The sequence below is a fragment of the Strongylocentrotus purpuratus genome, unplaced genomic scaffold, assembly GCF_000002235.5.
Source record: "Strongylocentrotus purpuratus isolate Spur 01 unplaced genomic scaffold, Spur_5.0 spur5_scaffold_21, whole genome shotgun sequence".
NCBI classification, from domain to species: Eukaryota; Metazoa; Echinodermata; class Echinoidea; order Camarodonta; family Strongylocentrotidae; genus Strongylocentrotus; species Strongylocentrotus purpuratus.
Genome location: NW_022145607.1, coordinates 2,533,358 through 2,605,446, shown reverse-complemented (window position 1 = coordinate 2,605,446; position 72,089 = coordinate 2,533,358). Strand labels below are relative to the sequence as shown.

The following is a 72,089-nucleotide window of genomic DNA, read 5'->3' as shown; positions in this document are numbered from 1 at the left end:
TAGGAGCAATACTTCTCTCTTACCTCGATATTCCGAACTGGGTTTGAAGAGGTTCCATGGGTGGAGACAGGGTTTCGGTCATACAACTTTTGGTGAACGACAGCTGGCGGGTGTGTAGGGAAGCTGTTGAATTTAATTGTAGAAATTGCAGTTAGCTGATGTAAGGAGAGACCAGAATGAGCTAATAAATTGGATTCCTAGTAGGGTCTACTCAGATTTTGTTGGATATTTCTTGACCATTAAAAACTAAAGATTTTTTGTTGTGGGTGTAATGTACAAAATAATGTATGATGAGTGTTGACAACTAGAATTTATAGAATGTATACGTACATCGCAGAAAGCCCACAGACGGTCAAGAAAAATAACTAAATTTCCAGATAACGACCCACAATTACCTTTTTGCATCAAGTCTTATTTAACTACTTCTCTAGCTTTGTAAGGAGCAAATCCAGCCATTGTATGAGTCACAAAGTGCTCTAATCCTTCTTAAAGGTGATGTCATGCAGTTGAAGTACTTGTATAATTTGTTGGTGTGTAAACTAAATGATTCTGAATATCCACTAATCAAACATGAAGACATTTTGTTTAATTAATGATGTAACAAATCAAGAGGAGAACTTTAAATAATAATGATATATTCACTGAATACATCATGTTCTGAGAAAACTAAGATTTCCTCAAATAAGTAGTTGTAGTAGTAGTAGAATGGTTTATTAGAACAACTGCTAAATATGGTAGCCCAAGAGTTAAATTTCAATGCAAGTTTTACAATCTAAAAATAAAAAAACATATCAGCAAAACTTAGATATAAGACAAGTAAATATTATACACAGTAAAATAAATTACAACTTATAACATATTTCATAATTGTAAAAGATTTAAAGATACAAATATTATACATTCGCCGTTATTATTATTCATAAATTATTGTTAACTGAGAAGAATTCATATTTCTCAAATAGAAATTGAAGCTAATTAATTGAGTTTAGGCCAAATAAATATTGTAGATTTGTTTTATTTCGAACCAAAGTATACTGCAAATTATATTCATTTTTAAAAAGCTACTTGATAATGTAATTTAACACAGTCACACACAATATATGAGGGTTTATTATAGAAACACAATGAAACAATATTGACGGAGAGAGAAATTAATGGGGAGAGAAAAAATGTTGAAGAGAGAGAGAGTATTTGCGAGATATATTGAGACAGAAAGGGTTACATAAGAAGACAAAGGAAGAAAAATGCAGAAGATGAGAGATAGAGAAAGAGGGAGAGAGAGAGGGAGAACAAAATAGAAAGAGAGACAGAGACAGAGGGGTTGGCATGAGAAGGATGGAAAAGATAAAAATGAAATAAAATGAAATAAATGGAAAGTGACTAATACCTCTCTAACTCCGTTGAAATTCCGTTGATTGGTCGATCATCTCCAGCAGTCGTCGGTGTTGAAGATTCCTTACAGGAAAAATCAATAAAAGTGTAGAGACAATAAAAGAAAATTAACAAAGAAGACAGATTGACAATTACTTTTGTTGAGCACGGTAGTTATATGTAGAGCTATATAAAACAAGAAGTAAAACAAAGTCGAACGTAGGTGCAAACAATATAAACGTTCTTGATTTCACAACAAAAAATGACTGATCAGCGTGTATAAAGTATATATTGAAGGTAATTCTTCCATTCTTTATTTTGAGATTTGGAGGAAATCTTTATCATAGGCCAATGAATAAAACAGTTGGTCATTAATTTTGCTTTGTATGAATCTTTGTTTTCCATTGCTATGATGATTTTAGAAATGTCTGCATGGATGCTTCCAAACATATCTGTACTTTCCATTTTCTTTTCTATCTAAAGTTTTTAATCAAATAAATGGCATTTGCTTGGTTTAGTGAAAACTTAAAAAAATAATAACCACTCACTCTAATTTCCCTGTTTTCGTCAATTAGTGAGTGACATCTGGTTTCTGGTTCTTCAGACGGGTGACCGTCAGTCTCCATGGTTTGTAGATAGGGTGGATCGAATCCGCTGTATTGCCCTGATTGAGGTCCACGCGGCGAAGAACAGTTTGTGCCATTTGTTGTGGTGCGTCTTTTTCTTGTATCGGGGCACGTCATTGCCTTCATCTGATCTATCTTCGGATCTTGTTCACCTTTGTCAGGATATTTCAGCTTTGCATGAATAAAAGGATTGCATTCCTCATTTCCATCCTTTTCATCATCATGGATCCTTGTGGGGAAACTCTTCAAGGAGAGAACATCAGCTCCTCTCTTTGCATTATCAGCTTGAGTGCAGTAAGTCCCCTCCTCTGCATTATCTACCTGAGATGCAAACTGTCCTGCACGTGAATGCTTGTCTGCATCTTTCATTGTCACCGTCACATATCCTCTTGTGATGTGATTGTGGTGACCTCCAGGTCGTGGATCTCGTGTTTCTTCCTCTTCCGGGTCACCTCTAGAAGGTGAGACACCTTCTATTGCATGTGGATTGGTTGTGTTTTCTGCTGCTCGGAGCGGCGTCAAACCATCTACATCCCTCACGTGCATGCCTGCTCCATTCAATGCAAGGTAATTGACTATGTCTTGGTGTCCTTCTTGTGCAGCGGCTTCTAGTGGTGTCCATCCATCATTATCTTGTTCATTGACATTAGCGTTGTGGTGAACGAGTAATTTCACGATATCCATGTTGCCATTATAACATCCTGCATGAAGAGAGGACTTACCGCATTCATTTCTTTCGTTCACATCACATCCACTGGAGACTAGGAAGTTTACCACATCAACATGGTCATACTGTGTTGCGATGTAAAGCGGAGACATTCCGTGCAACCTGGTAATCTTAGCTCCTTTTGCCATGAGAAGTTTGACCCCTTCCAAATGACCATTTTTGCTTGCAGCACGTAATGGCGTCCAACCTCTGCAATCGTTCTTGTTGACATCCGAACCTTGCTGAATGAGATATTCCATGACTTCTATGTGTCCTCCAGAAGCTGCACCATGGAGAGGAATCTTCTCGTTTTCATCTTCTTGGTTTACATTAGCTCCTTTTGAAATGAAGTGTATGACAAGATCAAGATGGCCAAATACTGCTGCGGCATACAATGGAGTCATATCGGCATATCTGTTCTGCTTCGCTCCTTTAGTCATGAGACAGTTGACAGCTTCTAGATGGCCATATTGAACGGCAGCATCGAATGGCGTCCAACCAGTGGTATCTCTCTTGTTCAGATCATATCCTTGCTGAATGAGATATTCCAAGATATCTATGTTACCGTTAATAGCTGCACCGTGTAGAGGAATTCTCCCTTTGTCATCTTCTTCGTTCACATCAGCCCCGTTGGATATGAAGAATTCCACGATGTCTAAATGACCAAATCGTGCTGCAGCATAGAGTGGGGTCATTCCATAATACTTGTTTTGCCTCGCTCCTTCAGACATGAGATATTTGACGGCTTCTAGATGGCCATACTGAACGGCAGCATTGAATGGTGTCCAACCCTTGGCATCACTCTTGTTCACATCGGATCCTTGCTGAACGAGATATTTCATGACTTCATTGTTGCCATGGATAGCTGCAGCATGGAGAGGAATCCGTCCTGTATCATTTTCCTCGTTCACACCGACTCCTTTGGAAATGAAGAATTTTACAAGGTCTCCATGACCAGATAGAGCTGCGGAGTAGGGTGGGGACATACCATCATATCTGTTCTGCTTCGCTCCTTCAGACATGAGATATTTGACGGCTTCTAGATGGCCATTTTGAACAGCAGCAATGAGTGGGGTCATTCCGGTGTTGTCTTTCTTGTTCACATTGCATCTTTGGTGAATGAGATATTGCAGCATTTCAATGTCACCTTTTATGGCTGCACCATGTAAAGGAATCTGGCCTATACAGTCTCCCTCCTTCACATCACCTCCTTTGGAAATGAGGAATTTTACTACGTCTTTATGACCAAATCTCGCTGCGGAAAATAGTGGAGTGATTCCGTTATATATACTCTCTGCCGCCTTCGTATTCCAGAGATATTTGACGGCTGGCAGATGACCATATTGAACGGCAGCATTGAACGGTATCCAGCCTGACTTATCTTTCTTGTTCATTTCAGACCCTTGTTGAATGAGATATTCCATGACTTTCAAGTGGCCTCCACAAGCTGCCCCGTGGAGAGGAATCATACCTTCATCATCTTCTCCGTTCACATCAGCCCCGTTGGATATGAAGAATTCCACGATGTCTAAATGACCAAATCGTGCTGCAGCATAGAGTGGGGTCATTCCATAATACTTGTTTTGCCTCGCTCCTTCAGACATGAGATATTTGACGGCTTCTAGATGGCCATATTGAACGGCAGCATTGAATGGAGTCCAACCCGTGGCACTACTCTTGTTCACATCTGATCCTTGCTGAACGAGATATTTCATGACTTCAGTGCTACCGTGAATAGATGCACCATGGAGAGGAATCCGTCCTGAATCATTTTCCTCGTTCACATCGACTTCTTTGGAAATGAAAAATTTGACGATGTCTAAATGACCAAATCGTGCTGCAGCATAGAGTGGGGTCACACCATCATATCTGTTTTGCTTCGCACCTTCAGACATGAGATATTTGACGGCTTCTAGATGGCCATATTGAACGGCAGCATTGAATGGAGTCCAACCCGTGGCACTACTCTTGTTCACATCTGATCCTTGCTGAACGAGATATTTCATGACTTCAGTGCTACCGTGAATAGATGCACCATGGAGAGGAATCCGTCCTGAATCATTTTCCTCGTTCACATCGACTTCTTTGGAAATGAAGAATTTGACGATGTCTAAATGACCAAATCGTGCTGCAGCATAGAGTGGGGTCACACCAGCATATCTGTTCTGCTTCGCTCCTTCAGTTATGAGATATTTGACAGCTTCAAGATGGCCATATTGAACGGCAGTATTGAATGGTGTCCATCCTGTGTGATCTTCCATGTTCACATTAGTTTCTTCTGCAACCAAGCTCTCTAAGATGTCAAGATAACCTTTTGCAGCTGCTGTATGAAGAGGTCTCGTACTCCGTTCACATTCGATATTCACGTCCGCTCCCTGCAGGATGAGGAAGTCGACGATCCGTGTATGTCCTTCTTGAACCGCTGCATGAAGAGGACGGAGTCCACCCTTACTTGGTTTATTTGGGTTTGCTCCCCTTGAAATGAGATCTTCAACACCTTCGAGATGACCTTCTAAAGCTGCGTTGTAGAGAGGTGTGTATCCTTTCTTATCCACCTGGTCTATGTCAGGGTTGAATGGTAGCTCTAGTTTGAACGCACTTGCATCGCTCGGAGATATTTCATCCAGTAGTCTGTTATACATTGCATCCCAATCATCATTCGTTTCAGTCTCTAAGATACCCATGATTTCTGCTGGCTGCAGATGAAATGTGCGTTCTTCCAGCGGAATGCATGTGTCATCAGTAAATGTGTCGGTATCGAGGAACACAGGATCGCCATGTGGCAGCTCTGGATGTCGGTCTTCTAAAGCTGTATCATGATCAGGTGGTAGTAGTAAAGGCGTATTAGAAGGTACACTACTTCCTCCATCTGTACGCTTTTTCTGTGCTGCATTTTGTTCAGTATTCGAGACAACGGATGTATGTTGTGATGGCATGCTTTGTAGTGGTGAGATCAGCGGTATCCTAAGTCCATTAACCCTAAAACAAAAGGCATATTTATATTGCTGTACTCGAACTGATATTATGGAATCTAGCACGTAAACTTGTTGAACCCTTTACGTCATGTTAATTTATAGTTGTTCGAATCTAAATGGTCAAAGGTCAAATCAATGGAATGATACGCGGTTGAAAATAGGCAATACAATTACATGATCTCATTTGATTCTGACACCATCTTCGAAAGAGAGGAGGGTACCGTAAACAAGCATTAAGTCAGCAGATAGTTTTCAAATAAAGAATGGAGTCTCATAGGGAAGTGAGTCGATCATACCGAGTTTCATCTAATAGGAGAGTAGAATTAAAATAAAATGGAAATCGACTGTTGTGCTAAAAAAGAAGTCTATACAGAACATACGTGGCATGACTAGTTGCAAAGTACAATGAATATATAATAATATACATAATAACTGTATATTACACATATAAACCAAATGTTCATGTCTGATGTCCATGAAGATGAGATAAATGTATATAAAGCATTAATCATTTTTCGTTCTATTTTCTATTCATAAAATATTAGTTATCCTAGTCGACATTTCTCTCTCCCCCCTTTACTCTCTTTCTCTCTCTCTCTTTCTTTCCCTCCTCCACTTTCCCTCTCTTTTTCTCGTATTCTCTTTCTCTTTTTGTGTATTTTACCCTCTTCTCTCCTTCTCTATCGCTACCATCGTTATCATCTTAAGGCCCTTTTACACTTTCACGGATCGCATCACGGATCATCCCGGATCTCAATCCGGGGTGTTTCGGCGTGCGACACCACGATTTCTTCTCGATGACGGTGTGGATACGTTCCGAACTGGGTGTATACACGGGCAAGTACGGCGTCTCCACGGACAGACAAGGTAGCAACGCGGACCACGCCGGAAACGCATACGGAGCTAACACGGATTTCAAGGAAGAGCACGGATGCTACTGGGTACTTTTATGGTCCTTACACGGAGGTGTACGTTGTCTATTGTGATATCTCCGGAATGTTGACGGGTGACTTGAGCTTGTAGGCGCTTTTACACTTTCACGGATCGCATCACGGATCATCCCGGATCGTCGCTCCGGGATCATCCGTGTTATCTCCGGCACTACCGTGTATACACCGGGGAGGCATCCGGCGTGATCCTTGGCGTACCGGCATATCCCGGAGTTCACGGATGAAACAATAGCCCTCTTCCCTGTAGGCACCGTGTACCTCCGTGTAGCCGCCGAATACATCCGGGACAGTCCGTGTAGACACCGGGAGGTCCGTATTAACACCGGTTTCATCCGGGTTTGAAATTCCGTATATCAAATGAGCGCCTACAAGCTCAGGTCACCCGTCAAAATTCCGGAGATATCCCAATAGAAAACGTACACCTCCGTGTAAGGACCGTAAAAAGTACCCAGTAGCCTCCGTGCTCTTCCTTGAAATCTGTGTTAGCTCCGTATGCGTTTCAGACACCGTACTTGCCCGTGTATACACCCAGTTCGGAACGTATCCACACCGTCATCGAGAAGAAATCGTGGTGTCGCACGCCGGAACACCCCGGATTAAGATCCGGGATGATCCGTGATGCGATCCGTGAAAGTGTAAAAGGACCTTTAACAATGCCGATAACGATTTTATTAACTCACCTTACCCTCACTTTAACCTCTTTCCGTTTTATTCACTTATATTCTGATGTTATTACGCGAATACAAGTTATTATAAACAATGATAACAAATATGTCACAACCTAGGCCTAAGTTTTACTTGATGGTGATTGATAACAAATTAAAATAACTTACGGTTTCTGACCCTGAATTCCTACGTCACAATCAGCGTCTTGAGGGAGACTCTGCTCATATTCATGTTGACGTACAAACTCGCAAGCTTTCTCAGTGAGCTGAACAAAAATAAACACAAACAGAACTCATCACAGATATTATGTCACACCTTCACAAGGGTTTGTGTTCCCAATCATTAATCATTTTAGACTTATCAGATAATTGGGTTGAAATGCCACATTATCTGGAACAATCTTATATTTCTTGTTATGGGGCGTTCCCACTATCACGATTGGCGCCACGATTCAAATCGTAGTCTTAATCGTGGAGTAATCGTGGTGATCATATCAGATATTATCATTGAGGTCAGTCGTGGCAATCGGTTGTAGTGTTCACTCTGTAGAAGTTCAAGAAACGATGAAGTCCATGGTCAGGCGGCCTGTATAGATATCCGTCAGGGTCCGATCGTACCTCAAATCATGATCAATCTAGACCCTTTTCATGAAAGACATCGCGACCACAATCGTATCCTGTCGCAACAGAGCGCATCGGTTTGTGATGACCGTATCGGAAGGTATTTTAAACGTATCTGCACGTACCCGATTGTCCCAAATCGGTGACCCCGATCGTGATGATTGTCTCACATCGAGACCCAACTGTAGACTCAATCGGGACAATCCTATCGGAACGTATATGATCATATCTCAACCGGAGACCAGATCGTGTCACCTGAAATTTACCGATCGGGACCATATCTCAACCAAGCGCACCAAATCGTACCAGAACGTATCGACTCGCATTACCTCGTATTCAAACCTGGCAATTCAGAGAATTTCCACGATCAGCTACGAATGGCCAATCATGGGGTTCGTAACGGAACCCACGAGAGTGGGACGCCCCATTAGCTAACTCATGTTGTTTTCCATTTAAACAGTGTATCAACTGACATTACTCCTTTAATACAACAACATGACTGAACTGAGGTTATTGGTTGCATTAAGCGTAAACTCTTCAATTGTAATTGCCAGCACTAGGAGAAAGCGGCAATATTAGAGTCCTTGACAAATTTCAACCCAAGTAAGAAAACGATGGCTGATTTTTGTTTCACTCTAAAGTACATACTCATTAAAGTGCCCGAAAAAAAATATTAAAAAAAAGAAAATAATAAATAAGTGAACAAAAATCGAAGGTAGTCTATCAAAGTCTTGATGAAATTGGAGGCACTTATTTAAAATAAATGAAGTACATCAAAGCGATGAGATGAATACCGGTTTTGTATCTTGAATGGAGATAAAAATCTGGAACATCTATACGCATAAAGATTAGAGTTCAATGAAACACATCTCTCAGAAAAATATAGATCATAACGATACGTAGTGAAAAAGACTCACTGAACACAGATAAAGTACAAAAAAATACGCGAAAAAAATGTATGTATAGATTACCATCGGATCAATTGCCCTCCCCCGCCCCCTCAACCGATGCATGGATACGCCTATGAAGGTCATGGACTAATTGTTTTCAGTACTACGGCCGTGGTTCCTCCGACGACATAGAGTAGAGGCAATGATCTTTGACAAATTAGGGTGATATAACCACCGATTCGGCAATTTCTGTGTGCAAATGCAGCTGAATGTAATTATCCGACCCCTTTGTTGCAAAACAAATATCATAGGAACTTTTCCTTCGGGACCGGTTTGAAATCATGTTGTAGTCAGTTAATTAATCAGGAGCCTCTAGCAAAAAAAATTGCGAGTAAATGCAACTCTAAAACAATAAAAGCAACTCCTTAATTAACATTTGGTTTACCATTAATGTTTTCTTTTTGTGAGTTAAATTTACACCCAACTGGCCCTAAAAATGATTACAAATGCCAAAGCAATAAAATCGTGTTCATAAAACATGTCAAAATCCCCCTTCGTCAAGTTTTAAAAGATAATATTCAATGTCTGTTAATAAATGCCATTGTAACACTTACAGGTGTTAGGAACGGGTTAATTACAATTCCTTTCCATTATATTGGCAAAATGAGAAATGATAAAGGTCAGAAGACCAAAGCGGTCGAAAGTTTTAACAAAGTTGTCTGGGAATTGCAATTAAAATTTTACGGGAAATGAATTGCCTTATGCTCAGCATTTTTGGGGGATTAACCATTTGAATTTCAAGAGAAAACTTCAATTGCATGCTCCCCCCCCCCCCCCCCCCCGTGACATACAAATCAAAGAACGTGTTTAATTACACATGTATGTAGGGCTATGGTAAATTATTCAAACGATCGATATACAGAATTGTAAGCTATAAGTCAAATTTATAACCTAGATGCTGAAATAATTGAAAGGTACGCAAGGCTTTCACCTTATCGTCTACATACGTACAGCCAGCAAATAAATTATTCATAACCTCACCAAGTGTTGTTATTGTTAAAGTATGTGATAAATTAATTTGGCCCGATTTATCTTTCTTGAGAATGTGAGGTTTTAAAGCTGAAACTATTTACGAATGGTTTAGCTGTAACTGTTCGGTTATTGATCGGCAATACTAAACAAAGATACTTATTATGAAATGGAGGGACTTTTTCCGGATCCATATAAAAAAAACAGCAGCATACCTAACATGTATCAATGAATGGATGAGACTTTGTCTCACTTTTGAACTGACATTTCGTGCTTTTAGTAGGCTGCTTCAACAGGAAAAAACTAGGTTGTTTTTACATAAAGAAAATCACAGGATAACATGATTTGATAAGATCAATAAAAAGAAATATAGGAAATTAATTACCTCTTTTCTTTCAATGGAAAAGTATCAAACGAACTGAATTTTTCAAAGAGCAGTATAAGAAACAATATAATTTTCACACTTTAAAATTAGATTTCTTTATGGTTATTGATGTTCTACAGGTGTTTAGGGTCTAATCAGTATCTGATCGTACATCATACGCAGATGAACTGCCGACATTTTCTCAATCTACTATCGCCCGGTAATAGTCGACAACCATTGTGGATCTGTCGTGTATCAGTCTGAGAACTGTTGCCTACCCTTGGGAGACCAAGACAAGCATTTCCACGATTAGTTTGGTCTGCAAAAGTTTGGTTTTCAATGCAGCAGCGTAAACCTCCACTCGACCAAAATGTTCCAGAGACCACTGACAACCAACGGCCGACCAGTGGTTGTCGGGTGTCGACGGCTGGTCGTATCTCTGATGTGAGGCTTTATCTTAGGCTTTGAACTATCGAATCCTCTTTAACTTTCTTTAACAGGTCATGATAAATATCCCGGACAATTACTGACATGACAATTCCCCCACCAACTGCTATTTGGAGTACCCCAAAAGTCGTTAACCGAAACAGTCATAAGTAAGAGTTTACCAACATTCCAATGAACCGCATGTTAAATTCAATGCATACGTTTGAATGGGTCGTCGGCGAGTTTTCTCTCACGACGGTTTCATGAAACGCTACCTTGGCAATTATGATAACAACGAAAAACTTCCGAGAAGAGAAGGGTCTTTTTTTTAAGGAGAGTAAGCAGATTTGTCCGGTCGGACTGTGAATTCGTAATGATTGTTCTCTTTCAATTTCCATAGCTTATTTTTTTATTTTTAAACGAAAAATATACAAAGAATAACTCAGAAGACTAAGAAATGACACATTTTGTATTAGATCATACGTCCGGGTCCTTATAAGGGAAGCCTATTCCCAAAAAACGATTTTGATAAAAGCGTTATAATTAGGTAAACATATTAGTGAAAATCTGAAGGAAATCCAACAGAAGGATAGGAAATTTATGAATCTTTAATTTGGTTTCAATCAAGCACTATGTCATCTAACTTCGGCCATTTGTTTGTCTGATGAAATCAATGTATTTTGTTGATGGTGAAAATATGTATCTAATGATATATATAGAGCATAGGAATAATACTAATATATCACTTTATTTGGTTAAATTGTAAATAAAAGTTCTAGTACAAAACAACTACATAGGGTGCTCCCGCGATAAATAAAAGGCAGCCTCTTTGTGTTAGAATGATTAAGAATTTAAATATTTCTAAATGTCTTACCTTTTGATAGATTTACTGGATTTTCATTAATCTTTTCTTTAAAAGTTATTCAGTTACTTGAGCCACTTTAACATTTCAGTGTAATTTCTCTATAGATTGCGGCTCATTAGCTACGTCCGGCCCGTTAGACGATTCGATACGACGACAAAAGTATTTAACAACAAAAACATTTTGGTACTAATACAAATGGATAAAAATACACCCGTACTCAGCATGAACTGAATCATATTTTTTATTTTAGTGGCCAGCAGACCATTTAATTTGTAATCATTAAAGGCAACAGAACAAATCACAAGAGACCGGCAATGTGGGTCTCGCAGAGCTTCTGATAACTGGTTAACAGGTTAAATAGACCAACGACCTACGGGCCGAAATACCACCGGATTTCTTTACTACCTTCTAGTATGTATTTCTTTGTTTTATCGCTTTCATCAGCTGTAGGTCTCGAGGGCCGACTATCTCGTAGACTTTTGTTGTCCTTTTCTATATTTTCTCATACATTTCTATGTTTTGCTGGTCTTCTGAGCACTCGGTCTAGAGAAACTAGTTAGTTGTCGATCTACAGGGACGACACTTAGTTCCTTGAAAGGAAACTCTGTCGCAAATGTGAGGGGTGATATTCGTCGGGAATGTGCTTGAACATCAGGAGTGAGATCGTCAAGTCTAGAAACCTCACAATTATTAATGAAATATGAAAGATAAGTAGATATAATATCGTTTCCTTTAGACTTTAATGACCAAACCTTCTAAACTGCCTAAGCATAGAAAAGCATTTCGCTTACCTTGACTCCATCTGCTACTGTTGAACCTGGACCCAACTCCTCGCCATCAGTGTTCACCCCCATGGTGGAATCACCCTGTAGCAAGTGAAATGTAAAGATGTACATTAGAAAGTGATCATGCGGCATCAAGCTCTTCTCATCTTGGAGCCCTTGTCAGTTCTGTTTAGTATCAGTTTATGCTTCTCATATTTCCTTTAATTTTATTCAAATCAATTAAATTTCGATCTATTTTTCCATTACCAACATAATAATTTACATAATGAGTACATTCAAAAGATACATTGGAAGGACCTCTTCGTAAGGAAAGCATATTAGGATGGGCCCTGCTAAAATAAATGCAAATAAATGAACATAAATGAAATATGAATAAAATAAATTAACAGACAATAGTAATAGAAGCAAACACATACACGCACATACACCCATTCATTCCAATACCTATACCACAACTGTATTAACACAACAATACTCATCAGCATACATTACATTAAATACCATGCACGCAGAAGTATAGCTTGACTGAAGAAGAAAAGGGATAGACACAAAGAGTTATAGAGTCAGAGAAAGAATCAATTAAATGTATTCATTATGTATACAATCAGAACTATACAAATTAAAATAATGAAATGAGACGGAAGTCAGTCTACTTTTTTTACATTCTCTGTTTACAACTTTACGACCCGATCATATCGAAACAAGTCTAGCACTTTCGTCTACAGCGACTACATTTTAGATGAAGTCTTTATATATTTTAATGATATTCAATCTTCTAATTACACGTCACTAGGGTCAATACTGCATACTCATGTATACTTAACTTTCATAGTACTTACTTCTTTTAGAACACGAAGGTATAGAAGTGCCCTCAGTCTGGCATTAACCTAGCAGTAGACACGTCAATAGCCTAGTCCAGAAAAGATGTCGAAAACTTGGCTGTAAAAAGCACACCAAACCAACTGCCAGGAGTTGTCGCAAAATAATGGCGTGTACTTTTAGAATGGTGGTTAAGAACGTTTTGATAGCGCCTTTATTTGTCACGTGATGTACATCGCGTCAATTTCAGTCCCTAGAAGTTATGATATCACGAGGTTTCGAAGGCCTGCTGTGACCTTTGTCTTTTGATGAGTTTATTCAGTGGTTAATCATTTCCCATAATTTGTATTTGTATTGTATAGATTGTGTCAGAGGTTATTATGCTATCCAATCAGAATTAATATTTCAATCGAATAAATATGACTCCTGTTATCTGATTATATTATCTTGAACATATCATATCAAATATATGACGAATCTGTTTAAATGTTCAAATTTCAAATTTCGTTTTGCCCTCGTCACGTAGGCCACGTATTTAACACACATCTTTATTTTGGTAGATTGGTAAACAATTTTCCACTCAAATATCGTATTCCCTTCCTACCACACCATAGACTGTAATTTTAAATACTTGATTATAAGAAACATTACCGTACGAGCTTTTAAGGGGGTCCTCCAGGCTAGTAGGAGCGAATTCTCACTACTAACTCACGATTAAGCATGCAAGAAATTAAATGAAAGAGTTGATGAATAAATAAATGTTTAAATAATAATTTGTAAGTCCCTGAGACCGACAGCCCAGAATAGTAACAGGAAAATAGACCGATAAATCAAAGACCTAAATAAGAAAATATAGAATGAAGTTAGATAAGTTTAAAGATTCTGACGACCCACGAGACCACCAGCCGATGTGACCAACAGCCCATGAGACCGATAAACAGAAGAAATACACATGGGAAGATGGAAAAATGCAAGTCTCGTGGACCGTCACTTTGGCGAAAATTATTAAAATTGCCTAGAAAGCACAGAAGACCGAAATTTTGGTATAGTGGTCGGATGGTATCATGGGCTGTCGGTCTAGTGGACCATCAACGAAATCGCCAACAAAGAAAGATTAACAGAATCATTAAGGTAATAGTATATTTGTAAAGCGCTTAGAGACGTTTGTATTAAGCGCTATATAAAAATTAAATATTATTATTATTATTATTAAGGTTGGATTCGGATGTTTATAATTTTTTGCATATCGAAATCTATGATCCCAGATGAACTCAATTCGGTTTATTACTGGATTAGAAATGGAAAATACATTTTTTTTGTAAAAAGTAAATATACAAGATGTAAAAATCTGCCTCTATATACACCCCTCCCTCTCGTCAATTTAAAAACTACCAATATTCCCGTACTCGACACCTGATATTCGGGCAGTGAGGTGGTCGATTCAATTCAATTTATTTCGCAATATAAAAATCAAAGTATACAAGGTAACAGTCAATTTTGACTATATACAAAGGTTATATGCGGGACTTTCCATGAAGGTTGCGAAAACCTGTAAAATTGGATCGCCCATTACAGAAATACAAAATAAGTACATAACAATAAATTAAGTAAGATAAGCACAGTACAGACACTTGAACTGACATATCATTTTAAAACCACTATTGTGTGAATTCTGTACAAAGATTACATAACAAAACTCACGAAAGCATAAACTCTTGTAAATTACTATACACAATTTGTGTACGAAGGGGGGGGGGGTCTACAATTGTGTTTGTAATTTTATTTGTAATATTTTTGCTACATTTCCTCTATATCTGTCTTTACTCGCATTTCTCTCTTGCAAAATATATAAAGTGGTGATTTGAACTGGGCGAGCGACCTCAGCCTCCCTGCCCCCCCCCCCCCGTAGACAAATTGTGTATAGTGCTTTTATGAGTTTTGTTATGTAATCCTGACATACATAAATAATACATAATTCGCACACAAGTGATTTTAAAATGATATGTTATGCAGAAGTTTAATGATCATAAGCCATGGTGGGGCAAGGTGGAACAGGAAAATATGGGATAAGGCGATGCCATCATCTTATGATTACCCTTTACTAATGACATCTTTCCGTAGCTAAATATATAATATGTGTTCCATTATTCAATTAATTCTTTAAGTTATACGTATTCAGTTTGAAAAATGTAGAGTTTACCATGAGGGTGACTCTGTTATCAGAAGAGGTAGATTTTATTTTATTAAATACTATTTTTTATTGTATTGTATCTTATTTAGTTTTATTATATTTTGTTTGTTCGTTTCAAAAATTTCCTTTTACTTTCTTTTTAATTTCTTTCAATTTATTCTACATTATCCTAATTTGAATGGAATAGGTAACTGTGTTTAATCAAATCCAAGCGTTTAAACTACCAGACTCAATCATTATCTATATATTGATTGTTTTTAATGGTTGAAGCATCTCAAGCTTTAAATAGTATGTGGGCTTAAACCTGACTCACTGGAGGTATAATGGGACAAAACCAGACATTTGTTAAGGAGTGAATATTTAGAGCAGTTTCTTTTTATAAGTATTAATATGGCTGGGCTGTCAGAAGTAGATTCATATATTTCTCTTGTTAATCATTGAGTGTTATGCGTGCACGTAATCCTTATGGCTATATTTACTGTGCAAAGTACAGTGGCAAGTGGGCGTATTTACTCCTTACTGTATTGATTTAGCTCGATATGTAAAATAAACACTTGAGTCCATATATATCTATTTCCGTGAACTCTTCGTTTAATCTAGATATATGGAGCTTAAAATCAGGTGACTTGGAAAAGATGCGTAAGAAATAAAGGAATAAAGGTATCATTATTTGTTAAGATTCATCGTTGAAATTAAAATAATATAATAAATAGTTTGTTGTCTCTCGCCACATGCACCATTTTCTTCATATTCTGTTTACTGTAATGACTGATTTTGAAGTACCAGGTGGTAACCCTAGCAATACTTTCGTCAAGCAAATGGCCAAATTATAATCCCTCTGTTTCTCTTCCTCTCTCTCTCTCTCTCTCTCTCTCACACACACACACAATACGTGGCTGAAAGTGCCCTTGAATTTGCACAACGAGACGTTTGAAAATAGTCAATGTAAAGATTCAGGTATTAGAATCCTACTTGGAACAGCTGGATCAAAAGAATGGAGTAAGTTTTTTTGTTTTGTAATTCATCACTTACCTTGTGTAAGAGGACGATACAAGAGCATTCCAAGGCTTAATAGGTTTTGTAGTCTTTGTACTTCGGACAGTATCGGGGACGAATTTCACTACTTATTTGATTGTGATAACTGCACTAAATATTTTTTCTCACCATATGACCCGCCCGAACACATCGAAAATGTTTTAACTAGACACAAAAAACGTAAGCCCCCCCCCCCCCCAAGCAATTCCTCATAAATTTTGAACCACCAAGTGTTTTTTACAAATTTACCTGAAAGGATACTAATCTGTGGTTCTCTTTTATTTTTTTCGTGTGGAACCACATGTCAAACTTCACAAGATTGATGTCATTTGTTTAGTGTACTGAGAGACAGCAACATTCATGAAGGACGGCGCTGTTTGTATGCATTGGGCTGGTTAGAGATCTCATGACACACCCTAAAGTCCATTATCACAATTTCCAAACGGAACTGAAGTGGTGTCATTACTATATTAGAATTGCGAAACAGGTAACAGATAATCCCTTGCAATGACACTGCTTCAGCAACCATTGACTCTTGCTTATTGTTCCATTAATTTGAACTCAGTCAACCGTGAAATATAGATTCATGGTCAGCAGGGTGTCAGGAGATCATTAATTAGCCCAATACATACAAAAAATATGACCGTAACAAAATAATAGCAATCTTGTTAATTTTGAAATACTGTTATTTGTCTTCAAGGCATGCTAGTCCAAGCATGACTCATTTGGGTAAATATGTTCGAAACTTTGCAGTTTAGAAAGTATGAAGGTTTGCCCGTCGATCAGAATGTATACGCTATCTTTCCTCAGCTTCGCTTCGAAAAGATAGCTACATCCAGATCACCTCGGAAGTGATAGTTTGTCCCATTACCTTCACCAACGGTAATTATTTGCTTACTCCATCTGTCTATGTATCTGTATTCGTTTTCCGTAACCCATTTACCCCTCTCTCTCTTATCTTTTTTCTCTCTCCCTCTCTCCGTATTTTCTTTCTTTCTCCTTCCCTTCCTTCTCTCTTTCTCTTGATCTGCTGATGTTTTTTATTTTATATTTAAAGAAACACGTTTGTTAATGTACACTTTGACTACGTGCTATGGCAATCACAAGAGCTGTCTATTGACAAGGCTCGCCGGGTTTACGTTTATCAGACACGAAATGATTTTTGACATCTAATAAACCCGTTCAAAGTACTGTTTATTTAGGGATAACATCACACCATGAACTTTCCAAGATAACAACGATTAAAAGGTTCAATGTGATACCAAAATCATCCTGTAGAAGCTTCTGTTCACAAACAATCCAAGCATAAAAGATTATGAGCATGGCTTATCGGAATTATATTTATGTTGGGTCGTTAACACGACTTCTACTATGATAGGTCCGTAAACTTACTAAATAATCATTGATGATAAAGCGTCTAAAATTTCCCGATGAACCTATAATCATATTTCGAGTTTCATACATGGACAAATTAATACTAACATGTATCATTTCTTTAGAACCAACGCCTTTAAAATCGTTAATTTGAAAATAATAATATCTCATTTTAATACAGTATTTTAAATTTTCGAGATTATAAGGCAGTAAAACCGTATTAAACAGTCTTAAACCAAATCAAAAGCATTAGGTTATGAAAAATTAACAATGAAGGCATAACATTTGTCATACTTGAATTATAAATTTCATGAAATACCAAATCATTAACATGATTAATGCCAATAATAAAGAAGCCACAATGGTTTAAGGCCTGGTACAAAGCTCTCTAACAAAACAAACAAATATCTTCTACAATCCCTTGACCAATATACTTGAGAAGAATCGAGTTACAGATTTTTAAAGACATGGATGGTTGGCCATATTTTGAACCTCGATCGCGGTGAGCACTCGGCCATAGATCTTGACCTCGTCAATCAAGCCATAAAAATACTCGTTACTATTCCCTGGACCTGCTTGACCAATAGTGACCGGTGTATTGCGTGTTAAAATAGGGCCAGTGCAACAGTTCTGGTTGTTGGCTGTCTGCTGCTGACCATTGAGGTAGTAGAGCAAGGTAGACCCGTCATAGGTCATGGTCACGTGGTTCCAGGCGTTCCGCAAAGCGACAAGATGTATGTAGTCCCAGGTAGTAGACGCAGTGGTTGTAACGACACCACCGCCTAACATCTGACCGCTGTTCTCCCTACCCATTCTGATCTCCCAGCTCCCTGTAGTGTAATACCCATTATTGATGATACCCTGGTAGTTCCCCCACTCACCGGTTCGCTTGAACCATACACTGACACTGAACTCCGTGCCCCAGGCGAAGTTGGCAAACGACTGGACGCTCATTTTAGACGCACCGTTAAAGGACGCGGCCTGACCGCATTGGCCAGCCGCGTAAGAAACATCGCCGGTCGTAGTTCCGTCGCGGTTGTTACCGGAGCTGTCAGTAACGTCTCCCTCAAACGGGTAGTAAGCTGGAAGAAAACCAAGGGGAAAATACCGAGGCATCACAACAGGACAATGCTCTTTTTTCCGACAAGCTACTTACAGAAAAACATTCATATTTTCAAATTTGGGGACCAGGCCGAACGCTAGTATTAAAATTGTCAATTTTGCGAGAGTACTTCCCAACAAGCTAAAGACAAAGGCTTGGAAATCGCTTGTATAAATATCTACATCTATAAAAAAAAATTAAAAAAAAGCTTTCGCATCCTGACTCTCGGACGTCAGTGCTTCTTCGGTGGCTACTGCTCAATGAACTAGTCTTAGGGTTAGCATTGTACTTGGGTTTCAGTTGATGTTTACAGTTGTAGTTAGGTTTGGGATTAGTTCAATCCTTGGGATTTCGGCTAGTTTATACAAATGTGATTGGAACAGTGTTCACAGGAGCACGTGTCCTAAACGCATTGTATGTGCTTTACAAAACAAAATCTGCGGACAGAAATGACAGAACACTTACGTGGGATAACAAGTTATGCTCAGGGACATCTTTGAAAACGGGGAAGAGGAGACCAAGAATTGGGATGGTGTCAAACTAGATAGGTGACAGATCATAATTATGACATAAGGACGAAAAAGGGATACAGATAGAGAGGGATGGAGAAAGAACAAAAGAAGGCTCTGGTGTGTGGACCTAGCTGTCTTTGACAGAACACATGCGAGAGAGAAAGAGAGAGAGAGAGAGAGAGAACTTCTTTTCTCCAACATTTCCCGAGCTGCATTTCAACGGCTAACGGTAAATGCTTCCTAAGCATCCTGGTTATACTGATTACTCTCTATATATATATATATATATATATATATATATATATATTTATTTTGTTAGGGGGGATGGGGGTCACAATGACTATTATAAATATTTTCTTTAACTTCATCGTAATTTCTTTTTTTATATTCTTCTACCTCATGCGAAAGAATAATAACTAGATTTGTAATACTTGTTTGAAACAAGTATAGGTGGGCTGGTCCAACTAAAATTTAAGACAAAATAAAGGGCACATTTGAGATAGCGTATTGTCTCAGCTACAACATACTCGAAGTTCAGCGTAAACAAAGCTAAAACGACAGAGATATTGCTCGCGAAAGACGGAAATGTAGAATCCAGTTTTGAGAAAAACTCATGTCCCTTAGAGAATACACGCAAAAAGTGAAAAATTGACATGCCTCCTTTAATCGCACAAATACGTCCTGATGCCTTTGTCAAAATGAAAATTTATGGCAACCATATTTGTAGAACATTGTCTCAGGTAGAACATATCAAAATTTGGAAGAAAATTGATCAATATTTTTAGAGATACAGTCAATTTAAAAAAAATATGCTGACATCATAATATGCAAATTGAAATTTTGAGTTCGGAGGTCATTATGATGACGTCATGAGTTAATTGAGGGTCAAATGAAACATGAAATCATATCTCCAATTTATTTTCTATCAAAATATGAAAACAAAATTGGCGTCACCTTGCAGCCTAAAGAGCTACAATGAATTTTGTATAGGCATGTTTTTGCCCATATATGCTATGTATTACAAGAGCTCGCGCGCACTGAAATTTATGTTAAACGGTCGATCATTCCGTTATTAATAGTCATTAAGAGACAAACATGGTATCAATTTGTTTGTAAAAATATGTGGAATATTATGAAAGAAAAAAAATGGCGATTCTATGTTGTGTAAAAGTTTTGCGCGCGAAAAACGCGCGCGCATGCGCGTGTGAGCAATTTTTTATAAAATGCTTAGAATGGCCTAAAACGTATGCAAAATGATTTTGAGACGATTTTGAGCATTTTAAAATTTTGCGCGCGCATTTACGCGCGGACGTACGCGCACGCGCGCGTTATTTGACCTGAAATTGACCGGACGGATATTGACCTTGATCATAATAAATATGAATGAGAAATACCTTTTGGTTATGAAGATATGATCATGAGTTGATTTTCGTAAAATTTTACAAAATGGCGCCTAGATGACGTCATCAGTGAAGGTCAATGTTGAAAACGTTATTGTGCTTTGTACATATGCCTATACATATGTGTGCCAAATTTCAAGGCATTTGATCGAGCCATTTCCAAGTTATCTTGCCAACAAAAAAGTGGTTAGAAATAAGAAAAATATATAATAACTAGATTTGTAATACTTGTTTGGAACAAGTATAGGTGGGCTGATCCAACAAAAAATTGAGAGAAAATAAAGGGTTCATTTGAGATAGCTTTTCGTCTCAGCTACAACATACTCGAAGTTCAGCGAAAACGAAACTAAAACAACGTAGATATTGCTCGCGAAAGATGGGAATGTAGAATCAAGTTTTGAGAAAAAATCATGTCCCATAGAAAATACACGCAAAATGTGAAAAAGTGACTGATGCCTTTATCAAAATGATAAATGATTGAAACTGCATTTGTAGAAAATTGTCTCAGCTAGAACATATCAAAATTTGGAAGAAAATCGATCAATATTTACAGAGATACAATCAATTTTCCATAAATATGCTGACTTCATAATATGCAAATTCGTATTTTGAGTTCCAAGGCCAATATGATGATGTCACGATACACTTAATGGCCAAATGAGAAATGAAATCATATCTCCGACTTATAATTTATCAGGATATTAAAAACAAATTGGGGTCACCTTGCATCCTAAAGAGCCACAATGGATTTTGTATAGGCATGTTTTTGCCCATATATGCTATGTATTACAAGAGCTCGCGCGCACAGAAATTTATGTTAAACGGTTGATCATTCCGTTATTAATAGTCATAAAGAAATAAACTTTGTATCAATTCGTTTGTAAAAATAGGTGCAATATTATTAAAGAAAAAAATGGCGATTCTATGTTGTGTAATAGTTTTACGCGCGAAAACGCGCGCGCATGCGCGCGTGCGCGATTTTTTATAAAATGCTTAGAATGGCCTGAAACGTATGCAAAATGATTTTGAGACGATTTTGAGCATTTCAAAATTTTGCGCGCGCATTGACGCGCGGACATACGCGCACGCGCGCGTTATTTGACCTCAAATTGACCGGACGGATATTGACCTTGATCATGATAAATATGAATGAGAAATGCCTTTTGGTTATGAAGATATGATCATGAGTTGATTTTCGTAAAATTTTACAAAATGGCGCCTAGATGACGTCATCAGTGAAGGTCAACGTTGAAAACGTTATTGTGCTTTGTACATATGCCTATACATATGTGTGCCAAATTTCAAGGCATTTGATTGAGCCATTTCCAAGTTATCTTGCCAACAAAAAAGTGGTTAGAAATAAGAAAAATATATAATAATAAATAAATAAATAAATAAATAAAGGCAATTCTAACGAAATTATAAGGTGGTCTGTACGTTATACAGCCCACCTGATAATCATTATATATACATATGCGGAGATCGCTGTATCGTGAAACGTAGGAAGGAAGGAGTGGAGGAAGGGAGAGGGAGTGTTGATTCAAATTATCCTACCATTCAAACTCAAGCTCTCAGCTTTTCAAACGTACCAACTGTTAGTTGTAAGTCTCAATTTGTTTTCAAATTTGAAGACTAATGTTCTTTTTTTGGCAATTCCCTCTTACATTTCAAGGGGACGCTCCTGTGAGAAGAGTTTGGGCCCTCTATGGTGAACTGTGAATTGTGACCCAGACCTGTACCTACAATACTGATGATGGCAGCCTTTTGGGGCGGAATGTTATCAACTCACCAATCAAGCAATCATGAGGGCAGGAAGAACACGCCATCACCGTTGATATCATAAACATGATCGTCGCTAGGAGGGCTATCAAAGTGTTCACTATCGGCGAGCTATAGAATATAGATAAGAAAAATTTTGTAACTGTGGTTATTGTAATGCAAAAGACGTAGATGTAGAGTCTGATTGGGGTGTTCTCAATATAATTTAAATTATGAAAGTTAGTAACATTTTGTGAATATTCATTACCAGTTTAATGATAAAAGTGACCATTTAATTGAAGTATTCGGGATAATTCTGAGGTAGCAGATGTCCTTACTTGCAAAATCTAACTTTTAGGAACACTATGAGTTAACAGTCACACCGTATCGAAATATTTCTGAATATGGTAAAAAGTTTTCTTCGGTAGAAAATTAAAAGCATTGAATTTCTGTATCGCTCAGAGCATAGCGACTCTACAGTTTTCAATTGTATGCGCTTTAAGCTTTACTTTTTATTGATATTTATCATTTGGATTTCGTTTCTTCACGAAATGCATAGATTGTAGCCTAATGAAAACAATCAAATAACATTTTTATTGGAAAACAATGATACACAACGAAACCAAGTTTTCTTACCCCATACTGTATAACTAATGAGAAGTGGCTCTTGCTCGAGATGACTGTAACAGACAAGTGTTGTCTTGAGAATGATTAAAGTGATATTGAATTGAAATCAGGAACGATACTTTATTTTATTCTAGTCACGTAAACACCATGCGCGGAGGACGGTAGGTATATTCAAGGACAGAGGAGGTTAGATCCGGTCCAGGAGAAATTAAAAAGAAATCAATGCAAGAATACCAGCACACATGTCCACTCGACTGGTATCTGATAGAGATTGAGCACTCTTACTTGTTTGAAGTGAAAAGAAGATAACATCGATGGTCAGCCGTGTCTTTGAACGTGGGCAAGGTCAAATTTTAAAAGCATATATAGACCTGGATAATTCAAATTATAAAACAAACATGGTTTAGTAGTATAGCATTTGACGATTTAATACTCACAACAACTTGTTATTGTTGTAATGATGGTCGCTCTCTTAAACTACAACGTGTGCAACTTTAAAAACAGCTATATGTTAGCTTCAAATAAATATTAGATTTTTATGAAAAAAATATATTTATATAAATGATTATTGCTGTACTTTCATTTAGTAGAACAATGTGTCTTTTGAAAATACTTTTTATGCCTTATTTACAAATATTTTGGAAGAAATGATTGATGATATTAGTTTACATGTTTATTTGTTCACGGCACGTTTTTTGTTGGTCGATGGATGAGGACTGTTATATTACCCTACATCCACCAACAGATGGCGCTGATGGATTAAAAATGGGTCGAAAGGTCGGGTGACATCCACATATAAGTTGATTCCTGTTGATGTGCAGGGCTGCATAGAACTTATTTTTTTTTTGTTATTTACACTTCTAAATATTTGTTATAGGTTTTTAAATTGTTTTAAAAATATTTTTTATCAGACATGCTAAGGTCCACCCTAAGAAAATGCTCCAGATCTTATTCATCTCATGACATCACCTATCAATCATTAGTGAGCTAACAAGAGACAATAATAATTACAGTGCTTATATAGCGCCTAACACTTACTTTGTCAGAAGTCTCTAAGCGCTCCACAGCAATGCAGTATGTAGCTTCACCAGAGCTGACCACCTGTTTACAATACACCATACAATACAATACCATACAATAGTAGTTGCAATGTCAGACGTGCTGTAGCATCACCAGGAGAAGAAAGGTAATGTGGAGGTATTGTATAAAGAAAAAAAATCTTGTGTGAGCATGTGCTTTGTTGAACCGCATTTAACAAAGAATTAAGAAAAGTTATCCTACCATTTAAACTAGAGTCCTCCAATTGTCAAATGAACCAACACTGTTAAACTCGTTTCAATTTTAGCCAACAAAGGTTCACATTTTTCCGTGGACCAGAAGAAGGGGTCAAGTTTGATTGTGATTCGCTCTAATATTTTTTAACAAAGGGACACCCCTGTGGGAAAATATCGGCCCTCTACGATGAACCGTGAATTGTGATCTAGACTCGGAACCACATTGCTTCTGTGATGATGTCATCCTTTTGATAAAACAAACAAACAAGATTATAACGAGGCATACAGGTGCGGAATGTTAACAGCTCATCGATCAAGCAGTCATGAGGGCTTAAAGAACACGCCATCACCGTCGATATCATACGTCGATATTCACTGGAAGGAGTAATCGGTGCGTCCCAGAAAAAACGAAACCGAGAATTATCGATATTTTATCATAACTTCATCACATTTATTACTAATAAATGAAACATATTCGAAAGCTTAGATCCTCATATATCATTTGATGCAGCTCATATGATGCATATTTCATGCATGAGGGATTAAAATGAATTTGAAGAAAGGCTACCAAAAAGTCATTTAGCGGACGGTAAGTGAATTTCAAAGAGAAAATCACATTTCTAGAAAGTTCATATTCTGCCCTTTTATATGACCCTTCAATCAGGAAAAATGAGCTAGAAATAGTTATGTTTGTCTAAAGTAATGCTTGCATTTCTATTATTTTATTACGCGAATTTCACTGGCTGCCTGCCGTAGCAATAACCAGAATATATATTAGAAACATTTATGTTTGTTATTTGATAATTATCAATGAATCAAATCAAACAAGATGTTTGTTTAACTAATGTTGATTGATAAATTGGCACTACCTGTACTTTACAGGGAATCTACGATTTGAAAAGGCGTAGTATCTGCCAAAAAACTCATTTAGAAGAAACGAGAAATACCACTGACTACCATCGAGTAAACAAAGAGGAATTATTATCCATACTTTGTTTATATGTCTTGATTGATATATTGCGCCACAAAAATCCTTAATCTAAGAAGCACATATGGGGAAGAAAGATTTAAGGAGCCAGTGAAGGTTGGATTATCATCGCAAGAGTGTGTCGAGATTTTGTATCACATTATCATTCCTTCCATCTCTACAGACCACTCAGTGATTACTCGATTGGAATTTGAAAAATGAAGAACCAGATGATGGATATTGGAAGTCCGATGCTTCTCTAAGTTCAAGTATTGTGAATCCTTAAAAAGAAAGAGATTGGTTTGGAGAAAGGAATGTGCTTCATTTGACCCTGGGTTTTCATTGGAACGTCTGAAGTTCAAAATACGACGAATGACACGAGCAAGTAGTAAGAAGAAAGTAAAAGGGGAAAAAAGGGGGAAATAATGACAAAAAACGACTGAGAGATGATGCACAAATATATAAAATCGGTAGGAAAGGAAACTACAGCAAATTCCTATTTATTCTTTCACATATGCCCTGAAGGGTGAGAAATCAATCAGTTGTTGTTAATATTTTAGCTCTAAAAACTTTGGACAAAGAGTTATGGAAATTAACCTGCCAGAGTGACGTCTACACATTCCTTCCTTTATACTAAAGTCTGCTCTACCCGAAAGCATAGAATTCCATTCTTTAGTTAGCAAAACGATTCTCCCTGGGTTATTTCAACAGCTTCCTGGTTAGTTGTAGCTGGTAAGGTTCTGAGTAAGGTTTTAAGAAAGACCATTAATAAGCTGGGAACTTTAGAAGAGGACGCTCTTTCCACTTCTATTATTTTGTATATGTCTGTCTGTCTGTCTCTCTCTCTGACAGACACACACAAACATACAATCAAACACTGGTTCTCTCTTCTTCTCTTTGTTTCTCCGTCTATCCATCTTTATCCTCCCTCTCTGTCCCTCTCTCTCTTCCTATCCCCCTCCTCCAATTCCTCTCTCCGTATATAAAAGACCCACTCTTGCTTGAATATCACAGCAAAACCAACCGTCACACACATGTAAAGGTGTAGGGGACTACACACATGAAATTCAGTCCAGCTTTTTAAACTGACAGGGCATTTTTACGATGATATACTCTGTATATATTTTCAAATAGGAGTAAATGACATATATATATTATTTGTTATTTTTACCAGGCTAAATCACTCTTTTAATTATAGGAAAGTACTATTCATTAAGCATGAAAATCATACTCAATAAGGATGAAAGTCCTACTAAATACATAACAAGATAAGAAAAAAACATGAGAACATTTTATTTTCATTTAAGGTATTTATTAGCAAAGCAAGCAAATTCGATCATTCCTTTTGATCTGCCACATCCATTATTCAATTTAAAAAAGGGTAGTTACAGAACAGATTAAAGAAGAAAAATCCTTCACATTTCAAAGAATCCATATATGCAGTCCATCTTGCATACTATTATAATTAATACGTTCGTTATCATAACCCGCTGAAACACATAGAAGCATACTAATTAGTATCCATTTAATGTTAAAAGGAAATTAACGATTCATATTTAGATAAATGAATACTAAAACACTGAGCAAACTTACAGGATAAATGATATAGTGATAAATATATTTTAAATGATTTACTTCTTTTGTACGTACATGTACCACTGGTACCAAAGGCTGGGCTTTTAATCATCATGATTATGATTTTGTGTGAACAATTGAGTGATATTCATTAACAATTTTGTGCTAAGACTTCAACATTTCGTAGTTTACTATTCAAAATACGCAAAGAGGTTCTGTTGTTTTACATGACAATCTTTGTAAATCAACTTACTATGATTTTCATAGATAGCTGCGTAATATGCATACCATACTCAACAATACACTAGATATCAAATTTCAATTTAGAAAAACTACAAAGTAGGCAAAATATTCTAAACGATGTATTAAAATTTTTTAATAATTCATTAACGATATACATGTATCAATGAACAGCATTAGCTATAACCACTAATACTATCAATACTCCTTCCAAATTATCAACATTCCAGTATCATGCAAAGTATAACCTAAAACCTTTTACAAAGACGCTATTAAACCGACTGTATTGGATACAAACACATGTATGCGTTGAGTTGTTATCTGTTTATCTCGTCCTTTCTATCTTGTTTTATATTTACACTTCTGATATTTATGCCCTTTAAGTATGGATTACACTCTACTACAATAAAACACAACACTGTTAAACAATATATAACTTCATGCATGGGTACATAAATATGTCATTATCATAGTTTGAAAACGTTCTTTATTCTACAGAAAAGCGAGAAAGCAGATTTGTTCAAGCTTTTAAAAACGAAGTGCAAAAAAACTATTGCAATTCATGAGAGTATAGCATTGTTTATATTGCATAATAACACGCTTATGGAGTTTGGTTGTTGTTGTTGTTGATGTTGTATTGAAGCGACGTTAATCACTATTTAAAGTATAATAACCCACTGAGATGTAAAGTTATATGTACATTCTGTAAAATCTATTCAGAGTTAAAAAAAAACATTCACATTTAAATAGAAGAACACTGGAAGACTAAGTAAACTTATACGATATATTGTAAAGCGATACAATTATTTACAAAGGAAGACAATTTTACAAATTTCTCTCGTTTGCAAAATGATAAAATACATTTGGAATTTACTTTTTTTATACATATAAGTACCATTGTTACCTTCATTGGATATCTGTAAATTATATACAGGTAACATATATCGTATAACCATAAATCAGAATATGTACATACATAATTGTGTTAATTATTCAATTATCGGTTTTTAGTTTGTCTCTCCTCACCATGGCTGGTATTTTGGTGTATAACAGTTTTTCGGCTATTCTTTAATAGGATAGTTAGACCCTTTGTTACCAACATACTTTTGTAATATAAGCAAGAACGTCGATATGAACGTCAAATATAACTTGAAATCTTAGCATATAATCCACCACTGAATACAAAGAGGTTAGCCTTTTATTATCATGATTATAAAATTGAAAGTAATGAGTCATATACATGTATACAACATTAATCATTGTGTTACTAAGATATCAAACTTTCGTAATTCATTATTTAAAAAACGCAGAAAGGTTCTGTTGATATACATGACAATCTTTGTGAATCAATTTACTTTAACGATGTACTACACATTGTGAATAATTCATTAACGATATACATGTATCAATAAACACTATACAGCATTAGCTATTACCACTGAATACTATCAATACTCCTTCTAAATCTCATATCGTATGATTAACAATGTGCGAAGAAAAACTTTATTACTATTACCATTCCAGTACCACGCAAAGTAAAGCCCATAAACCTCTACAGAGACGCTATTTAACAGACTGTACTGGATATAACTACATGTATGAGTTGAGTTGTTATCTGTTTCGCTTGTCCTGTCTTTCTTGTTTTATATTTACACTTCTGATATGTATGCCCTTTAAATATGGATTACACTCTACTACAATAAAACACAACACTGTTGTCAAACAATATATAACTTCATGCATGGGTACATAATTATGTCATTATCATAGTTTGAAAAAGTTCTTTAATCCAGAGAAAAGCAAGAAAGCAGATTTGTTCAAGCTTTTAAAAACGAAGTGCAAAAAAACAAAACTATTGCAATTCATGAGAGTATAGCATTGTTTATATTGCATAATAACACGCTTATGATTTTTGGTTGTTGTTGTTGTTGTTGATGATGTTGTATTGAAGCGACGTTAATCACTATTTCAAGTATAATAATAACCCACTGAGTTGTAAAGTTATATGTACATTTCGTACATCTATTTCATCTATTCAGAGTTTAAGAAACATTCACATTTGAATAGAAGAACACATTGTTACCTTCATCGGATATCGGTACATTATATATAGGTAACATGTATCGTATAGCCATAAATCAGAATATGTACGTACATAATTGTGTTCATTATTCAATTATTGTTTTGTAGTTTGTCTTTCCCCATCATGGCTGGTATTTTGGTGTATAACAGTTTTTTAAATAGGAAATTAGACCCCTTTTTACCAACATACGTTCGTTATATGGGTAAGTATGTCGGTATGATCGTCAAAGAAAACTTCTAAATGTGCACAATCTATGCACTTACTCTATTACAAAATACCAAGAAGTTTGCGTTTTATTATCATGGTTATAATATTGAGTAAAATAATGAGTGATATACCTATACAACATTACTCATTTCTTTACTACGACTTCGAACTTTCGTAATTCATTATTCACAATACGCAGAGAGGTTCGGTTATTATACATGGCAATCTTTGTGAATCAATGTACTATGATTTTATAGATAACTGCACAATATGCATACCATACTCAACAATACACTACATATCAAATTTCAATTTAGAAAAACTCCAAAGCAGGCAAAATATTGTAAACGATGTATTAAAAATTGTAAATAATTCATTAACGATATACATGTATCAATGAAAAATATAAAGCATTAGCTATAACCACTGAATACTATTAAATTGAATTGAACTTTGTTTCATTCATCATAAGAACATCATAACAAACATATAAGATTAAAAAAACATAGCGTACAAGTTAAAGAGAAACATTTACAATACAACAACAAAAATATATATGAATGTGGAGACAGCTAGAAAAGCCAAAGGCTTTATTGGTGCTGCCACCAAAACAGTAATAAAGTATAATACAGTATTATATTTTTGTTTGAGAAGGTGATTAACAAAAAAAAAAAACAAAAAAAAAATACTCCTTCCAAATTTCATATCGTATAATTATCAATATGTGAAGAAAATCTCTATTACTAAACCATACCAGTATCATGCAAAGTATAACCCCTAAACCTCTACAAAGACGCTATTAAACAGACTGCATTGAATATAACTACATGAATGCGTTGAGTTGTTATCTTTTTCACTTGTCCTGTCTTTCGTCTTTTATATTTACACTTCTGATATGTGTGCCCTTTAAATATGGATTTCATTCTGACTTCGACGATTTCATGTCATTGCCAAAGTTTGAACAAATTCTTTGATCTAGACAAAAGCAAGAAAGCAATAATTTTCAAGCTTTAAAAACAAGTGCACATAACTATTGGCATTCATGAGAGGGTAGCATGGTATAGTGCATGACAACCAGCCTAAGTTGTTTGCTTGTTGTTGGTGTTTTGAAGCGATTTTTAACTTATATTAATTGTAACATAACCCACTGAGATGCATGGAAGCACACTGATCATAGAATAAAGTAGAGAAGGGTATATATTCATTCTTAACATCTATTTTATGTATTCAGTGTTTTTAAAAACATTCACGTTTTGTATAGAAGAACACTGAAACACTAAGTAAACTGATACATATATTGTATAGTGATAAAGTTATTTACAAAGGAAGATAATTTTCAAAATTATCAAATACATTAGGAATTTACTTCTTTGATACATGCATGTACCATTATTACATTCATTGTATTCCTGTAAATTATATATGGGTGCTGTAAATCAGGATATGTATATACAAAATTGTATAACATATTCAATTATTGTTATAAGTGTTTGTCTCCTCTTCATGGCTGGTCTTTTGATGTTGTTTTCGCATCATTATTTCACTAGCATAGATATAAAGAGCGAAATAAAAGGTCTTCAAAAGTTTTACTGCTATTCTTAAAAAGCAAAATTAAGCCATTTGTGACCACCATCCTTTTGTAATTTGAGCAAATAGGTTGGTATGAATGTCAAATATAATTTTATAAGGTGCACAATCTAAGCGTTTACTCTTACCCAATACAAAAGAGGTTGGTCTTTTATTATCATGATTATGATATTGAGTAAAATAGTGAGTGATATACATAAACAACACTGATAATGTCGTTAATAAAACTTGAAACTTTCGTTATTTGTACATCAAAATACGCATAGATGTTCTGTTATTATACACGACGATCTTTAAACAAAGAATTTACTACGAAATTCGTAGATTACTGTACAATATGTATACTATACTCTTTTGTACAAATACAGAAGATATGCTGAAAAGCATGCAAAATATGGGCATCAATATTCATTATATACAATTCATTTTCAATTCATGTAAATAATTAGTAAACAATATCTTAATGAATAAAATACATCATCAACGACTAACACTGGTTATAATCCTTCCACATTTAATATCACATGATTAACAACACGTGAAGAGTTTCATTATTACTATTAACATTTCCTCATCACACAAAGTGAGGCAATACACCTCTATAAATACGCTACTAAACAGACTGTATGGAATAAAAGTACATGTATGCGTTGATTTTTTATCTGTTTCACTTGCCGCATTCTGTCTAGTCCTATATATATATATACGTGTATATGTGTCTATATGGATTTGTACTACAACAAATCAAAACAATGTAAAACAATATAATATTCCCTGCATGGGTTTATAATCATTTCATGATCATGTTTTTATATTAGAGTAATGCGAGAAAGCGCAGGTTTTCAAGCATTTAAAAACTAAGTGCACAAGACACATGTGTTCCTCAAAAGTCACACGAAAGAGTTGGGAAATAATCTTCTCTTATGTGAATGAAGAACAATCGTTATCTGGATTATTATAACTATTGGTTCTAATCTGATCCTTATATCTTCGGCAAAAATAGCCATATTTGTGGTACAATGACACACAACTATTGTATTTTCTGAATAAGATCAAATTGTCAAATACTCAATATCTTGTATATGACAGCAGTAAAACAAGATTGGCCACTAATGTACATTCTTAAAACTGTAATTTTGATCACGTCCCTCCTTCATACGGCTTAAAAAAGCGAAGCACGCGTGCCCCCTAACTTCATGTAATGGAAAAGCACTTTTTTCAAAATAAAACTCGCATATTTTTTTTCAAAACACATATTTGCAATATGATAATGACACTTATTTACAATATAAAGTCAATTTGAGCTTTATTTGTTACGTAATGTTTGTGGGTTTTTGTTGTATAATAAAATGCAAAATACATATTGTATATTCACAATGAGTTTCATGATGAAGATGTTATAGTTAAACTGCGGCATATATACAAATTTTAATTAGTGCACTTGAATTCCAGCATACAACAACAACAAAATATTCAACGAGTGCAAAGCATGTTTTTAAATTAACTTTTACATTTGTATATATTTACAAAGAAAATCTAAAGAAACTTGTAATGTTTACGTGGTTATAGTGTCCCAATTTTTTTATTGTACAACTTATTCCAGCTCTGGGATTCACAAATTTACAGATTATGAAACGTACATGTGATAGACACTACCTTCACATCATGCAATAAGTTGCGAACATTACATCATATTCCGCAATGAAGCACAATTTCGCTATCGTGCGTGGCTTGTGTTGGGAATGGCCTTATATAATACAATACACGCATTAATATCAATGCGAGAGGTTATGTAAGCACATGTATATCAATATAACAAAACAATTGGAAGTGTAGATATTTTTAGATGTTAATTGATCAAGCAAGTCTTTATGTGCACTACAAAAAATATATACTATGAATTCGATATTGAAGCACGCGTCCTTGTTGAAAATTTCTTATTTCCATGAGAATAATGATAATGATAATAACAACTGTGCTTATAAAACGGTTTCCACCGAAGTCTCTAAGCGCTATGACAAGCAAAATACAATGATAAACAATTCCATTATAAACAAAACAAAAAATGACAAACAATCCCACAAATTACAATAAATATGAACAAAGTTAATCATCAAAAGCAATTTTGAATTTTGTCTTAAGAAAAGTTTTGAATTGGTTGACAGTCTGACAGTTTTTGACATGTAAATGTAGTTTGTTCCAAAGTTCAGCAGAATCTTTTGCAAAAAGAGCGATTACTATAACAAAGATTTGACACCGAAGTAGATACGAGGTTTACTTGTGAAGATGATCGTAGATTGCATGAGGGTTTATATTCTGGCAGATAAATGATTGCCAATTCATGAATACATTTATAAGTCAGAAACCAAGATTGTGTACATAATGCGGTACATTACCAAAGTCATATTTACCTCTATTGATACAGCGATAAACAATTATAAATCGCCTATTTGAAGCAAGAAAGGCGTTAACTCTGCACCAACGCATTCACTGTTTTATATCAAGTTATTCAACCTCAGAATGTCACACCCGGCTCAACATGAAATTGGAAAATGCAAAACATAAAATCTAAAAAAATAAATCATACTCCAAATTAACATTTACATGATTAGTGATGAGAATACATTTGGCAACATGGGTATCATGGACCTTTAGAGTAATGTTCATCCTGAGCATGTTGATCCTAGGAGTAACTTGTATAAACCCCTCGGTTCGATTTCATCCTAAAATTTGGGTCAGACATGGCTGGGTGATAGTAACCTACTTAAATTGTCTATGTCAAATCGACATGCTGATAAAAGAAAATGCCATCGATTATTCAAGATTTCCCCTCAATTATTGATTTATGACAGACTACAGACAATTAAACTAAGCATACATTCTAATACCAACGAATTGAAAAGTAGGCCATATTGATATTTTCTTTCAAATAAAAATATTTATGCAATAATTTTAGAAACGATTATGAAATAGTAAACACTTTGAACAATATATACATTAAAGAAATTCGAATTCGAACGATGGTATATTTCTGCATTTATTTGTTTAGTATCATTTAAACAAGAGAGTGATATCACGTATGAAGACTTTGTATTTAGTACATAGTAACAAAGGCGAGGATGTATACGAACAGGTATGTGAATTGCCACAGAGAAGGAAGCATGTTTTGCCTACAAGCCCCTGAACCTGTATAAGACTCTATCTGGGGTGTTGGAGTGGTAACCGATGTAGGTACAGTATTAACAATCTGTCTTGTAGTTTCTTTGATAGGTGGCCACTCGAAGTCATTACAAATTGTTTCACTGACATACGAGGTGATATCATGTGAGCAACAAGAAAAATGAGTGTTATCAGGTAGCCAGAATATACCTCTAGTAATTTGGCCATCTTCTGTAATATTAACCCTGACGTCAATCATCTGATCATTCTGGTAACATGATAGTGTGGTTATAACGCTTCCAGTGGTTGCTCGACAGTGTACTTCATAAGGATAATCACCTTTTCCACTCAAGGTGATGAAGCATTTTGCAGGTCCGGGGGGAACTTGAACAACAATCTCCTTCTTCATAGTTTCATACCTAACGTTCTCCAAACTATGCCAGACTGCCAATAATACGTACCCATCCTCGTCTAGAGTATCAACGTTATTTATCATTAGATTCACGCAAGAAGAGGTGTCTAAATGTGTGACTGAGGTGGTAAACCTTCGCAACTGGGATGGGTTTTTGAAGCCCGCGATATCATTTTGTCCATTAGAGCAGAATGGACGAGGCTCGGATTGAAATCCAAGTGTGTAATATGTCAAAATCTGGGATGTGTTACTAGGTGACAATGGGAGATGGAATGGGACAACACCAGGTTTACCTGCTTGTAGCGTGACCCGTTCAGTGATATCTCTGCCTGCTACAAGAACCGGACTTCCAGCAAGAATGATGGCCAAAGTGATTATCGTCTGCAGGAAAGTTTGTACGAGTGAAGGACACCGGTCAACCGATGTTCGACGTTTGGTCTAAATCAAAAGGGTAAGGATTTTAAAGAGAACGTTGCTGAAAATTAGACAAAGTCATGGAATATCTTGTTTTGCAAGGATCCGATGTGAACAGAAAAGATTGGGGGGGGGGCACCATTCAATGCTGTCATTCAATGTTCCACAATGTATGGGAATATTTAATTGACATTAAACGATTAAGAAATATGACGAGACAGTAAGTACCTGAATTATAATAATGAATGATAAGAGAAGTGTATATTCATCGACGAGCCTTCCTCTACAAATCATATAGTTTATTCAGCATCAACCATACTGATGATGGTAAATGATCAACTCTCTCGTCGCAAAAAATAATCTAATTGGTCTGGTACAGTATGTAGTTTCTTTCGAAACAAATCATGTCATGAGTTTTGTTTTGCACATACGCAGAAGTACAATATATTTTATCATTAGCTTAAAATTGCATAACTTCAACAGCAAAAAAAATACATAGGATAAACGATAAATGGAAGCAATACCGCGATTTTTCTCACTGGGTTTGAGGACGTTCCGTTGCTGGTGACAGAATTTCCGTCGTACAACTGTGGGTGGGTAGAGAAGCTGTTGAAATATAATTGTACAAATCAGAGTTAGCTAATGTAAAGAGATACCCAAAGAGGCCAATGAAATTGGGTCCGTAATAGGGTCTACTCAGATCATGTTGTATATATTTTTTGCCCATAAAAAAGGAAAATATAAAATATGAATGTTTACAAATAGACATAATATATATAAACCGCATAAAGCCGACATATGGCCAAGAGAAAAACCTAGATTTGAGATATCTACCAACCAGTACAATGGAGACCGCATCAAGTCTTGCTTCTATGTTCTCTTGTTTATCAATGATTAAGTCCAAATACGAAAGTGCTCTAATTCCTGTAATAGCTGATTTCATACTGTTTGCTTACATAATCTGTTTTTGTGTAAACTGTATTCATACATATTATGAAGAATATACAAATAAATTTTGAATATTCAATAACCGTGAAAGAACTGTTGTTATTAATGTTGCCAGTAATTGTGGAGCGAAATACACGAACTAAATACTTGTTGGTCTACGAATAATAAAGCTTGCTCATATTAAAGAAACAGAAAGTCACTATTACCTCTCAAACTTCATTAATGTTTCGTTGATTGGTAGATTATTGCCAGCATTCATCGGGGAAGGAGATTCCTGGATAGGGAAAATCAATTACATCATAGAAAATGTCATAATAGAGTGCTGTCACAGGATATGAACCAAGAAGACAAATTGGCGACAATAAGTTTTGGTTAGCACGGATGCTCTAGGAGGCTTTGGACATAAAAACGAGTAAGAACAAATTTAAAATCATGGCATAGAATGAACATGTTATTGTTTCACACAATATAAATATCTGACCAGTGTGTATAATAGTTTTGCAAGTAACCTTCTCATTCTCTATTCGTAGAATTTGAGTGCTTGTCTCATATACCACGGAATCTTTACTATAGGGCTATGTACAAAAGCTCATTAATCTTGCTTTAGGCCATTACAAAAAATATACATGGTTAACGTCACCGCCTGCTTTTGATTTTTTTTGTGTTAAGAAAAAAAAATATGAAAAAGACTGCTAAAATGGATCTATTTCTGATTTTTAAAAAAAATAATGTCGGCGGCCATCTTGAAACATAGCCCGACTGTCAGGGTGAAAGGTACCGAGCGGCCATTTTGAGCAGCCAATTTGAAGAAAAAAAAAAGAAAAGGGCCTCCTCCTTCCTATTTTTCAAAAAGGCAGGACGCTAAACATGTTTTTTTTTTTTTTTAATTTGTCCTTATACGAATCTTTGATGATATATAATCGGCTGAATGGTCGCTTCTTAGCATATGTGTATTTACCATTATCTTCTCTATCCAAATTTTCAATAAAATATATAAAACTTAAACATTTATTAACCACTCACTCTCTTTTCCCTGTCTTCGTCAATTAGAGAGTGACATCTGGATTTCGGTTCTTCAGACGGATGACCCTCGGCGTCCATGCTTTGTAGATTGGGTGGATCGAATCCGCTGTATTGCCATGTCTGAGATCCATGCAGGGAAAAACAGTCTGTGCCATTTGTTATGGTGTCTCTTTTCCTTGTCCCTGTGCACCTAATTACCTCCATCTGATCTAGTATTGGATCTTGTTCCCCTTTGTCAGGACATTTCAGCTTAGCATGACTGAAAGGATTGTGCTCCCCATTGCCACCTTTTTCATCACCATGGATCCTTGTGGGAAGATTCTTCAAGGAGAGTTCATCGGCTACTCTCTTCGCATTATCAGGTTGAGTGCAACCATTTGCATCGTCTGCATTGTCTACCTTAGGTGTTAACTGTCGTGTACGTGACTGTGTGTCTGTTTCCTTCATTTCTACCACCTTCTTTTTCTGCTTCGCACCAGCTCTTGTGGCGAGATGTTTGGCACCGTTGTGGTGGCCCCCGGACAGTGGACGCCCTGTATCGTCCTCGTTCGGGTCACATTTACGTGGATAGAGGTGTTCATTTACGTTTGGATGAGCTACATCTTTGTTACCATCATGGATCCTTGTGGAAAGATTCTGCAAGGAGAGTCCACCGGCTCCCCTCTTCGCATTATCAGCTTGACTGCAGTCATTCCTCTCCTCTGCATTGTCTACCTGGGATGTTAACTTTCCTGTACGTGACTGTGTGCCTGTATCCTTCAATGACGCCGTGATATATACTCTTGTGATGAGATTATGGTTGCCTCCAGGTCGTGGATCTCCAGTTTCTCCCTCACCTGGTTCATCCCTACGTGATGAGATGCCTGTTATTACACGTGGATGGCCTGTGTACGTTGCTGCCTTGAGCGGCGTCAAATCGTCTATATCATTCAGGTTCATGTGTGCTTCATTCAATGTAAGAAAATCGACTATGTCTTGATGTTCTTCTTGTGCAGCAGCATGAAGTGGTGTCCAGCCATCATGATTCTGTTCATTGACATTAGCGTTGTGATGAACGAGAAACTTCATGATATCGATATTACCATTGTAACATGCTGCATGAAGAGGGGATTTGCCGTCTTCATTTCTATCGTTTACATCATATCCACCGGAGACAAGGAATTTTACCACATCGATATGGTCATACTGGGTTGCGATGTAAAGTGGGGTCAATCCTTCAAACCTGGTACCCTGAGCTTTATTTTCCAAGAGAACTTTGACAACTTCTAAATGGCCGTTACTGACTGCGGCATGCAATGGTGTCCAGCCTATGTGATTTTTTTGGTTAACATCAGAACCTTGCTGAATGAGATATTTCATTACCTTTATATGGCCTCGAGTAACCGCTCCGTGGAGAGGAATCCTCCCGTCATCAAGTTCTTCGTTCACATCAGCTCCGTTTGATATGAAGAATTTGACGATGCCTAAATGACCAAAAAATGCTGCGGCATAGGATGGGGTCCTTCCGGCATATCTGTTCTGCTTCACTCCTTTAGACATGAGATATTTGACAGCGTCTAGATGGTCATATTGAACGGCAGCATTGAATGAAGTCCACCCAGTGTTGTTTTCCTTGTTCACATCAGATCCTTGCTGAATGAGATATTCCATGACTTTCAATTGGCCATGGGCGGCTGCACCATGGAGAGGTATCATCCCTTTGTCATCTTCTTCTTTCACATCAGCTCCTTCACCAATGAAGAATTCAACAATGTCTAAATGACCAAATCGTGATGCGGAAAAGAGTGGGGTCATACCTCCGTATCTGTTCTGCTTCACTCCTTTAGACATGAGATATTTGACAGCGTCTAGATGGCCATATTGAACGGCAGCATTGAATGGTGTCCAACCCTCGGCATCACCCTTGTTTACATCAGATCCTTGTTGAATGAGATATTCCAGGACTTGTATGTGGCCTCGAGTAGCTGCAGCATGGAGAGCAATCTCTCCTAGATCATCTTCTTGGTTCACATCAGCTCCTTTGGAAATCAATAATTCCACGATGTGTAAATGACCAAATTTAGCTGCGACATAAAGTGGGGTGATACCCTCATTTCTGTTCAGCTTTGCTCCTTCGGTCAGGATATATTTGACAGCTTCCAGATGGCCATGTTGAACAGCAACATTTAGAGGGGTCATTCCGGCGTCGTCTTTTTTGTTAACATCGCACCCTTGATGAATGAGGTACTGTATCATTTCAATGTCACCATTTATAACTGCACCATGTAAAGGAATCTGGCCTATACAGTCTCCCTCCTTCACATTACCTCCTTTGGAAATGAGGAATTTTACAACGTTTACATGACCAAATCTCGCTGCGCAATATAATGGAGTGATTCCGTTATATGTACTCTCTGTCACCGTCATATTCCAGATATATTTGACGGCGTCTAGATGACCATATTGAACGGCAGCATTCAACGGCATCCAACCTGACTTATCTTTCTTGTTCACATAAGATCCTTGCTGAACGAGATATTCCATTACCTTTATATGGCCTCGAGTAATTGCTCCGTGGAGAGGAATCCTCCCGTCATCACGTTCTTCGTTGACATCAGCTCCGTTTGATATGAAGAATTTGACGATGCCTAAATGACCAAAAAATGCTGCGGCATAGAGTGGGGTCCTTCCGGCATATCTGTTCTGCTTCACTCCTTTAGACATGAGATATTTGACAGCGTCTAGATGGCCATATTGAACGGCAGCATTGAATAGTGTCCACCCAGTTTTATCGTTCTTGTTCACATCAGATCCTTGCTGAATGAGATATTCCATGACTTTCAATTGGCCATGGGCGGCTGCACCATGGAGAGGTATCATCCCTTTGTCATCTTCTTCTTTCACATCAGCTCCTTGCTGAATGAGATATTCCATGACTTTCAATTGGCCATGGGCGGCTGCAGCATGGAGAGGTATCATCTCTTTGTCATCTTCTTCTTTCACATCAGCTCCTTCACCAATGAAGAATTTAACGATGTCTAAATGACCAAATCGTGATGCGGCATAGAGTGGGGTCCTTCCGGCATAACTGTTCTGCTTCACTCCTTTAGACATGAGATATTTGACAGCGTCTAGATGGCCATATTGAACGGCAGCATTGAATGGTGTCCAACCCTCGGCATCACCCTTGTTTACATCAGATCCTTGTTGAATGAGACATTCCAGGACTTGTATGTGGCCTCGAGTAGCTGCATCATGGAGAGCAATCTTTCCTAGGTCATCTTCTTGGTTCACATCAGATCCTTGCTGAATGAGATATTTCATGACTTTCAATTGGCCATGGGCGGCTGCACCATGGAGAGGTATCATCCCTTTGTCATCTTCTTCTTTCACATCAGCTCCTTCACCAATGAAGAATTCAACGATGTCTAAATGACCAAATCGTGATGCGGAAAAGAGTGGGGTCATACCTCCGTATCTGTTCTGCTTCACTCCTTTAGACGTGAGATATTTGACAGCGTCTAGATGGCCATATTGAACGGCAGCATTGAATGGTGTCCAACCCTCGGCATCACCCTTGTTTACATCAGATCCTTGTTGAATGAGATATTCCAGGACTTGTATGTGGCCTCGAGTAGCTGCAGCATGGAGAGCAATCTTTCCTAGGTCATCTTCTTGGTTCACATCAGCTCCTTTGGAAATCAAGTATTCCACGATGTGTAAATGACCAAATTTAGCTGCGACATAAAGTGGGGTGATACCATCATTTCTGTTCAGCTTTGCTCCTTCGGTCATGATATATTTGACAGCTTCCAGATGGCCATGTTGAACAGCAACATTTAGAGGGGTCATTCCGGCGTCGTCTTTTTTGTTAAAATCGCACCCTTGATGAATGAGGTACTGTATTATTTCAATGTCACCATTTATAACTGCACCATGTAAAGGAATCTGGCCTATACAGTCTCCCTCCTTCACATTACCTCCTTTGGAAATGAGGAATTTTACAACGTTTACATGACCAAATCTCGCTGCGCAATATAATGGAGTGATGCCGTTATATGTACTCTCTGTCACCGTCATATTCCAGATATATTTGACGGCGTCTAGATGACCATATTGAACAGCAGCATTCAACGGCATCCAACCTGACTTATCTTTCTTGTTCACATAAGATCCTTGCTGAACGAGATATTCCATTACCTTTATATGGCCTCGAGTAACCGCTCCGTGGAGAGGAATCCTCCCGTCATCAAGTTCTTCGTTCACATCAGCTCCGTTTGATATGAAGAATTTGACGATGCGTAAATGACCAAAAAATGCTGCGGCATAGAGTGGGGTCCTTCCGGCATATCTGTTCTGCTTCACTCCTTTAGAAATGAGGTATTTGACAGCGTCTAGATGGCCATTTTGAACGGCAGCATTGAATGAAGTCCACCCAGTGTTGTTTTCCTTGTTCACATCAGATCCTTGCTGAATGAGATATTCCATGACTTTCAATTGGCCCTGGGCGGCTGCACCATGGAGAGGTATCATCCCTTTGTCATCTTCTTCTTTCACATCAGCTCCTTCACCAATGAAGAATTCAACGATGTCTAAATGACCAAATCGTGATGCGGAAAAGAGTGGGGTCATACCTCCGTATCTGTTCTGCTTCACTCCTTCAGACATGAGATATTTGACGGCGTCTAGATGGCCATATTGAACGGCAGCATTGAAAGAAGTCCACCCAGTGTTGTTTTCCTTGTTCACATCAGATCCTTGCTGAATAAGATATTCCATGACTTTCAATTGGCCATGGGCGGCTGCGCCATGGAGAGGTATCATCCCTTTGTCATCTTCTTCTTTCGCATCAGCTCCTTTACCAATGAAGAATTCAACGATGTCTAAATGACCAAATCGTGATGCGGAAAAGAGTGGGGTCATACCTCCGTATCTGTTCTGCTTCACTCCTTTAGACATGAGATATTTGACAGCGTCTAGATGGCCATATTGAACGGCAGCATTGAATGGTGTCCAACCCTCGGCATCACCCTTGTTTACATCAGATCCTTGTTGAATGAGACATTCCAGGACTTGTATGTGGCCTCGAGTAGCTGCATCATGGAGAGCAATCTTTCCTAGGTCATCTTCTTGGTTCACATCAGATCCTTGCTGAATGAGATATTCCATGACTTTCAATTGGCCATGGGCGGCTGCACCATGGAGAGGTATCATCCCTTTGTCATCTTCTTCTTTCACATCAGCTCCTTCACCAATGAAGAATTCAACGATGTCTAAATGACCAAATCGTGATGCGGAAAAGAGTGGGGTCATACCTCCGTATCTGTTCTGCTTCACTCCTTCAGATATGAGATATCTGACAGCGTCTAGATGGCCATTTTGAACGGCAGCATTGAAAGAAGTCCACCCAGTGTTGTTTTCCTTGTTCACATCAGATCCTTGTTGAATGAGATATTCCATGACTTGTATGTGGCCTCGAGTAGCTGCAGCATGGAGAGCAATCTCTCCTAGGTCATCTTCTTGGTTCACATCAGCTCCTTTGGAAATCAAGTATTCCACGATGTGTAAATGACCAAATTTAGCTGCGACATAAAGTGCAGTGATACCATCATTTCTGTTCAGCTTTGCTCCTTCGGTCATGATATATTTGACAGCTTCCAGATGGCCATGTTGAACAGCAACATTTAGAGGGGTCATTCCGGCGTCGTCTTTTTTGTTAAAATCGCACCCTTGATGAATGAGGTACTGTATTATTTCAATGTCACCATTTATAACTGCACCATGTAAAGGAATCTGGCCTATACAGTCTCCCTCCTTCACATTACCTCCTTTGGAAATGAGGAATTTTACAACGTTTACATGACCAAATCTCGCTGCGCAATATAATGGAGTGATTCCGTTATATGTACTCTCTGTCACCGTCATATTCCAGATATATTTGACGGCGTCTAGATGACCATATTGAACGGCAGCATTCAACGGCATCCAACCTGACTTATCTTTCTTGTTCACATAAGATCCTTGCTGAACGAGATATTCCATTACCTTTATATGGCCTCGAGTAACCGCTCCGTGGAGAGGAATCTTCCCGTCATCAAGTTCTTCGTTCACATCAGCTCCGTTTGATATGAAGAATTTGACGATGCCTAAATGACCAAAAAATGCTGCGGCATAGAGTGGGGTCATACCTCCGTATCTGTTCTGCTTCACTCCTTTAGACATGAGGTATTTGACAGCGTCTAGATGGCCATTTTGAACGGCAGCATTAAATGAAGTCCACCCAGTGTTGTTTTCCTTGTTCACATCAGATCCTTGCTGAATGAGATATTCCATGACTTTCAATTGGCCCTGGGCTGCTGCACCATGGAGAGGTATCATCCCTTTGTCATCTTCTTCTTTCACATCAGCTCCTTCACCAATGAATAATTCAACGGTGTCTAAATGACCAAATCGTGATGCGGAAAAGAGTGGGGTCATACCTCCGTATCTGTTCTGCTTCACTCCTTCAGACATGAGATATTTGACGGCGTCTAGATGGCCATATTGAACGGCAGCATTGAAAGAAGTCCACCCAGTGTTGTTTTCCTTGTTCACATCAGATCCTTGCTGAATAAGATATTCCATGACTTTCAATTGGCCATGGGCAACTGCACCATGGAGAGGTATCATCCCTTTGTCATCTTCTTCTTTCGCATCAGCTCCTTCACCAATGAAGAATTCAACGATGTCTAAATGACCAAATCGTGATGCGGAAAAGAGTGGGGTCATACCTCCGTATCTGTTCTGCTTCACTCCTTTAGACATGAGATATTTGACAGCGTCTAGATGGCCATATTGAACGGCAGCATTGAATGGTGTCCAACCCTCGGCATCACCCTTGTTTACATCAGATCCTTGTTGAATGAGACATTCCAGGACCTGTATGTGGCCTCGAGTAGCTGCATCATGGAGAGCAATCTTTCCTAGGTCATCTTCTTGGTTCACATCAGATCCTTGCTGAATGAGATATTCCATGACTTTCAATTGGCCATGGGCGGCTGCACCATGGAGAGGTATCATCCCTTTGTCATCTTCTTCTTTCACATCAGCTCCTTCACCAATGAAGAATTCAACGATGTCTAAATGACCAAATCGTGATGCGGAAAAGAGTGGGGTCATACCTCCGTATCTGTTCTGCTTCACTCCTTCAGATATGAGATATTTGACAGCGTCTAGATGGCCATTTTGAACGGCAGCATTGAAAGAAGTCCACCCAGTGTTGTTTTCCTTGTTCACATCAGATCCTTGCTGAATGAGATATTCCATGACTTTCAATTGGCCATGGGCGGCTGCACCATGGAGAGGTATCATCCCTTTGTCATCTTCTTCTTTCACATCAGCTCCTTCACCAATGAAGAATTCAACGATGTCTAAATGACCAAATCGTGATGCGGAAAAGAGTGGGGTCATACCTCCGTATCTGTTCTGCTTCACTCCTTCAGATATGAGATATTTGACAGCGTCTAGATGGCCATTTTGAACGGCAGCATTGAAAGAAGTCCACCCAGTGTTGTTTTCCTTGTTCACATCAGATCCTTGCTGAATGAGATATTCCATGACTTTCAATTGGCCCTGGGCGGCTGCACCATGGAGAGGTATCATCCCTTTGTCATCTTCTTCTTTCACATCAGCTCCTTCACCAATGAAGAATTCAACGATGTCTAAATGACCAAATCGTGAGGCGGAAAAGAGTGGGGTCATACCTCCGTATCTGTTTTGCTTCACTCCTTTAGACATGAGATATTTGACGGCGTCTAGATGGCCATATTGAATGGAAGCATTGAATGGAGTCAATCCATTTTTATTTTCCTTGTTCAAGTCAGGTCCCTCTGCAATGAAGCTCTCTAAGATGTCAACAAAACCTTTTGCAGCCGCTGTATGAAGAGGAGTCTGACCCAGATCACACTCAACACCTACGTCCGCTCCCTGCAGGATGAGAAAGTCAACGATGTATGTATGTCCTTCTTGAGCCGCTGCATGAAGAGGACGGAGTCCACCCTTACTTGGTTTATTTGGGTTTGCTCCCCGGGTAATGAGATCGTCAACACCTTCGAGATGACCTTCTAAAGCTGCCTTGTAGAGCTGTGTGTATCCTTCCTCATCTATCTGGTCTATATAAGGGTTCAATGGTAGCTCTAGATTGGCATTGGCGTCAATCAGAGGTATTTCATCCAGTAGTCTGTCATACATTGCATCCCAAGTGTCATTCGGAACAGTCTCTAAGATTTTCCTGATATCCACCGGCTGCAGAGGAGATGAGCATTCTTCCAATTCGACGCAATTGTCATCAGCAGATGCGTTGGTAACGTGGAACACAGGTGTGTTATACGACAACTCCGGATGTCGGTCCGATATAGCGGGTCGCAGTGATGCAGGCTTATCAGATTGCACACTACTTCCTCCATCTGTATGCTCCATCTGTGCTGCATTTTGTTCAGTATTCGAGACAACGGAAGGACGTTGTAATGGCATGCTTTGCAGGGATGAGGTTATCGGTATCCTGGGTCCATCAACCCTAAAACAAAAGACATATTTCTATTGCTGTACTCGAAGTAATATTTGAGACTTTTAGATTTGCGTGGACTGATACGTGTGACGTCCATTCAACGCAGTGCATTAAAAGGACGTCGATCGTAGCAATCCACATTGTCTTTGTGCAAATATCAAAGTCCCTATTATGATATCTAGCACTTAAACTTGTTGAACCCTTTACGTCATGTTAATTTATAGTCGTACGAATTTAAATGAAGGTCAAATCAATGGAATATTACGCGGTTGAAAATAGGCAACACAATTACATGATCTCACGTGATTCTGACATCATCTTGGGGCAGGAGAGGGTTCCGTAAACAATTAAGTGAGCGGATATTTTTCAAGCAAAGAATGGAGTCCCATAGGGAAGTGAGTCGATAATACCGTGTTTCATCTAATAGGAGAGTAGAATTAAAATAAAATGGAAATCGACTGTTGTGCTAAAAATGAAGTTTATATGGGACATACGTAGCATGACTTGTTGCAAAGTACAATGAATATATAATAATATACATAATAACTATCTATTACACATATAAACCAAATGTTTAAATCTGATGTCCGTGGAGATGAGATAAATGTCTAAGCATGAATACATTAATCATTATTCGTTCTATATTTATAAATATTAGTTATCCTATTCGACATTTCTCTCCCTCCCCCTTTACTCGACGAGTGGATATGTCACCGGACCGAGGATCACAAGGCCCGCGGTACAAGTCCCACTGCGGCACTCATGTCCTTTGGCAAGACATTGATCTACATTTGCCACTCTCCACCCTGGTGTTAAATGGGTACCCGGTAGGATGCGAAAGCTAATGTGCTTAGATTTAATAGCAAGTGTGCGCTTGTAAAAATGACTCCTGGCTAGAATGCTCCCCAGGGAGTTGTGTGCCGGTAAGCCTGAATCCTCAATCCGAAAAGCGCTATATAAGAACGAGCTATTATTATTATTATATATATCTGTAAAGCGCTTTGAGAGGGTCTTCGGTCCTGAAAAGCGCTATATAAGAACTGGCTATTATTATATTATTATTTCTCTTTTTGTGTATTTTACCCTCTTCTCTCCTTCTCTATCGCTACCTTCGTTATCATCTTAACAAAAATGCCAATACGATTTTATTAACTCACCTTACCCTCACTTTAACCTCTTTCCGTTTTATTCACTAATATGCTAATGTTATTACGCGAATACAAGTTATAACAACCAATGATAACAAATATGTCACAACCTAGGTCTACGTTAAATTTGATAATAATTTATAACAAATTAAAAGAACTTACGGTTTCTGACCCTGAATTCCTACGTCACAATCAGCGTCTTGAGGGAGACTCTGCCCATTTTCATGTTGATGTACAAACTCGCAAGCTTTCTCAGTGAGCTGAACAAAAATAAACACAAACAGAACTCATCACAGATATTATGTCACACCTTCACAAGGGTTTGTGTTCCCAATCATTAATCGTTTTAGACCAGATCAGATAATTGGGTTGAAATGCGACGTTATCTGGAACAATCTTATATTTCTTGTTATGGGGCGTTCCCACTATCATGATTGGCGCCACGATTCAAATCGTAGTCTTAATCGCGGAGTAATTATGGTGATCCTATCAGATAGTATCAGGTATTGAGGTCAGTCGTGGCAATCGGTTGTAGTGTTCACTCTGTAGAAGTTCAAGAAACAATAAAGTCCATGTTTAGGCGGCCTGTATAGATATCCGTCAGGGTCCAATCGTACCTCAAATCATGATCATGAAAGACCCTTATCATGACAGACATCGGGACCACAATCGTTTCCTGTCGCAACAGAGCGCATCGGCTTGTGATGAACATATCAGAAGGTATCTGAACGTATCTGCACGTACACGATCGTCCCAAATCGGTGACCCCGATCGTGATGATCGTGTCACATCGAGACCCAAATCGTAGACTCAATCGAGACAATCCTATCGGAACGTATATGATCATATCTCAACCGGAGATCAGATCATGTCACCTGAAATTGACCAATCGGGACCATTACTCAACCAAGCGCACCAAATCGTACCAGAACGTATCGACTCGCATCACCTCATATTCAAACCTGGCAATTCAGAGAAGTTCCACGATCAGCTACGAATGGCCAATCATGGGGTTCGTAACGGATCCCAAGAGAGTGGGAACGCCCCATTAGCTAACTCATGATGTTTTCCATTTAAACAGTGTCAACTGACATTTCTCCTTTAATACAACAACATGACTGAACTGAGATTATTGGTAATTGCCAGCACTAGGAGAAAGCGGCAATATTAGAGTCCTTGACAAATTTCAACCTAAGTAAGAAAACGATGGCTGATTTTTGATTCACTCTAAAGTACATAATCATTAAAGTGCCCCCCAAAAAAATCAAAAAAAATAAGAGAACACAAATTGAAGGTAGTCTATCAGAGTCTTGATGAAATTGGAGGCACTTATTCATAATAAATGAAGTACAACAAAGCGATGAGATGAATACCGTTTTTGTATCATGAATTGAGATAGAAATCTGGAACATCTATACGCATAAAGAATAGAGATCAATGAAACACATCTCTCAGAAAAATATAGATCATAACGATACGTAGTGAAATAAACTCACTGCACAGATACAGTACAAACAATATGAGTAATCAGATTCGGCCCCCCAAAAAATGAATGTATAGATTACCATCGGATCAATTCCCCTCCCCCGCCCCCTCGACCGATGTTTGGATACGCCTATGAAGGTCATAGACTATTTTTTTTCAGTACTACGGCCGTGGTTCCTCCGACGACATAGAGTAGAAGCAATGATCTTTGAAAAAGGGTGATATAACCACCAATTTGGCAATTTCTGTGTGCAAATGCAGCTCAATGTAATTATCCGACCCATTTGTTGCACAATACATATCTTAGGAACTTTTCCTTCGGGACCGCTTTGAAGTCATTTTGTAGTCAGGTAATTAATCAGGGGCCTCTAGCAAAAAATGTTGCGGGTAAATGCAACTCCAAAACAATAAAAAACAACTCCTTAATTAACATTTGGTTTACAATTAGTGTTTTCTTTTTGTGAGTTGAATTTACACCTAACTGGCCCCGGAAATGAGTACAAATGCCAAATCAATAAAATCGTTTTCATAAAGCATGGCAAAATCCCACTTCGTCAAGTTTTAAAACACAATATTCAATGTCTGTTAATAAACGCCATTGTAACACTTACAGGTGTTAGGAACGGGTTAATTACAATTCCTTTCCATTATATAGAACTTTAATTGGCAAAATGAGAAATGATAAGGGTCAGAAGACCAATGCGGTCGAAAATTTTAACAAAGTTGTTTGGGAATTGCAATTATACTTTTGCGGGAAATGAATTACCTTTTGCTCAGCATTTTTTTTTTGATTAACCATTTGAATTCCAAGAGAAAACATCAATTGCATGCTCCTCCCCCCCCCCCCCGCTCGTGACACACGAATCAAAGAACGTGTCGAATTACACATGCAAAGGGCCATGGTACGTTATTCAAACGATCGATATACAGAATTGTATGCTATAAGTCAAATTTATAACCTAGATGCTAAAATAATTGAAAGGTGCGCAAGGCTTTCACCTTATCGTCTTTATACATACAGTTTACAACTAAATTATTCATAACCTCACCAAGTGTTGTTATTGTTAAAGTATGTGAAACATTGATTTATCCCGATTTATCTTTCTTGAAAATGTGAGGTTTTAAAGCTGGAAATATTTACGAATGGTTTATCAGTAACTGTTCGGTTACTCAATGGCCTTCGAAGATACTTATTAAGAAATGGAGGGACTGTTTTCCGGATCCATATAAAACAAAACAGCAGCATACGTAACATGTATCAATGAATAGATCAGACTTTATTTCACTTTTGAGGTGACGTTTCGTGCTTTTACTAGGCTACTTCAACAGGAAAAAAACTGGGTTATTTTCACATAAAGAAAATCACAGAATAACATGATCGAATAAGATCAAGAAACAGTATAAGCAATTCAGTTCCCTTTCTTCTTTTTATTTTTCCTATTTTCTTTCAATGGACAAGTATCAAACGAATTGAATTTGTAAAAACAGCAGTATGAATTTAACTTTCAAACTTTAACATTAGATTTCTTTCTGGTTATTTATGTTCGACAAGTGTTTAGGGTCTGATCGGTATCTGATCGTACATCATTCGCAGATCAACTGCCGACTTTTTCTCAACCTACTATCGCCCGGTAATAGTCGACAACCACGGGGATTCTGTCGTCAATCAGTCTGAGAACTGTTGCCTACCCTTGAAAGACAAAAAATAGCCTATCCACGATCATTTTAGTCTGCAAAAGGTTTTCGATGCAGCAGCGTAAACCTCCAGTCGACCAAAATATTCCAGAGACCACTGAAAACCAACTCCCGACCAGTGGTAGTCGGGTGTCGACAGCCGGCCGTATCTTTAGTTTTAGGCTTTATCTTAGGCTTTGGACAATCGAATCCTCTTTAACGTTCTTTCACAGGTCATGATAAATATCCTGGACAATTACTGCAATGAAAATTTCCCCACCAACTGCTTTTTGGAGTACCCCCAAAATTTCGTTTCGCAAAACAGGCATAAGTTAGAGTTCACCAACATCCCAATGAAACGCATTTTAAATGTAATGCATACGTTTGAATGGGTCGTCGGCGAGTTTGCTCCCACGACGGTTTCATGAAACGCTACCTTGGCGATTATAATAAAAAGGAACAACTCATAAAAGAAAAGGGTTATCTTAGGGAGAAAGCAGATTTGTCGGACAGATAACTCATAATGATTGTGATATTTCAATTTTCAAGATTGATTTTTATTTTTGTATTTTGTATTTCTTTTGTTAAACGAAAACTAAACAAAGAAAAACTTAGAAGACTAAGACATTATACATTTTGTATTTGATCATAAGTCCGGGTCCCTATAGTGAAGGCCCATTCCAAAAAAAAAAAAAAAGGCGTGATAATAAGAGAAACATTATCATTACGAAATCTGAGGGAAATCCAACAAAAGTATAGGAAATTTATGAATCTCTGATTTGGTTTCAATCAAACATTATGTCATCTAACTTTCGTACACCTCGGTTTGTTTGTCTGATGAAATCCATATATTTTTATTACAGATATTGTTATTGGTGAAAATATGTATCCAATAATATATAGAGAGCATAGGTATGATATTACTACATCGTTTTATTTGGTTAAATTTTAAATGACGTTTTTAGTACAACACAAATACATAGGGTGCGCCAGCGATAAAGTTTTGGCGCTAATAGAAATGGATAAATGTGTATCCTTACTGACTATCAACATGAACTGAATCAAATCGTCTCTTTATTGACTCGCAGGCCATTTAATTTGTAATCATAAATGGCACCAGAACCAATTACAAGAGACCGGCAATGTGGGTCTCGCAGAGCTTCTGATAACTGTTTAAAAGGTTCAATAGACCGACGGCCTACGGGCCGAAATACCACCGGATTTTTTTTTTTTTAATTTTTACTACCTTCTATTATGTATTTCTTTGTTTTTATCGCTTTCATCAGCTGTCTGTCTCGAGGGCCGACTATGTCGTAGACTTTTGTTTGTCCTTTCCTATATTTTATCATACATTGCTATGTCTTGTCGGTTTTGTGGGCACTCGGTCTAGAGAAACTAGATAGTTGTTGATCTACAGGGACGACTCTTAGTTCCTTGAAAGGAAATTAGTGGTTTTGCTAATTAATATTTAATTCAACGATTCTGTAGCAAATGTGAGGGGGTGATATTCGTCGTGAATGTGTGTAAACATCAGAAGTGGGATCATAAAGCCTAGAAACCTCGTAATTGTTAATGAAATATGAAAGATAAGTAGATATGATATCATTTCCTTTTTACTTTAGTGAGTTAACCTTCTAAACTACCTAAGCATTGAAAAGCATTTCGTTTACCTTGACTCCATCTGTTACTGTTGATCCAGGACCCATCTCCTCGCCATCAGTGTTCACCCCCATATTGAATCACCCTGTAGCAAGTGAAATGTAGAGGTATGCATCATAAAATGATCACACGGCATCATGCTCTGTTTAATTTAATTCAAATCAATTCAATTTCGATTTTTTTTTTTTCCATTACAAACAATAATTTACATAATGAATACATACAACAAATACATTGGAAGGACCTCTTCGTAAGCAAAGCATACTAGGATGGGCCCTGTTAAAATAAATGCTAATAAATGAACATAAATGAAATATGAATAAAACAGGCAACAGGCAATAGTAATAGAAGCAAAAACATACACGCACATACACTTATTCATTCCAATACCACAACCGTATTAACACAACAAGACTCATCAGCATACATGTCTTTAAATACTATACATGCAGAAGTAAGTTTTACTGAAGAACAACATGGATAGACACAAAGAGTTAGAGAGTCAGAGAAAGAATAAATTAAATGTATTCATTATGTATACAATCAGAACTATACAAATTAAAATAATGAAATGAGACGGAAGTCAGTCTATATTTTGTATATTCTCTGTTTACAACTTTACGCCCCGATCACATCGAAACAAGTCTAGCACTTTCTTCTACAGCGACTACATTTTGGATGAAGTCTTTATATATTTAAATGATATTTAATTTTCTAATTACACGTCACTAGGGTCAATACTGCAAACTCATGTATATAAAACTTTCATAGTACTTACTTCTGTTAGAACACGAAGGTATAGAAGTGCTCTCAATCTGGCATTAATCTAGCAGTAGACACGTCAATAGCCTAGTCCGGAAATGATGTCAAAAACTTGGCTGTAAATAGCACACCAAACCAGCTGCCGGGAGTTGTCGCAAAATAATGGCGTGTACTTTTAGAATGGTGGTAAGGAACGTTTGGATAACGCCTATATTTGTCACGTGATGTATATCGCGTCAATTTCGGTCCCTAGAAAGTATTATATCACGAGGTTTCGAAGGCCTGCTTTGATCTTTGTCTTATGATGAGTTTATTCAGTGGTTAATCATTTTCCGTAATTTGTATTTGTATTCTTTAGATTGTGTCAGAGGTTATTATGATAACCAATCAGAGTTAATATTTCAATCGAATAAATAGGGCTCTTGTTATCTGATTATATTTATTGCTGAAGATTTATCTTGAATATATCATATCAATATCATCATATCATATCAAATATTTGACGAATCTGCTTCATGTTCAAATTTCGTTTTGCCCTCGTCACGTAGGCCACGTATTTAACCTACATCTTCATTTGTGTAGACTGGTAAACAATTTTTCACTCAAATACTGTATTCCCTTCCTAACACACCATGGACTGTAATTTTAAATACTTGATTATGAGGAACATTACTGTACAAGCTTTTAAGGGGGTCCTCAGTGCTAGTAGGAGCAACTTCACACTACTAACTCACGATTAAGCGAGCAAGAAATTAAATGAATAAGTTAATGAATAAATTAATTCTAAAATAATACTTTGTAAGGTCCTGAAACCGACAGCCAAGAATAATAACAGCACATTATACCGAAATAGAATTTTGGTATAGTAGTCTGATGGTATCATGGGCTGTCGGTCTAGTGGACCATCAACGAAATCGTCAAACAAGAAAGATTAAGAGAATCATAAAGGTTGGATTCGGATGTTTATAATTTTTCGCATCTCGAAATCTATGATCCAAGCTGAACTCAATTTGATCAGTTGCTGGATTAAAAATGGAAAAGATTTTTGTTTTGTAGAAAGTAAACATACAAGATGGAATATCTGCCACTATATACACCCCTCCCTCTCGTCAATTTAAAAACTACCAATATTCCCGCACTCGACACCTGATATTCGGGAAGCGAGATGGTCAATTCAATTTAATTTATTTCGCAAATAAAAATCAAAGTATACAAGCTAACAGTAAATGTTAACTAATTTTACAAAGGTTATATGCGGGACTTTCCATGAAGGTTGCGAAAACCTGTAAAGTTCGATCGCCCATTACAGAAATACAAAATATTATAAGCACATAACAATATATTAAGTAAAATAAGCAAAATACAGACACTTGAACTGATGAACTACTTGAACTTCTTCTACTACTAGTACTACTACTACTACTACTTGAACTACTATACACAATTTTTGTACAAGGGGGGGGGGAGCGTCTAAAATTGTGTATGTAATTTTATTTGTAATATTTTGATACATTGCCTCTATATTTTTCTTTTACTCGCATCGCTCTCTTCCAAAATATCTAAAGTGGTAATTTGAACTGGGCGAGCGACCTCAGCCTCCTTGTCCTCCCTCCCCCCCCCCCCCCGTAGAAAAATTGTGTATAGTAATTTATAAGAGTTTGTGCTGTTATGAGTTTTGTCATGTAGTCCTTGTACATAATTCGCACAAAAGTGGTTTTAAAATGATGTTATGCAGAAGTGTAATGATCATAAGCTATGGTGGTGCAAGATGGCACAGGAAAATATGGGATAAGGCGATGACATCATCTTATGATTACCCTTTACTAATGGAATCTTTCCGTATTTCATTACATAATATGTGTTCCATTATTAAATTCATTCTTTAAGTTATACGTATTCAGTTTGAAAAATGTAGAGTTTACCATGAGAGTGACTTTGTCATCAGAAGAGGTAGATTTATATTTTTATTAAATACTATATTATTGTAATGTATATTATTATTATTATTTTTATTTTTTTTTTCGTTTTTTAAATTGTCCTTTTATTTTCTTTTTAATTTATATCAGTTTATTCTAATTTATTCTAATCTGAATGGAATAGGTAAATGTGTTTAATCAAATCCAAACGTTAAAACTACCAGACTCAGTCATTATCTATATATTGATAGTTTGTCATGGTTGAAGCATCTCAAGCTTTAAAAAGTATGTGGGCTTAAACCTGACTCAATGGAGGTATAATGGGACAAAACCAGACATTTGTTAAAGAGTGTAAATTTAGAGCAGTTTCTTTTTATAATTATTAATATGGCTGGGCTGCCAGAAGTCGATTAATATATTTCTCTTGTTAATCATTGAGTGTTGTGCGTGTACGTAATCTTTATGGTTATATTTACTGTACAAAGTACAATGGCAAGCAGGGGTATTAACTCCTTACTTTATTGCTTTAGCTTGATATGTACAAATAAACACTTAAGTCCATATCTATCTATTTCCGTGAACTCTTTCATTTAATCTAGTTATATGGAGCTTAAAATCAGGTGACTTGGAAAAGATGCGTAAGGAATAAAGGAATAAAGGTCACCAATCCAATCCAATCCAAAAGATATTTGATATAGCGCCTTTTCCTTGCAGTTACAAAGTGCTGCACAGATGCTCCACAATGTTTTTTTTTTTTAAATTTTAAGTATCATGATTCGTTAAGGTTCATCGTTGGAATTAAAATAAAACAAGAAATAAACCTATCAGTTTGTTGTCTCTCGCCACATGCACCATTTTCTTCATATTCTGACAGACTGTTTACTGTCATGACTGATTTTGAAGTACCAGGTGGTAACCCCAGCAATACTTTCGTCAAATATGCCCAAATTGTAATCTCTCTGTTTCTCTTCCTCTCTCTGTCTCCCTCTAACAATGCCTGGCTGAAAAGTGCCCTTGAATTACGCTAAAAGATAAAAGCAAACATAATTTGCACGAAGAGATGTTTGAAAATAGTCAATGTAAAGATTCAGGTATTAGAATCCTACTTGGAACAGCTGGATCAAAAGAATGGAGTATTTTTTTTTTTTTGTGTGTGTAATTCATCACTTACCCTGTGTAAGAGGACGATACAAGAGCATTCCAAGGCTTAATAGTAGTCTTTGTACTTCGGACAGTATCGGTGACGAATTTCACTACTTATTTGATTGTGATAACTGCACTAAATATTTTTTCTCACCATAGGACCCGCCCGAACACATCGAAAATGTTTTAACTAGACACAAAAAACGTAAGCCCCCCCTCCCCAAGCAATTCCTCATAAATTTTGAACCACCAAGTGTTTTTTTACAAATTTACCTGAAATGAAACCAATCATGTGGTTCTCATATAATTTTTGTGTGTGAAATCAGAGGTACCACATGTCAAACTTCACAAGATTGATGTCATTTGTTTAGTGTACTGAGAGACAGCAACATTCACGAAGGACGGCGCTGTATCATGCAATGGGCTGGTTAGTGATCTCCTGACACACCCAAAAGTCCATTATTGCACTGTTCAAACGGAACTGAAGTCGTGTCATTACTAAAGTTGTATTGAGAAACAGGTAACATATAGTCCCTTGCAATGCTACTATTATACTTCAGCAACCATTGACTCTTGCTTATTGTTCCTGTAATTTGAACTCAGTCAACCGTGAAATATAGATTCAAGGTCAGCAGGGTGTCAGGAGATCATTAATTAGCCCGTTACAAACAAACAATGTGACTGTCTCTTAGAACAATAACAAAATAATAGCAATCTTGTTAATTTTTAAATACTGTTATTTGTCTTCAAGGCATGCTTATTCTAGCATGTCTCTTTTGGGTAAATATGTTCAAAACTAGAATCTAGAAATCATGAAGGTTTGCTCAGGAGGAGGGGGACTCACTTCCGTTCAGTGTTATTTTGCTGATTATCACAAAGATGTCAACAATACAAGGTTTGTTAGAATTATTATGTTAAAGATTGGTAAATCGCAATTATTCATCTACGTATGTTGATCTCTTCGTATAATCCTAACATAGCGCATGTATGTATTATTATACAAATTACACTGTCTTAGTTTGTTTACAAATGCTTTAATTGCCATCTTAACTTTATTGATATGATATATAAAACAACAACAATGTATTGTGATTTTCATGCATTTTTCTCATACTCTGGAAGGAGTCCTCAGAAATGAAATTCCAGTTTCTAGTTTATCTCTCTCTCTCTCTCTCTCTCTCTCTCTTTCCCTCTGTCTATCTCTTTCTCTCCTATTATCCCTCTCTCCATCTGTTTTTGTATCTGTGTTCGTTTTATCCAACCCATTTACCCCTCTCTCTCTTATCTTGTTTTCTCTCCCTATTTCCATGTTTTCTCTCTCTCCTTCCCTTCCTTCTCTCTTTCTCTTTATCTGCTTATGTTTTTTTTTGTATTCAAAGAACACGTTTGTTAATGTACACTTTGACTCCGTTCTATGGCAATCACAAGAGCTGTCTCTTGACAAGGCTCGCCGGGTAGACGTTTATCAGACACGAAATGATTTTTGACATCTATAAACTCGTTCAAAGTACTGTTTATTAAGGGATAACATCACACCATGAACTTTCCAAGATAAGAACAATTAAGAGGTCTAAAGTGATACCATAATCGTCCTGTAGAAGCATTTTTCACAAACAATCCAAGCATAAAAGAGTATGAGCATGGCTTATCGAAATGATATTTATTTTGGGTCTTTAACACGACTTACATTATGATAGGTCCGTAAACAAAATAATCATTGATGATAAAGCGTCTGAAATTTCCCGATGAACTTATAAACATATCTTGGCTTATCTTGAGTTTCATACATGGACAAATTAATACTAACATGTATCATTTCTTTAGAACCAACGCCTTTAAAACCGTTAAGTCGAAAATAATAATGTCTTATTTTAATACAGTATTTTGAATTTTCGAGATAATTAGGCAGTAAAACCGTATTAAACAGTCTTAAACCAAATCAAAAGGATTAGGTTATGACAAATTAACATGATTAATGCCAACAATAATGAAGCCACAATGGTTTAGGGCCTGGAACAAAGCTCTCTAACAAACAAAAAATATTTTCTACAATCCCTTGACCAATATACTTGAGAACAATCGAGTTACGGATTTTAAAGACATGGATGGTCGGCCATATTTTGAACCTCGACAGCGGTGAGAACTCGGCCATAGATCTTGACCTCGTCAATCAAGCCATAGAAATACTCGTTATTTTGCCCTGGACCTGCTTGACCAATAGTGACCGGTGTATTGCGTGTTAGAATAGGACCAGTGCAACAGTTCTGGTTGTTGGCTGTCTGTTGCTGACCATTGAGGTAGTAGAGCAAGGTAGACCCGTCATAGGTCATGGTCACGTGGTTCCAGGTGTTCCGCAAAGCGACAAGATGTATGTAGTCCCAGGTAGTAGCCGCAGCGGTTGTAACGACACCGCCGCCTAACATCTGACCGCTGTTCTCCCTACCCATTCTGATCTCCCAGCTCCCTGTAGTGTAATACCCATTATTGATGATGCCCTGGTAGTCCCCCCACTCACCGGTTCGCTTGAACCATACACTGACACTGAACTCCGTGCCCCAGGCGAAGTTGGCAAACGACTGGACGCTCATCTTAGACGCACCGTTAAAGGACGCGGCCTGGCCGCATTGGCCAGCCGCGTAAGAAATATCGCCGGTCGTGGTTCCGTCGCGATTGTTACCGGAGCTGTCAGTAACGTCTCCCTCAAACGGGTAGTAAGCTGGAAGAAAAGCAGGATGAAAATACCAAGGCATCACAGCAGGACAAAGATTTTGTTCCGACAACCAATTAACAGAAAACACATTGTTTTTTTTCAAATTTGGGGATCAGGCTAAGAGCTAGTTTCAAAACTGTCGATTTTGCGAGAGAACATCCCAACAAGCTAAAGAAATAGGCTTGGAAATTGCTCTCAAAGCTGCTTTGATATTCTGAATATCTGACATTGGTGCTCCGGTGGCTACTGCTCAATGAACTAGTTTTCGGGTTAGGGTTACGCTTTGGTTTTAGTTGAAGTTAGAAATAGTAGTTAGGTTTTGGAATTATTTAATCCTTTTTAATTTCGGCTAGTTTATACAAATGGTCTTGGAACAGTGTTTACAGGAGCACGTGTCTAAAAACGCATATTTTGTGCTTTAACTACTAAACACAATCTGCAGACAGAAAATGACAGAACACATCTTACATGGGTTAACAAGTTATGCTGAAGGACATCTTGGAAAACGGGGAAAGAGGAGGCCAAGAATTAGGATGGTGTCAGACTAGATGGGTGACAGGTCATATGACACGATGAAGAAGAAGGGTTAACGAAAGAGAGGGATTAAGAAATAACCGAAGAAGGCTCTGAGTGTGTGGACCTGCCTTTGAAAGAACACTTGAAAGAGACAGAACTGCTTTTCTCCAACATTTCCCGAGCAGCATGTCAACGGCGAACGGTTAATGCTTTCTTAGCATCCTGACTATACTGATTACTTTTTCATTTTTTTTTTAATGGGGGGTTACAACGACGATTATAATCTTTTTCTTTAGCTTCATGGTAATTTCATTTTCATATTCTTCTGCCTTATGCGAAAGATTAATAATAATGATTATACATAATTTATGCGAAGATCGCTGTATCGCGAGAGGAAGAAAAAAAGAAATGGAAGAAGGGAGATGAAGTGTTGGATCAATTTAGACAACGAATCAAGACAATCTATCCTACCATTTAAACTAAAACCCTCAGATTTTCAAATGAACCGATTATGGTAAAAGCAGAGTTTAGGCCCTCTATGGTGAACTGTGAATTGTGACCCAGGCCTCTAACCACACTGCCTTAGTGGTGAAGTCATCCTTTTGATAAAAAGGAAGAAAAAAGGGGGCGGAATGTTATCAACTCACCAATCAAGCAATCATGAGGGCAGGAAGAACACACCATCACCGTTGATATCATAGACAAGATCGTCGCTAGGAGGGCTACCATAGTGTTCATTATCGTCGAACTATTAGTAAATAGATGATAAACATTGTTTGACTGTGGTTATTGTTTAACAGTACACAATTTTAGCTGCAGGATCAGAGTGGGTTACTCTCAATATAATCTAAGTTATGAAAGTAAAAAACATATTGTTGACATTCAATGCCAGTTTAATGATAAAAGTGACAATTTAATTAAAGTATTTAGGATAATTCAAAGGTAGCAGATGTCCTTACTTGCAAAATCTAACTTTTACGAGCACTATGATTTAAGAGTCTTACTGTATAACAAAAAAACTTCATACGGTAAAAAGTTTTATTCGATAGAAATTTCAAAGCAATGAGTTTTCAAGTATATGCGCTAAAGTCGTTACTATTATTGATATTTATTATTTCGATTTTATTTCTTCACGAAATGTATAGTGTGTAGCCTAATGAAAACAATCAAATAACATTTTTCTTGGAAAATAACGATATACACAACGAAACCAAGTTGTCTTACCCCATACTGCTGTATGACCAATGAGAAGTAGCTCATGTGCGAGATGTCTGTAACTGACAAGAGTTATCTTGAAAATGATTAAAGTGATATTGGATTGAAATCAGGACCGATACTCTATTTTCTTCTAGTCACGTAAACACCATGTACGGAGGACGGTAGATATATTCAAGGACCTCCCTTGTCCTTCCCTTCTTCCTAGAATCCGGTACAGAATCAATACATTAATACCAGCACGCATGTCTACTTCACTGGGATTTGATATGGATCGAGCACTCTTACTTGTTTGAAGTGAAAAGAAGGTAATTTATATAGGTAAGCCGTGTCTTTGAACGTGAGCAAGGTCAAATTTAAAAAGCAGAGATAGACCTAGAAAATTCAATTTATAAAAAATGACTCATCAGTAATGAATATGACGATTTAATACACACAAAATGATTATTGATGTAATGGTGGTCGCTCTCTTAAACTAGAACATGTGCACTTTTTTTGTAAAGCTTTTCATGTTAGCTTAAAATAGATATTAAATATTTATGAAATAATTATTTATATAAATGATTATTGCTGTACTTTTACTTGGTAGATCAATGTGTGATTGAGAACACTTATTAGGTTGGTCAATATTTGTAGCCCCAGGACAGCAAGAGTAAATTTCAATGTATTATGTTTATCAATACTTTATCTGACTTCTTTTCTAACCCAATCATTCTAGTATTGTTTATATTCGTAAGATATTGGTATATAGTTGTTCAAATGACCCTTTTTCAGATTAACCCCGTATGAATGTACAAGTAATAAAGTAACTACAGCAACAACTACTACTACAACGACGACTACGGCTACGGCTACTTTTACTATTACTGTTATACTGATACTTCTACTGCTACCACTACTACTACTTATAATGATAATGATAATGATGATAACAATGACAATGACCGTATCAGGACAATTACCCCCTGGGCAATCACCCCCCGGAAAATTACCCCCGGAAAACTACCCCCCAAGGACAATTACCCCCTGGAAATTTACCCCCCGGAGAATTACCCCCCGAGGACAATTACCCCCCAAGGACAATTACCCCCCGGAAAATTACCCCCCGGAGAATTACCCCCCGAGGACAACTACCCCCCAAGGACAATTACCCCCCGAGGACAATTACCCCCGAGGACAATTACCCCCCCCCCCCCCGCCCTCGAAACACCATTACTGCTGCCCGAGGACAATCACACCCAGTGAATTTGTAACACTGTGACGTATAATGCGAGCTCCTCTTCAAATTGCTATTTAGAGAAAATGCCATGAACTTTCATTTTCTTAGTTATTTATGACGGAATAGATTTGTTTCGTACAGGGGTTGTGTATAAATTATATTTATATTCGTAGCTCACATTCAAAGCCCTCGTACCCATCTGCCAAATCTTTTTGCTTGACGTACATGTATCCTCCTAGGAGGAGATTTCACCCACCCCTCTCGCTCTGTATCCATTCCACCTTTGTGAAGTTTGACTTAATATGCCACGTGTATTGAATCAAATTCAATTGCCAGAAGACGCATGTATAAAATCGAATTCAATTGCCAGAAGACGCATGTATCAAATCAAAGTACGGAATTTACATTTCTTAGAAATTTAAGAATACATTGCGCGCAGATGAGTACGCGTTAATACAGCTAGTCTCCCCAAAAATGGCCCAACAAAGAAATTAGGATGTAAGATATCATTATTTATGCATCCTCTGTAACTTTTCTAATCAGCTGATCGTATATTTGTCTTAATGTATAATGGGCCCTCATCAATGATCTATTCGAAAATTAAGGTTCTCTTCATGTTTATAAATGTAATGTAATATATATATATATATATTTCTGTTGTCATGGTGAACTAAAATATGTTTTCTTGTACTGTAATTTATTTTGAAATAAAAATTGCCTTCAAGTTAAATATAATATGTACGGTGCCATATTAAAAGAAAATAAGTATCCGCACTTGGGTACATTCATCTCAATGATTTTGTAATTCCAGAGCAGCGTTTTTTCAACTGGGGTGCCGCAAGAGAATGTTAGTTACATGACAATTTTTTTTGGCAAACGTTGATTTTGTGAAAAACAAATATCAGAAACGGGTAGAGTATTTATTTTCATGAGAAAATAAAATGTAAACAAATAATAAAATGTCTTTCTTCCTTGCTCACTGACAATATTTTGCGAATATATATCTTTTATTTCGACATCACATTGTTACCACACTCATCACAATTATAAACATGATGAATCAAGGCAACGAGAGGCCCGAATATCCTCATATTCGTGTATCAAGGTCATGACCGAATATTTCACTTTATATTCGTGTACATTCGGCGGTGAGGCGCCCGCATATCTTAAATCTGTGCTATTGTGTTGATTACAACATTATGTTTTACCATTTTGAAAATGTCTTGTCCTTGTTTTTCTTGCTCGTTCACTAAATCAAGAAACAAATGTGCCCATACGTGTGTACATAGCACTTGACGAGTGCCAGACTGATGCAAAATAAATAGTTTGTGAAGAATTTAAGATTGGGCGAAACTGTTCATTTCTTAAGAGGGCATCGTGTCGAACAAAAAGTTGAAATAACGCTGCACAAGAGAAATCCTTCGTAGAAAACAGCAACCACAGCGTTGTTGCATAGTTAGTCCTCGGGGGGTAATTTTCCGGGGGGTAGTTTTCCGGGGGGTGATTATCCTTGGGGGGTAATTGTCCTCGGGGGTAATTCTCCGGGGGGTAATTTTCCGGGGGGTAATTGTCCTTAGGTGGTTATTGTCCTCGGGGGGTAATTCTCCGGGGGGTAATTCTCCGGGGGGTTATTGTCCTTGGGGGGTAGTTTTCCGGGGGGGGGGGGTAACTTTCCGGGGGGTGATTGCCCAGGGGGTAATTGTCCTAGAACCGACAATGACAATGATAGATTAATATTATATTTTTGATCAGTGAAATCCTGTTCAGTGATTGGTCAACATAGCATCATGTGACCAAACAGAACATTGCTATGATGTAACCATGACGTCATCCATGGTATAGTGCACTATACCATAGCACTATACCATGGATGACGTCATATATATGCGATCGATCAAGATCAATGTGCTATCGGTCGCGGTACGTCTTCGCTGCTCTCATTGCACTCTTCATTACTTCAGTGACAGGAAACATTATTATCATTATTATTTATATAAAGGTTGGTTTGAAAAATATAAAACAAATATTTCATGCACTATGACGTTCCACTTGTGAAATTATGGATTATGGATTCCTCGGCAATTCCTGCCACCTCGATCCATAATTTCAACTAGAACCTCTTAGTGCATGGTATATTTGTTTAGTATTACTACAACTACTACTACTACTACTACTACTACTATTACTACAACAACTACGACTAAGACTAGGACTTAGATTGCGACTACAACTACTATTACAACTAAGCTACGGTTCTAAATACTACTATCATTACTACTGTACAACCAGATTAACTACTACTACTAGTATTACAATTCTACTGCTTCAACTTAGACCATTTATGATCACTGAGGCTGTCATATCATATGCAACACTTTATCTGGCGGTGATACCATTCAATAACTGCTGTTTTCATAGAAAGGCTCTGCTTAGTCTGCAAGCAAAGAATCTAATTTGGCAATCTTCCACAATTCCTACAGCCTAGAGCAGGACCTAAATATGGTAGCTGCTGGCTGTGTCGAATAGCAGCTAGAGTACAGAGCCTAATGTAGTCTCATATTGCAGACACTGGAACACACAGCGACTGACAAGGATTTGTGCCTAATAAACAAGACTCGGCTCTACTCTACTCTTAACCTCGACCCTTACCCATTATTATATTCTCATATTATTTATATTTTTGTATATTGTCAGCACACTCACGGAAACGAATGGTATTGTATAATGAAACTATAATCAATCATAACATTACACATGACAATGTCACGTGGTATACAATACTTATACAAATAGCTATAATATATATGACCATGGCAATGGCCGGTGATGTATTATCTTTAAGATCGTAAGAGTTAAAAAATGAATAAATAAAGATCTCAGTTACGCCTTTGTCCACGTAATCATTTTGTGCACGATATGCAAAGCTTGGCAAAATATATTTACGAACACGATTTATGAAATTCGGAACTTCGAACAAATTGTATGCAAAATGATTCGGACTTTAATATTTTTTCGGAAGTAGCTTAAATGATTGATATGTAGTGTACATGTGTGTTCACGCTACATGATGGTTGTTCGATGGATGAGGACATTACCCTACATATATCAACAGATGGCGCTGATGTATTAAAATGAGTTTGAGGGTCAGGTGACATCCAAATATAAGCTGATTCCTAATGATATGCAAGGCTGCATACAACTCACTTTTTGTTATTTAAACATCTAAATATTTGTCATAGATTTTTGAATAGTTCTAAAAAATAATTTCATCAGACATGCTAATAAGATCCAACCTAATAAAATGCTCCAGATCTTATTAATCTTATGACATCATCTATCAATCATTATTGAGCTAACAAGAGACATTGGTATGTAGCTTCACCAGAGCTGACCACCTGTTTACAATAGACCATACGATACAATACCATACAATAGGAGTTGCAATGTCAGACGTGCTGTAGCATCACCATTAGAAGAAAGGTAATGTGGAGGTATTGTATGAACACATTCTTTTGTGAGCATGTGCTGTGCTGAACCGTATTCAACAAAGAATTACAAAAAATTATCCTACCATTCAAACTAGAGTCTTCCGATTGTCAAATGAACCAACACTGTTAAACTCGTTTCAATTTAAACGACAAAGGTTCACATTTTTACCGTAGACCAGAAGAAGGGGGCAAGTTTGTTTGCGATTCGCTCTAATATTTCTACCAAAGGGACACCCCAGTCAGCAGAATTTCGGCCCTCTACGGTGAAACGTGAATTGTGATCCAGACTTGTAACCACAATGCCTCAGTGATGATGTCATCCTTTTGATAAAACAAACAAACAAGATTATAACGAGCCATACAGGTGCAGAATGTTAACAGCTCACCGATCAAGCAATCATGAGGGCTTAAAGAACACGCCATCGCCGTCGATATCATGAACATGATATTCACTGGAAGGACTAACCGGTGCGTCCCAGAAAAAATGAAACCGAGAATTATCGATATTTCATCATAACTTCATCACAATTATAACTAATAAATGAAACATATTCGAAAGCTTAGGTCCTCGTATATCATTTGATGCAACTCATATGGATACATATTTTATCATGAGTGATTAAAATGAATTTGAAGATAGGGTACCAAAAAGTCATTTAGCGGACGGTATCTAAATTTCAAAGAGAAAATCTCATTTCTAGAAAGTTCATATTCTGCCCTTTCATATGACACCTCAATCAGGAAAAATCAGGAGCTAGGAATAGTTCTGTTTGTCTAAAGTAATGCTTGCATTTCTATAATTGTCTTACGCGAATTCGTGTTCACTGGCTGCCTGCCGTAGCAATAACCAGACTATAGATTATAAACATTTATGTTTGTGGTTATTGTTCGACAATACGTTTAACTGAGAACACTACGAAACCGTAAACGCAGGGCCAGAGTTGGTTGTTCCCAATTTAATCTATATTATCAGGGGATGAATACGAAACTCATAACATATCATGAACATGCAATTGAAGTATTTGGTAATTGTAGTAGAGGATGATCTAAAATAATACACGTAATTTAAACTTTTACAAACACTTTAATTGAACATTTTTTAATAAAAGGACATTTTCTTTTTGAGGTGAGAACTTCAGCACGAAATTTCAAAATCATTGCATAAACAGTAGGCGCAGAGAAGGACTCGATAGTTGATATGCGCTATAAAAATTAAGAACTTCAGCACGAAATTTCAAAATCATTGCATAAACAGTAGGCGCAGAGAAGGACTCGATAGTTGATATGCGCTATAAAAATTAATCTGTATTATTGTTATTATCATTTCATCTTTTTTTACACGACATGTATAGTTCGTAGCCTATGCTGCAGTGAAAACAATAAAATATCATCTTTTCATTGATAATGACATACACAACCAAACCGAGATCTCTCACATACTGCATAATTATTGAGAAGTGGCTTGTGCACGAAATTATTGTAGCTGACAGGTGATGTCTTGACAATGATTAAAGTGATATTGAATTGAAATCCGTACCGATACTCTGTTTTCTTCTAGTCAGGTAAACACCATGTGAGTAGGGTAGTAGGTATACCTAAGGACAGACAATAATCAAAAACGCTTGTGGAGTTCAATCCATGTTTCTTGTGTATTCCATCTTGCGTTGTGAATAATATATTTTCTTCTACATTTATAAACAGACATATTTTTTTTAAAATATAGGGTGGGCAAACAACGGACTAGAATACTGCAAATAAAGCAGGGGAAACTTAACAGGAACCAGTCTACACACGAACTCAAGAAATTAAAAAATCACACTTAAATCTAAGCTTTACTTCGTGGTATTTTTTTTTCATTTCTCTTTCTCTCTCTCTCTCTCTGTTTTTTTTTTATATAAAAATTATATGCTAACAAATAACACGGAATCTTGGCGAAGCACCAATTATTCTGCCGTCGACTCTACGAAGCTATATTTTCCAATGAAAGAACTTGATAATACCCCCTTTTGCATCATCCTCCATTCATCAGCATCAATATCCGTCAACAATCTCGACACATTTCGCAACCACCACGAAATTGTATTTGAATAGCGCCACCACTACACGTGCATCGAAGGAGTTAGCTGACGGTATATATGCCAATCTATGTAATGCCACTTTCAATTGCGTTTGGCCTACTGTTCTTCGTCATTATAATCATCGTCTTAATGCAAAAGTTGCAAGTTTGCCGATGTATTGGGAGTTTGGGACTCACGAATCTAGTGTTCCACCGACTTCTCCGAAAGTAATTCGTTTTAATGTTTAATAGGTCTCCTTCACGTGACGTACAAGAAAATACTTTTTGTGAAATTCCTGATTCTAAATTACGCCTTTCAATTTCAAGCAATTATTGGAAGCTTAAGAAACACATTTTGCTCAGAGGACAGCATTTATCTTTTTGATAGCGCCATAGTTTGCTGTGTTCAAATGCTACTTATCAATGAATCAATAAATCATTAAATCAAATCAAACAAGCTGTTTGTTTAACTAATATTCATTAATAAATTGATATTACATGTACTAGTACTTTACATGGAATCTACGATTTGCAAAGACCGAGACCTAGTATTTGCGAATTAATTCATTTAGATGAAATGAGAAATACTAGTGACTACCATCATAAATCAAAGAGGAATTGTTATCCATGCTTAGCTTATATGAATTGATTGCTATATGGCGCCAAAAAATCTAAGAAATATACTTGGAGAAGAAAAGACTTAAAGAGCCAGAGTAGGTTGGATTATTATCGCAAGAGAGTGTCAAGATGTTGTAAAATATTATTATCCTTTCCCACTACACATACCACTCAGTGATAACTCTATTGGAGTTATTAAAAAAAAAAAAAAAAAAAAAAAAACGATGATGGATATTCGGAAGTCCTGTGCTTCTCTAAAGTATCTCTTTAAAGTATTGTGAATCCTTAACAAAAAAGAGATTGGTTTGGAGAAAAGAATTTGCTTCATTTGACCCCAGGTTTTCATGGGAACGTCTGAAGTTCAAAATACGACGAATACCACGAGCAAATATTAAGAAGAAAGCGAAAATGGAAAAAGAAGGGAGATAATGAAGAAAAAACGAGAGATGATGCACATATATATTAGATCGGTAGGAAAAGGAGACAACAACAAATTCCTAATTATTCTTTCACATATGCCCTGAAGAGTAAGAAATCAATCAGTCGCTGTTAATATTTGGGGTCTAAAAACTTTGGACAAAGAGTCATGGAAATTAGCCTGGCAGAGTGACGTCTACACATTCCTTCTTCTATACTAAAGTGTGCTCTACCCAAAAGCTTAGAAATACATTCTTTAGTTGGCAAAACAATTCTCCCTAGGTGAGTTCTAGCTGGTTCTGGTTCTGAGTAAGGTTTTATAAAAGGACCATTAAGCTGGCAACTTTAGATGAGGACGCTCTTTCCACTACTATTCTTTTTTTCTACGTCTGTCTGTCTGTCTCTCTCTCTCTCTCTGACACACACACAACAAGACAAGTAAATACTGGTTCTCTCTTCTTCTTCACTTTGTTTCTCAGTCTACTCCTCTTTATCCTCCCTCTTTGTCCCTCTCTCTCTCTTCCTATCTCTCTCCTCCAATTTCTCTCTCCGTATATAGAAGACCCGCTCTTGCTTAAAGGTATTACAAAGTTTTGGTAAATTTTGAAAATTGGCTGGATAGTGATTCTTTACAATTTTGATATATCTGGATGCCCCTATGGATGTATTATAAGCACTAACAAAATTATCCCCTAATACACTTCTGCTTTCGAGAAAAATTGAATATAAAAATTTACCGGTGCTCCCGGTAAATTTTGATGAATTTCAAATAGCGCCTACGACCCTACGATGGTAGCTGCGACCATGAAAATCTCAGAATATGTAGTTGTGATATATATATTCCAAAAGGTAATAGCAAATCGGTTGATTTTACTCAAAGAAAATTGTTTTATAGCTAAATTTATATATTGACCTTGAGAGGGGGCTATACAACATAAACAGTTTATTATTTACAATTTCATCACTTTAGACTCGATTTCAACCGCGACACCGATCACTGAATATTGTAGGATCGCCTATGCTTCCAATATGTACATTTGAACCAAATTCATGACCCAATACCAAAACTTTGTATTACCTTTAAATATCACAGTAAAACCAACCGTCGCACACATGTAAAGGTGTAGGGGACTACACACATGAAATTCAGTCTAACCTTTTAAACGCATAGGGCATTTATACGATGATATACACTGTATATAGTTCCAAATAGGAGTAACTGACATATATATTATTTGATATTTTTTTAGGAAAGTACTATTTATTAGGCATGAAAATCATATTCAGTAAGGATGAAAGTCCTACTCAGTACATAGCAAGATAAGAACAAATCTGAGAACAATTTATTTTCATTTATGTATTTATTAGCAAAGCAAGCAAATTCGATCATACATTTTGATCTGACACATCCAATATCCAATTTTAAAAAAAAACGCTGGTTACAGAACAAATTAAAGAACAGAAAGCCTTCAAATTTCATAAAATCCATATATGCGGGTCATCTTGCATACTATTATAATTGATACGTTTGTTATTATAACCCGCTGAAACACATAGAAGCATACTGGTTAGTAAACATTTGATGTTTAAAACAAATTAACGATTCATAGTTGGATAGAAGAATACTGAGACACTGAGCAAACTTACAGGGTATATGATATAGTGATAACATTATTTTAAAAGGAAAATGATTTTCAAAATGATTTTCAAATCTCTCGCGTTCAAAATTATCAGATACATTTACTTATTTTGAACGTACATGTACATGTACCATTGGTACCAAAGGTTGGGCTTTTAATCATCATGATTATAATTGTATGTGAAGTACTGAGTGATATTCATTAACAATTTTGTACTACGATATCAAACTTTCATAATTCATTATTCAAAATACGCAGAGAGTTGTTTTGTTGTTATACATGAAGATCGGTGTGAATCAATTTACTATGATTTTCATAGACAACTGCACAATATGCATTCTATACTCAACAATACACTAGATATCAAAGTTCAATTTAGAAAAACTCCAAAGTAAGCAAAATATTGTAAACTATGTATTAAAAATTGTAATAATTCATTAACGATATACATGTATCAATGAACAATATACAGCATTAGCTATAACCACTGAATACTATCAATACTCGTTCGAAAATTCACATCGTATGATTAACAATATGTGAAGACAATCTCTATTACTATTACCATTCCAGTATCATGCAAAGTAAAAACCCATAAACCTCTACAAAGACGCTATTAAACAGACTGTATTGAATATAACTACATGTATGCGTTGAGTTGGTATCTGTTTCGCTTAATTATCCTGTCTTTCTTGTTTTATATTTACACTTCAAATATATATGAATTACATTCTACTACAATAAAACACAACACTGTCAAACAATATATAACTGCATGCATGGGTACATAATTATGTCATTGCCAAAGTTTGAAAAAAGTTCTTTAGTCCAGAGAAAAGCGAGAAAGCAAATTTGTTCAAGCTTTTAAAAACGAGGTGCAAAAAAACAATTGAAATTCATGAGAGCATAGCATTTTTTTATAGTGCATAATAACCAGCTTATGGATTCTGGTTGTTGTTGTTGTTGTTGATGTTATATTGACGCGAAGTTAATCATTATTTAAAGTAATATAACCCACTGAGGTGTATGGAAGCATATTGATCATATATGAATCTAAAAGAAAGTTATATGTACATTATATACATCTATGTTATTTATTCAGTATTTAAAAAAAAACATTCACATGTAAATAGGAGAACACTGGAAGTCAAAGTAAACTGTTACGATATATTGTAAAGTGATAATATTATTTACAAAGGAAGATAATTTTACAAATTTATCTCGTTTGCTAAATTATTAAATACATTAGGAAATTACTTCTTGTATACATACATGTACCATTGTTACCTTCGTCGGATATCTGTAAATTATATATAGGCAACATGATTATATTGTATAGCCATAAATCAGAATATGTACATACATAATTGTGTTCATTAATCAATTATTGCTTTTATTTTGTCTCTCCTCGCCATGGCTGATATTTTGGCGTATAACAGTTTTTCGGTTATTCTTTAATAGGATAATTAGACCCTTTGTTACCAACATACTTTTGTAATATGAGCAAGTACGTCGGTATGAACGTCAAAGATAACTTCAAATCTAAGCATATAATCCACCACTGAATACAAAGAGGTTGGCCTTTTATTATCATGATCATAATATTGAGTAAAGTAATATATATATATACATGTATACAACATTAATCATTTTGTTACTACGATTTCAAACTTTCGTAATTCATTATTCGAAATACGCAAAGAGGTTCTGTTGTTATACATGACAGTCCTTGTAAATCAATTTACTATGATTTTCATGATTTTATTGTAAACGATGTATTACAAATTGTAAATAATTCATTAACGTAATACATGTATCAATGAACAATATACAGCATTAGCTATTACCACTGAATACTATCAATACTCCTTCCAAGTTTTATATCGTATATAAGTAACAAAATGTGAAGAAAATCTCCATTACTATTACCATACTATTATCATGCAAAGTATAACCCATAAACCTCTACAAACAGAGTATATTGGATATAAATACATGTATGCGTTGAGTTGTTATCTGTTTCGCTTGTCCTGTCTTTCTTGTTTTATATTTACACTGATTATTTATGCCCTTTAAATATGGATTTCATTCTACTACAAGAAACCACAACACTGTCAAACAATATATATTCCTGCTTGGGTACATAATTATGTCATTGTCATGGTTTAAACAAGTTCTTTATTCCAGAGAAAAGCAAGAAAGCAAACATTTTCAAGCTTTTAAAGACAAAGTGCACACAACTATTGAAATTCATGAGAGGATAGCATGGCTAGTGCATAACAAGCAGCTTAAGTTTTGCTCGCTGTTGGTGTTTGAAGCGATTTTTAACATATATTAATTGTAACATAACCCACTGATATGCATGGAAACACACTGATCATATAAGCAACTAGAGAAAGGTTATATGTTCATTCTCAACATCTATTAGATGTATTCAGTGTTTTGAAGAAAACAATTCACGTTTGTATAGAAGAACACTGAAACAGTAAGTAAACTTATACATATATTGTATAGTGATAAAGTTATTTACAAAGGAAGATAATTTTCAAAATTATCAAATACATTAGGAATTTACTTCTTTGATACATGCATGTACCATTGTTACATTCATTATATTGCTGTAAATTATATATGGGTACATATATTGTATAGCCATGAATCAGGATATGTATATACATATTTGTGTGAAATATTCAATTATTGTTTTTAGTGTGTGACTCCTCTTCATGGCTGGTATTTTGATGTTTTTTTTTCTATCATTATTTCACGAGCATAAATATGTACATCGAAATAAACGGTCTTCAAAAGTTGTACTGCTATTCTTAAATAGCACAGTTAGACCATTTGTGACCAACATTCTTTTGTCATATGAGCAAATAGGTCGGTATGAATGTGAAATATAATTTGATAAGGTGCATA

General features: G+C 36.8%; 3 protein-coding genes across 3 annotated transcripts; all 3 read right to left on the bottom strand.

Moving 5' to 3' along the window:
- Positions 1-1,545: 1,545 nt before the first annotated feature.
- LOC105440736 (serine/threonine-protein phosphatase 6 regulatory ankyrin repeat subunit C-like) lies at positions 1,546-5,639 on the bottom strand. The gene is made up of 2 exons (XM_030995079.1): positions 1,920-5,639; positions 1,546-1,557 (listed from the first exon to the last, which is right to left on the bottom strand). The coding sequence occupies exons 1-2, from the start codon at positions 5,637-5,639 to the stop codon at positions 1,546-1,548; spliced, it is 3,732 nt and encodes a 1,243-aa protein (XP_030850939.1).
- Positions 5,640-17,887: 12,248 nt separating this feature from the next.
- On the bottom strand, positions 17,888-22,589 carry LOC105440734. The gene is made up of 2 exons (XM_030995297.1): positions 22,496-22,589; positions 17,888-18,774 (listed from the first exon to the last, which is right to left on the bottom strand). The coding sequence occupies exons 1-2, from the start codon at positions 22,551-22,553 to the stop codon at positions 18,152-18,154; spliced, it is 681 nt and encodes a 226-aa protein (XP_030851157.1). The 5' UTR covers positions 22,554-22,589; the 3' UTR covers positions 17,888-18,151.
- Positions 22,590-36,968: 14,379 nt separating this feature from the next.
- LOC100890405 lies at positions 36,969-51,544 on the bottom strand. Its single transcript, XM_030995078.1, has 4 exons — positions 51,482-51,544; positions 46,815-46,912; positions 39,897-45,513; positions 36,969-39,776 (listed from the first exon to the last, which is right to left on the bottom strand). Exons 1-4 carry the CDS (start codon positions 51,542-51,544, stop codon positions 36,969-36,971), a joined length of 8,586 nt encoding a protein of 2,861 aa, XP_030850938.1.
- Positions 51,545-72,089: the final 20,545 nt, after the last annotated feature.

Bases quoted from the DNA above. Each gene is read 5' to 3' on its own strand.
- LOC105440734 (XM_030995297.1), bottom strand. From the start codon at position 22,553: ATGTTTATGATATCAACGGTGATGGCGTGTTCTTCCTGCCCTCATGAT. The intron at 18,775-22,495 runs GTGAGTTGATAA...GTTTTCTTCCAG, and splicing joins CCCTCATGATTGCTTGATTG to CTTACTACCCGTTTGAGGGA.
- LOC105440736 (XM_030995079.1), bottom strand. From the start codon at position 5,639: ATGCCATCACAACATACATCCGTTGTCTCGAATACTGAACAAAATGCA.
- LOC100890405 (XM_030995078.1), bottom strand. From the start codon at position 51,544: ATGGGGGTGAACACTGATGGCGAGGAGATGGGTCCTGGATCAACAGTA. The intron at 46,913-51,481 runs GTAAACGAAATG...ATTTTTGTTCAG, and splicing joins CAGTAACAGATGGAGTCAAG to CTCACTGAGAAAGCTTGCGA. The intron at 39,777-39,896 runs GTCATGGAATAT...TATCTCATTCAG, and splicing joins CCGCCCATGGCCAATTGAAA to CAAGGATCTGATGTGAACAA.